The 72,089-nt window shown below is 35.7% G+C and overlaps 1 protein-coding gene across 1 annotated transcript; it reads left to right on the top strand.

Moving 5' to 3' along the window:
• The first annotated feature begins 16,398 nt into the window (after nt 1–16,398).
• On the top strand, nt 16,399–18,297 carry LOC107828581 (putative aspartyl protease At4g16563). Its single transcript, XM_016655925.2, has one exon. It carries the CDS (start codon nt 16,485–16,487, stop codon nt 17,871–17,873), a length of 1,389 nt encoding a protein of 462 aa, XP_016511411.1. The 5' UTR covers nt 16,399–16,484; the 3' UTR covers nt 17,874–18,297.
• Nucleotides 18,298–72,089: the final 53,792 nt, after the last annotated feature.

Genomic DNA, 72,089 nt, shown 5'->3' on the forward strand with positions numbered 1-72,089 from the left:
TAAAGGATTACCAGAAAGCCCATCTCCTTCCTCAATTTCTGCAGTAATGTCTTCATTAACATAATAGTTGAATTCCTTATCGGTAGAAGAATGTCGTTGGATAAAATTATGTATAGCCACGGTAGTTGTAACAAGATGATTTTGAGTATCAAGCTTGAAAGATGGCATTGAGCATAAAATAACAATAATTTTAAATATATAAAAAATATTGTTTTCGTAAAAAAATAGTTAAGTATGTTTAAATTCAAATTCAAAAAGAGTAACTAATTATTAACAACACATAATGCATAATTTATTTTTTTTTAAATTTAAATTCAAAAAAAAATTAATTATTACCTAACCTAACTAACTTTGTCCTAAATTGTCAAGTGACATATTGTGAGACTGTCACTTGGCCTAATGTAGATGTTTTTTCTTCTTTTTTTAATAATATATAGATTATGCGATACAAATATAAATTTATTACTTATTTGTAGGTATTTTTCACAAATTAGATATGATAAATATTTTAAAGATTCAAGAATTAATAGCCTATAACAGAAGAAATTATAAATAATTATTTGCATGAAGAGAATTAATAATCCAAAGAAGGATGTAGATAATTTGCTTTATTGTGAAAAAAGAGAAGATCATTTGAAAAGTTACAAGACATTACACAAAGAAAAAATCAAAAACAAAAAAGTCAAAAAAGAATTTGAAAAGTTACAATATATTCATATGTATATATCTCTAATTTTAAAAGAATGATAGAAACTAGAAACAAAAAAGAAAAGAAAAAACTTAAATTAGGAAGGGATAATTTGAAAAATATAAATATATGATGAGGATAGCTTTGTCTTGAATCAATTAATTTTCTGCTTCTGCTTCTACTTTTTGGAAGAAGTTAGAATTTTTTGCTTCTTCCCAAAAGCAGAAAAGTTGTTTGTGCTGCTGGTCAAAAGTACTTCTTTGTCTTGGCCAAACAGCTTAAATTTTTTTTTAAAATATTTTTTTGAAAAAAAGAGGCACTTTTGACCTCCGAGAAGCTTGGTCAAACAGGCTCCTAATCGTACAATGGTAGGGTTATTTTTATATCCCCTTCCCTCCAAACCCATATGTTTCTTTAATTACTTGTTCATACATCTCGTGAGGGTGTCAAATGAGCTCACTCACTCCAAATTTATTTGGATCAAGATGAACGAGTCAATTTTAACTAAGCAACGAGCCTTAACTCAACCCGTTTAACTCAAACTCAACTTTCTTTTGTTTGTTTGTTCTTTTAAAGTTAATTAGTTTAATTACCAAATGAAACTAACAAAAAACAATTCTTTTGTTTATCACGAGTATGAGTATATATATCTGACCAGCCAAACCCAAAAAATTAGTTTCTATGTTTCATAAGTTTTATTATGTGTCAATTCGGGGTATATACATAAGCTGATCATGAAATCAGCCTAAACTTTTAAATGAACTGTAACGATCTGATCGGTCGTTTTGAGAGTTGTAGCCCCATTCCCCTATTTACTGCTCAATTTCTGCTTCACAGTTGTTATGTGACTTGCCAGGGTGATTAGTTTGGGTCCGGTAAGGTTTTAGGAATGAATTGGAACACTTAGTTCCAAGGTTTAAAGTTTAAGTTGAAATAGCGATCGGATGTCGACTTATATGTAAACGACCCCGAAATAGAGTTTTGATAATTCCAATAGCTCCGTATGGTGATTTGGGACTTAGGAGCGTGTCTGAAATTTTTTTGGAAGTCCGAAGTGGAATTTGGCTTGAAATGGCGAAAGTTGAATTTTTGGGAAGTTTGACCGGAGATTTAACTTTTTGATATCGGGGTAGAAAACCAGTTCTGAAAATTTTTATAGCTCCGTTATGTCATTTATGACTTGTGTGCAAAATTTAAGGTCAATCGGACTTGATTTGATAGGTTTCAGTATCAAATGTAGAAGTTGAAAATTCTTAAGTTCCTTAACCTTGAATTGGGGTATGATTCGTGGCTTTAGCGTTGTTTTATGTGATTTGAGGTTTCAACTAAGTTCGTATGATGTTTTAGGACTTGTTGGTGTATTTGGTTGAGGTCCCGAGGGCCTCGGGTGAGTTTCGGATGGTTAACGGATCAAATTTTTGACTTAAACAGCTGCTGGAAAAATCGAGGCTGGAAATCGAAGGCTCGAAATCGAGGGCAGCGCCTGGACAGAAACTTTAAGTTATAAAATGGGGGCTTCGTCCCATATTTTATTTTTGACAAATTAGAGCTTGGGGAGAGGCGATTTTTGAAAAATTTTCAAGAAAAAATATTGGGGTAAGTGGTTCTAACTCGGATTTGGCAAATATACACGAATATATCATCATTTTCATCATTTAATCAGTGTTTTGATATGAAAACTTGGGAAAGATTGTAGGAATTTCATAAAATGAATTTTTGAGATTTCGATGTCGATTCGGAGTCGGATTTGAGTGAAACTAGTATGGTTGTACTCGTAATTGAATGGGTTATCAGATTTTGTGAGTTTTGTCGGATTCCGAGACGTGAGCCCCATGAGCGATTTTTGGGTTAAATTTCGGATTTTTGTTAGAAAATTTGTATTTCCTTATGGAATTTATTCCTATAATTTGTATTGATTGAATCGAATTAATTATAATTAGATTCGAGCCGATCTGAGTCGGAAAATCGAGGAAAAGGCATACTACTTGACGGATTGAGCGTGGTTTGAGGTAAGTGACTTGTCTATCCTTGTGTGGGAAAAATTTTCCTTAGGATTGGTATTGATATGAAAATGTTGAGGTGTTGAAAGTCGTGTACACGAGGTGACGAGTGTGTACACTGGCTAAATGTGAAAGATTATATCTTTAAATTGTGTAGAGCATTGTTGCATATTAATTAAATTATTTTATTCTGTTATATTCATCATCATTAATATATTTTCGTATTTTAAATTTTCCTGACATGTTCCTACTAAGTGTTTTACTTGTTTAGTTGAAACTTTGTTTCTTTTGTTCCGCGCATTACTTGAAGGTTGGATTTCTTAATTTAAATATTATTAAAAATAAAGTATTTTACATTAAAAAAAATTGATGTTAAGTCAAGATGTTAAATTTATGAAATATTATTTTTGCTGAATATTTTGTGAAGATTTTTGTATTCATTGTGATTGAGCCGTGAGCTCCGTATTGTGAAAATAATGGATATTATTTTGCTGAATATTTTGTGAGACTTTGCACTCATTGTGATTGAACCGTGAGCTCCTTATTATGAAAATTATTCTTGTTGTTGATTTATTTTGGCAAGTTGAAATATTTGGGCACTTAAGGTGCAAATTATGATATATTGTGATATTGATACGCATGCAGAGGTATAAGGTATGAGTGTTGAAACGCATACGGTGAGATAACGGTGGCTTGATACGCGTGGCTAGTTGGGGAACTACTAGAAGTCATGCGGTGTGATAAGGGTGGCTAAAACGCGGGAAGCTATTTCGGAAAAAAAATATTTTCTTTAAAATTTAATGTGAAGGCTAAGGAAATGAGATATTGTGAATTTATATATGATTTGGGACTACGAGGCGGTATCTCGGGTGTGCCCTTGTCGATATTTCTTTATGGCTGCATTGCCTTTGGTTATTTTGGTGAATTTCCTCAAAGTTATAAATTTCTGTTTTTTCTTCCACGAGGTATTGTTTGCCCTTATTCTGTGTAGTTAAATTGTGGCATACTACTTACTTGATTCATCCCCATTGTTATTATTATTATTATATTGTTAAACTGTTCGCCCTGTCTTTTATTATTTCCAGTAGGGCCCTGACCTGACCTCGTCACTACTCTACAGATGTTAGGCTTGGCACTTATTGGGTACCGCTGTGGTGTACTCATACTACACTTCTGCACATATTTTTGTGCAGATCCAGGTACTTCCTATCACATCAGGCATCAGTGAATTAGACTGTACACGGAGACTTCAAGGTACATCTGCCAGCGTCCTCAGACCCCGGAATCCCCTTCTATCCTTATTATGTCATTTTTCTTATTTTGTTTAGACTCTGATGTATAGAGACACTGAGAAAAAATTCTTAAATGATAGCATCCTAGGAAGCTCAACTATATTCAAGGACAAGGATGAAACTTTGGAATCTCAAAGATGGCCTTTAACAATATGTCAAGCTAAAAAGTTGCAAACAAGGCCATTAGACTTAAAGTGCAAATAAAGAATCTTTTAATTGTGGAGGACGAGCTCAAGACCAAATGATATAAATTATACAAGTTTTACAATTATTTGGTGGCCCAAATTGAAGTCCAAGAGGAGGAAGATTGGTTCCCGAACTCGGCCTTTGAAATCTAGCAAAAGGGCACCCAGAAGAGCCCAAAATGAGCTTAAAAGAGGTCCAAATGGGGGTGTTTGAAATGGAGCCCAAATCAATGGCCCAAACTAGTAGTTTTAAGGTCCAAATCTGCCCCAAAGGTATTTGGCCGCCCCTACCTAATTTTGTGACTTTTCTTATTTCTTAGCAACCACCCTACCTAATTTTGATGACTTTGTTACCCCTTAGCAGCCCCTACCTAATTTGATGACTTTTGTTACTCCTTAGCAATCACCCTACCTAATTGTAATGACTTTTTATGCCTTAGTACTCCTATAAATAAGGAGTTCTTCTCATTCATTGAGACACTTCATTATTGATTAAGTATATCATACTTTGAGAATTCTTTTGAACCTTTGTTACTTGTGCTTTGAGATTAATCTTTCAACCTTTACTAGTTCATAGTTCAAGGTAGTAAGATTACTTTTCTATTGTGATATCTTTGATTCCTTTTTAGTATTCTTAGAAGACAGTTAATACTAGTTATTAATTGTTGTCTCAAGTTACTCGTAAAGCGGTCAAGATCCGAACCTATTGTTTTGATTTTCTTTTAAGTAAAGGCGTTTGATTTCTTTAATAAATCAAGACGTTGTTGCTTTGATCTTGTCAAGGCTATATAACTTGCATTCTTGGAAGTTCTTGGAATTCTTTCCTTGAATTTTCCTATATCCTTTATTTTCTGCCCCTTAGTTCTAGTTGTTCAATTCCTTATTGTTATTACTTTCGCATTTACTTTTCAAACTCTTACTCTAGTTTGGGATTTTCGACCTAGTCGTTATCAAGTGGTATCAGAGCGGTTCTATCAAGGTTTCGTTCTTGATAATTCTGGAGATTTCTTGAATACTAAGAGCAAAAAAAAAGTTTAAAAAAAAAAATGAAAATCAATTTTTTTTAATAAGAGCGAAAAAAAAAAACGAAAATCAGTTTAAAAAATATATTGCTTGCTCTCGAGGAACTTTCTTTTGTATCTAATTTGTTTCCAAAAACTATCAAAGGAAACAAGAAGAGGGGATCCCGGATTTCAAAGATAAGATAAAAATTCAATTTTTCTTACTCTTTCTAATCTAAATATATAATCATTTCCTTTTTGTTCGTATCTTGTTTCAACCGAGCCTAATAGTTCTAGGATTTGATTTTTCTTTCATTTATTCCCCAAAAAAATCTGAATTTTACTACTAAGAACTTCATACGAGTTGGGTTTAACTATAAATCTATAAAGTATTTTATTCAAAGGTTATTTCGAGAGGAAAAAAAAAAGGCAAAGAGAGGTGAGAGCATTATAGAGAAAAAACCAAATTTGAGAGATACATATTTCCCTTAATCTATGTCAAGATGTCTCAAACAGGTAGTTACAGTGGAAGGAGGAAAGTTATGACTCAACAACTTGAAAAGTCGAACTTACAGTATACCGAATGGAAGAAAGACAATGGTAAAGTTATTTTTCAAACAAGAGCTAAAGTGATATCTGCAATTTATGCCCTTAGAATTGACAAAGCATTTGGCTATAACTTAATTAGCAAGTATATGGTTGAGAAATTGAACTTGCCTTGTGTTGAACATATTGTACCCTATATGTTTAAAGGAGTAAAGGTAGATAAAAGAGTGTTCTTGCCATTCTCTATTGGAAGGTATGAGGATGTGATTTGGTGTGATGTCATTCCGATGAATAGTTTTCATATCTTGTTGGGAATGCCATGGTATGTCTATAGAAGTGTTTCATATAGTATTGAAAAAAATAGATACTCTTTTGAGATTAATGGAAAGAAACTCATTCTTGAGCCTTTGACTCCCTCACAAATTTGTGAAGATGAAAAGATTATTAAAAAGAATATGGAAAAATATGAGAGAGAAAAGAATGAGAGAAGTAAGGTAGTGCATGTTTACATTCCAAGAGAGGAAAAAGGAGAAGTTGTCTTGAGTGAAAAGAGTGGGATGTCAAGTGAGGTAAAGAGTGATATTGAAAAAAAAGAAAAGAGAGAAGGTAATGAGATAAACAAAGTCTGTGAGGTAGAGAGCGAAAAGCAAGAGAGATTGAGTGAAAGCAAAGAAAAACTCTTTAGTGAGAGAAAAGAGGCTAAGGGTGAGGAAAACGTTAGTCTTGTGATAAAAGCCAAAGAGAGTGTAAGCAAGAAAAAAGTTTCTTTACTTCCTAACCCATTAACTCTTTCTTATTTTAGTTCTTGTGATTTTGTGCAGCCACGTGTTGAAATACCTTTTGAAAGAGGTAGTGAGGCGCAGGAGATGGTGGCAAAAGATCCAATTGGATTCCAACATGAATTTGGCGATATCTATTCTTGTTGGATGGTGGAAGATAAAATCTTGGTTAAATTCTTTGTTATTGAATCTTTTGACTATTTTCATTCTTATTTACAGGGTTATGACATGGAGTTGCCCAAAAGAATTGCTAAGTTAGAGCCATTGCATAAAAGAATACAATATGATGATGTTCCATTGGTAAATAAGTCCAAGTATGGTCGAAATTCGAGGACGAATTTTCTTCAAGAAGAGGGGAATGATAGCATCCTAGGAAGCTCAACTATATTCAAGGACAAGGATGAAGCTTTGGAATCTCAAAGATGGCCTTTAACAATATGTCAAGCTAAAGAGTTGCAAAACAAGGTCATTAGACTTAAAGTGCAAATAAAAATGCTTTTAATTATGGAGGACGAGCTCAAGACCAAAGGAGATAAATTATACAAGTTTTACAATTATTTGGTGGCCCAAATTGAAGTCCAAGAGGAGGAAGATTGGGTCCCGAACTTGACCCTTAAAATCTAGCAAAAGGACACCCAGAAGAGCCCAAAATGAGCTTAAAAGAGGTCCAAATTGGGGTGTTTGAAATGGAGCCCAATTGGAGTCCAAACCAATGGCCCAAACTAGTAGTTTTAAGGCCCAAATCTGCCCCAAAGGGATTTGGCCGCCCCCTACCTAATTTTGTGACTTTTCTTATTTCTTAGCAACCACCCTACCTAATTTGATAACTTTGTTACCCCTTAGCAGCCCCTACCTAATTTGATGATTTTTGTTACTCCTTAGCAACCACCCTACCTAATTATAATAACTTTTTATGCCTTAGTACTCCTATAAATAAGGAGTTCTTCTCATTCATTGAGACACTTCATTATTGATTAAGTATATCATACTTTGAGAGTTCTTTTGAACCTTTGTTACTTGTGCTTTGAGATTTATCTTTCAACCTTTACTAGTTCATAGTTCAAGGTAGTAAGATTACTTCTCTATTGTGATATCTTTGATTCCTTTGTGGTATTTTTAGAAGGCGGTTAATACTAGTTATTAATTGTTGTCTCAAGTTACTCGTAAAGCGGTCAAGATCCGAATCTATTGTTTTGATTTGCTTTTAAGTAAAGGCGTTTGATTTCTTCAATAAATCAAAACGTTGTTGCTTTGATCTTGTCAAGGCTATAGAACTTGCATTCTTGAAAATTCTTGGAATTCTTTCCTTAAATTTTTCCATATCCTTTATTTTCTGCCCCTTAGTTCTAGTTGTTCAATTCCTTATTGTTATTGCTTCCGCATTTACTTTTCAAACTCTTACTCTAGTTTGGGATTCCCGACCTAGTCGTTATCAAGAAGCTTGTGCCTTATTCGTACCGGATTTTGGGAGTTGAGATTGTTAAATTGCAGTTCTTATTTATTCGACTGTTAAGGATTAAATTTCAGTTTATATTCAGTTATATTCCGCATTGGTAGGCTTACCTAGTCTTAGAGATTATGTGTCATCACGACATCCTATCGAGGGAATTTGGGTTCGTGACACGAACGAACTTGAATTATGTCCAAATTGACCTGCCAATTAATATGTGCAAGTTTAACCACCCGTAATTAGAAAGGTTGGCCAAGTTATATTTTCATGAGTTAAATTTAACACCCCTAGAATCTCGATGGTTGTAGTTGCACGAGCTAATAAGAAACAAAGGTTTCTCTTATCATCCAGCAAATCATTCTGTAGCTTCAGGACGGTAAAAACTTACTCGTACCGGGTATTTACATCTAATTTAATTAAGCTAACTATACAAGAAAACTAAGGTTTCTAGGGTTACCGTCCTTTTTCGCCTGTTCCTCTTTATTTTATTCAAAGCTGTATGAACGTCCTTCAATAACTGCATCTAACAATTCTTTTGCTCTCTTTTTGTCTTGATTTCACAGGAAACTGAGTTTACTTATGCAATGATGCATCTGGAAAATTAATATGCAGTTTTATGTAAAAAAAAATTAATCTGAGAGTATACTATGGGAGACAAGTTTTTCATTTTCTTCTTTATATTCTCACTGAGTACAGTAACACAAAAAAATACTCTGCCTTTTTTTTCTTTTTCTTATCCTTATCAATAATTTCTATTAAAATGTTTCTTCTTTTTATTGTATAACATGTGGAATAATTTTTGAGGTAAATGCAGTGCCAATAGGTAGCTAAAAAGTTTGAGTTTTTTTCATGTTTCTGATTTTCGTAACTTGTAGATGTTCCCACGTTTATCTACTTAAGTTAAAAACATAATGGTATAGCTGGATTATTATATATATTTACGCATTATTTTTTAAGATTGTGCAAAAAATATGGTAGTTAACTATAATTAATTACTAGTAGTTATAGTTAAATAATATGACACATGTCATTTATTCATTAGTAGGGTGTAAACGTGCGGATAAGTTTTCACCCTTACCCTCTATGTTTTGTAATTACCATTCCATTTGATGCGCATCTATTTTTCTTGTTTAGTGGTTTCTTCTTCTACTTTTTTTCCTTTTTTCAAATGTACTGTTACTTGAATTTAGAAAAAACCATGGCACGTAGTACTATGATGTATTTTTGTACCATAAAGACAGTAATTTTTCGATCATTTGTCGTTAAGTTTCTCGCTTGCAACCTAATATGGAATGAACAAAAAAAAAAAGGAATTACTAAAAAGATAAACTTAATATGGTATGAACATGGTAGCAGCTTTTATTAAACGGTCATGTGCCTAATATTTGTAAGAAAGCTCCTTCAATAATGACAACAAATGTCCACTGACGAAAAACCCCTACCCAATTCTTTCCCCTACCCTTCAGAATAAAAATTGGGGATTAGAGAAAAAGCCAAAAATATGGAAATGTTGATTAGTCTAAAATTTTCCAGACCATGTGAGGACTCACATGTGAATTAATCCTTAGTATTGTCATTATTGTTATAAATATATTATATTATGGATGTTCATTTAGTACTCCGTTGTAAATAAGCTTCCTGAAAAAGTTTATTCATATGAGACTCCGCCGTAAATATATTTATCTATTTAGTACTCTATTGGAAATAAGCCTCTTGAAGAATCTTATCCTTTCGGTACTCCATTATGGATAAATATTACCCGCGGTAGAAGATTATCTATATCTGGTACAATGAGCTTATCTTTTCGGTACTCCGTATGGATAAATATTATCCCGGTAGAAGATTATCTATATCTGGTATAATAGCAACTTACAAGCAGCTTACACAGGAGCTTGGAGTGGCAGCTTACAAGCAGCTTACACAGCAGCTTGCAGTAGCAGCTTACAAGCAACTTACACAACAACTTCCTTTCTTCTATAAATAGAGGAGATTTCAGTTCATTATGTATAGAAATTTGAAGTTGAATAATATATCAGTCTCTCTCTATACTTGTCTTTATTTTACAATCTTTATTTTATAACACGTTATCAGCACAAGACTCTGCCATCTCGAACAAATACTTTGAAAGTATGAGAGGTACGAACTTTTTTTTTTCTAAATAATGTCAAATCTTTCTAAACTTGAATTTCTAGCCCTGGATATATCGGACAAAAGCTACATGTCTTGGGTGCTTGATGCTGAAATTCATCTTGATGCGATGGGTCTGGCAGACACCATCAAGGACAAAAATCAAGCATCAAACCAAGACCATGCCAAAGCAATGATATTCCTACGCCATCACCTTAATGAAGGCTTGAAAATGGAATATCTTACTATTAAAGATCCAGTCATACTGTGGAATAATTTGAAAGATAGATATGACCACCTAAAGATGGTCGTTCTTCCACATACACGTTATGATTGGATTCATTTAAGGCTACAAGATTTTAAATCTATAAGTGAGTATAATTCCGCTATGTTCAGAATTATTTTCCAATTGAAATTATGTGGTGATAATATTACTGATCATGATATGTTGGAGAAAACTTTCACCACTTTTCATGCCTCGAATATGCTCATGCAACATCAATATCGAGAGATGGGATTCAAAAAGTATTCTGAACTTATCTCACATCTTCTTGTAGCCGAGCAACATAATGGGCTATTAATGAAAAACTATGAAAGTCGGCCTACTGGTTCTTGTCCATTCCCTGAAGTGAATGAGACGAACTTCCAGCAAGCTAAGCATGAAAGAGGTCGTGGCCCCAGTTGGTCGTGGCCGTGGTCGGGGAAGAAACTCTAATCATGGTAATAATAATGCACCAAACAACCCTCCTCACCACCAGTAGTGGAAAAGGAAGGAACAAAAGCATGAAGTGGTGCAAGCAGCAAAGGCAGAAAATACATGCTATAGATGTGGAAGAAAAGGGCCACTAGTCACGTACCTGTCATATGCCAAAGCACCTGGTTGAGCTGTATCAAGCCTCCCTGAAGAAGACAGAGAAAAATGCTGAAGAAAATTTTATTTTTGAAGATAATTTAGACTTCATGCATTTGGATGTAGCTGATTACTTTGCACTCCCGGAAGGAGAAATAAGTCATGTGATCGGTGATGAATCTGTAGAAATATAAATATTTTAATTTTTGTTGTTTGTAGTAGATAGTATGGTTATGTAATTGTTGTATATAAATAAAAGTTATGCTTTGATAATGATGTTTACTATCATATTTATTTTGTTTATGTCATTTTAAAGAATATGGATAATCCTCAAATTATATTTAGATCAAAGACCAATCATAAAGATATTTGTGTAATTGATAGTGGAACAACTCATGCCATATTCAAAGATCAGAAATACTTTTCTTATTTGCATAAGAAAAAAGCAAATGTTTCAACGATTTCTGGTAATATAAATTTGATTGAAAGCTCCGGAAGAGCCACTATATTTCTGTCTAAGGGAACAAAACTTATTATAGACAATGCATTATTTTTCTCCAAGTCCCGAAGAAACTTGTTGAGTTTTATAGATATCCGCCGAAACGGGTATCATGTTGAGACGATATATGAAATAAATATGGAATATCTTTGTATTACAAAGAATGTTTCTGGCCAGAAGTGCATTATAGAAAAGTTACCAACTTTATCTTCTGGCTTATACTATTCAAAGATTAGTACAGTTGAAGCACACTCTATTGTAAACCAGAAGTTTACTGATTCAAATATTTTTGTGCTTTGGCATGGCCGTTTGGGCTATCCTGGATCAATAATGATGAGACGAATTAATGAAAATTCGAGTGGGCATCCATTAATGAACCTGAAGATTATTAAAAATAATGAATTTTCTTGTGATGCTTGTTATCAAGGCAAAATGATCACTAGACCATCACCAATGAAGGTTGACATTGAATCCCCTGCCTTTTTAGAACGTATACACGAGGATATATATGGACCTATTCTCCCACAAAGTGGTTTGTTTAGATATTTTATGGTCCCAATAGATGCATCTTCAAGATGGTCTCATGTGTGTCTACTATAATCTCGTAACCCGGTGTTTGTAAAGCTATTAACCCAAATAATTCGATTAAGGACACAATTCTCAGATTATCCTATAAAGGCTATTCGCCTTAATAATGCTGAAGAATTCTCATCTCAAATTTTTGATGATTATTGTCTATCAGTTGGGATAAAAGTTGAACATCCTGTAGCTTATGTTTATACTCAAAATGGTCTTGCAGAGTCGTTTATTAAATGCCTGCAATTGATAGCAAGACTACTACTTATGAAAACAAAGTTGCCCACTACTATTTGGGGCCATTCTATATTGCATGCAACATCACTTATCCGTCTCAGACCGACACATTATAATAAATATTCTCCGTCACAATTAGTTTTGGTCATGAACCAGATATTGCCCATCTACGAATTTTTGGATGTACTGTATATGTGCCAGTAGCACCACCACAGCGCAGTAAGATGGGCCGATAGAAAATGTTATGAATATATGTTGGGGGTTTGAATCACCCTCTATTATTCGCTATCTTGAACCATTGATGGGAGATTTATTTACTGCTTGATTTGCAGATTATTGGTTTGATGAAAAACATTTTCCACAATTAGGGGGAGAGAAAAAGAAAATCAAAAGATAAATTGTGTGAAAAGTTTCATCATTATTTCATTTTGATCCACATACCCCTATATGTAATCAGCAGGTCCAGAAGATCATCCATTTACAAAATATAGCAAATCAAATACCAGACGTATTTACTGATTTGAAAAGGATAACTAAGTCACATATCCCTACAGAAAATGTGCCTATCCGAATTGATGTCCCAGCAGGATCATCTACTAGCATGAGATCTAGTGAACCTAAAGCACGCCTAAAGTGTGGTAGGCCTTTGGGTTCTAACGATCGAAATCCTCGAAAAAGAAAATCGACAAATGATAACGATACTATGGAGGGATCTCCTGAAGAGACCCAAGATCTGATTAGTTCTGAGATTCCTGAAGAAATCAATGAACCCGAGAATCAAGTGAGTGAGAAGCTTTTAATAAGTTCTACTGATGAAGGGATTAAATTAAATCGATCTGAAATAGTGGTAGAAAATATTTTTGCATATAATGTTGCACTTAACATTATGCAAGATAGTGAGAATCTTGAATCCTGATCTGTCGAAGAACGTTGACAAATATCTGACTGTCCAAAATGGCAAGAGGTAATTCAATCAGAACTGAACGCACTTGCTAAAAGAGAGGTCTTTGGACCAGTAGTCCAAACACTTACTGGTATAAAACTAGTCGGTCATAAATGGATTTTTGTGCGAAAAAGAAATGATAAAATGAAATTGAAAGATACAAATCTCGCCTTATTGCACAAGGATTCTCACAACGACCTGGAGTCGATTTTGATGAAACATATTCACCTGTTATGGATGCCATAACATTTCAATATCTAATCAGTTTAGCACTACATGAAAAGCTTGAAATACATCTAATGGATGTAGTTACAACTTATCTGTACGGTTCACTTGATAATGAAATTTATATGAAAATCCCTGAAGGATTTAAAATGCCTGAAGTAAATTCAAAATCTCGGAAAATGTATTCAATCAGATTACAAAGATCTTTGCACGATTTAAAACAATCTGGGTGTATGTGGTATAATCGCCTTAGTGAATATTTGCTGAAAGAAGGTTACGTAAATGATGTTATTTGTCCATGTATTTTTATAAAGAAAATGGCATCCGAATTTGTTATACTTGCTGTTTATGTCGATGACATAAATCTTGTTGGAACTCTAGAAGAGCTCCAAAAGGCAATAAAATATCTTAAAGAAAGAATTTGAGATGAAAGATCTTGGAAAGATAAAACTTTGTCTTGGTCTGCAAATTGAACATTTAGCAGACGAGATCTTTATCCATCAACCTGCCTATACAGAAAGGGTCTTAAAACACTTTTACATGGACAAAGCGCACCCATTAAATACACCAATGGTTGTTCGATCACTTGAAGTGAATAAGGATTTGTTCCGACCTCCAGAAGAGGATGACTAACTCCTTAGTCCCGAAATACCTTATCTTAGTGCAATTGGTGCACTTGTGTATCTTGCTAATGCTACAAGGTCTGACATAACATTTTCTGTTAATTTACTAGCAAGATATAGCTCTTCTCCTACACGGAGACATTGGAACGGGATTAAGCATATATTACGATATTTAAAGGGAACACTTGATATGGGTTTATTTTATTCTAACAAAGGTAGTGCAGATCTTGTTGGTTATGCAAATACAGGTTATTTATCTGATCCACATAAAGCTCGATCTCAAATCGGGTACGTGTTTACATGTAGAGGTATTATCATATCATGGCACTCCACAAAGCAATCTATTATTGCTACTTCTTCAAATCATGCTGAGATAATATCTATACATGAAGCAAGTAGGGAATGCGTATGGTTGAGATTAGTGATTCATTTTATTCAAGGAAAATGTAGTTTGAAATGTGATAAAAGATCCATAATTTTATACGAAGACAATGCTGCATGCATAGCCCAATTAAAGGGAGGATTTATAAAAGAAGATGGAACTAAGCATATTTCACCAAAATTATTCTACACACATGATCTTCAGAAAAATGGTGACATTGATGTGCATCAAATCCGTTCAAGTGACAATCCGACAGATTTATTCACTAAATCTTTGCCAACTTCAACTTTTGAGAAGATGATATACAAGATTGGAATGCGAAGGCTCAAATATTTGAAATAAGGTTTTCATCAGGGGGAGTAAAATACGCGCTATACTCTTTTTTTCCTTACTAAGGTTTTTCCTTATAAGGTTTTTAATGAGTCAACTAGTTATGCGTATTACTAAATATGTGTACTCTTTTTCCTTCACTAGGATTTTTTTTCACGAAATTTTTCCTAGTAAGGTTTTAATGAGGCACATTATCTTTTAATGAACATCCAATGGGGAGTGTTATAAATATATTATATTATGGATGTTCATTTAGTACTCCGTTGTAAATAAGCTTCCTGAAGAAACTTATTCATATGAGACTCCGCCGTAAATATATTTATCTATTTAGTACTCTATTGGAAATAAGCCTCCTGAATAATCTTATCCTTTCGGTACTCTGTTATGGATAAATATTACCCCCGATAGAAGATTATTTATATTTGGTACAATGAGCTTATCCTTTCGGTACTCCGTATGGATAAATATTACCTCCGGTAGAAGATTATCTATATCTGGTACAATAGCAGCTTGCAGTAGCAACTTACACAACAACTTTCTTTCTTCTATAAATAGAGGAGATTTCAGTTCTTTATCTACATAAATTTGAAGTTGAATAATATATTAGTTTGTTTCTATACTTGTCTTTACTTTACCATCTTTATTTTATAATATTTATTCTATTTTAGAGTTAAAACCATATCCTAAACCATCTAATTTGTATGTATATGACCTGTTTCTAGAATGACAACTACCTCTAACCAAATACCATTATACAAACTTGAAAATCCTTTATTATAAGTTTCAGTATTTAATCAAAGAGATAATGATTAGTGAAGTAGCAAATCAAGATGCTTCGTTTCGTAACTTCTCAAATAAATGATGCCATTGTACCCCACTCACGTCGTAGAACACAAATATGCTTATTATTGAAATGTAATCCTGGTTATAAGAATCTTTACCCTCTTCAAGTAGTACTAATTGAGTACTACTACTACTGTGTAACGGTTAGTACCTAAAGTTTGAATATCTTGGCCAAACTTTTCAAACCCCACCGACCCTTATCATTTACACTTTGTCTAAACTTATTGCTCATCTCTCCATTAAAGTGCAGAATCACATGTCACAGCGAAAAGTTGAGTTTACCTTAGCCGCATAAATGGTACCAAAAATCGAATAGTTTGCTTTATCTCAAGGCAGCCAACGATTACTTAGGACCGTTTGGGGTAGATTTTGTCAAAATAAATTTGGGTTTTATTTGGCAAACACATGTTTGGCCATAAATTTTACCTATATTTTGGCAAAATCCCAAATCCCAAAATTTTAGGCCAAAATATCACTATTATATTTTTTAAAAATTACCCCAAACTTTTGTATTTTATAAAAGAGCCCACCATTTATTATTTTATAAAAATATTGCTTCGTCTTCTCGGTCACCTGATAATGTATCATGTAGTTTATTATAAAAATGATAATTTTGTATCAAATTTATTTATGTTCAGGACTATAGTTTGCGATAATATAATGAATATTATTGATAATGATACTATTGGGTATTTGTGATAGTTTTTAGAACTTCTGAGTATAAGTCACGTTTCATATTTTTCAAAAATAAATTTGAGAAATATGTTTTGAAAATTAATGTCCAAACATATTTTTATCTTCAAACCACATGGAAATCAGATTTTTCAAGAAATTTGGAAATCAATGGCTTATTGTTCTACTACCAGTACTATTTAGTTTGGGTCCGGAGGCACAATTCCCAAAAAACAATGGCTTCTTCTTCTTCTTCCTATTTTCTCCTTTTTCTCTCTTTGTTTCCTCTCCTCTTTCGCTTCATATCTTCATCAACCTCCACATCTACCATTCCACTTTCACTTTTTAACACAAACTCATCTCAAGATTTATACGAAAAATTCACACATTTAGCTTCCATTTCCTTAGCCAGAGCAAATTATATTAAAAACTTCCAAGATTCTTCTGTTTCCACAACCCCTTTATACCCTCATAGCTATGGAGTCTACTCTATTACACTTGGCTTTGGTACACCTCCTCAGAAAATTCCTTTCATTATGGACACTGGCAGTAACTTTGTTTGGTTTCCTTGTACAACAAAGTACTTATGTAAAAACTGTCATGTTTCTTCCTCTAGCTCACAATCAATTCCCACATTCATTCCTAAATCATCATCAACTGCTAGAGTTGTTGGTTGTTTGAATCCAAAATGTGGTTGGATTCATACCAAGACTAATCCAAAATCACGTTGCCAAGATTGCCAATCACCCACCGGAGCAAATTGTAAACAGATTTGTCCACCATATATTATTCTCTATGGTTCAGGTTCTACAGGGGGACTTGCTCTTGTTGAAACCCTTGACATGTATAACAAGAAAATACCTAATTTTCTTGTGGGCTGTTCTATGTTTTCTTCTCAACAACCTGCTGGAATTGCTGGTTTAGGCCGTGGACTTGCATCATTGCCAAGTCAATTAGGTGTTAAGAAATTCTCTTATTGTCTTGTCTCACATAGGTTTGATGACACTGGTAAAAGTAGCAATCTTGTTTTGGATTTCAAAGCTGAAAAGTCTGCAAATTTAAGCTATACCCCACTGCTGAAAAATCCTGTGGTGGCTGGTAAAAATGCATTATCAGTGTACTATTATGTTGGTCTAAGAAAGATCACAGTTGGGGGGCAGAAAGTGAAGATTCCATACAAGTATTTGACACCTGATTCTAATGGAAATGGTGGGAGTATTGTGGATTCAGGCACAACTTTCACATACATGAATCGTGGCGTTTTCGAGCCTGTGCTTAGTGCATTTGTGAACCAAGTTATGGGTATTTCAAGAACTGAAAATATTGAGAAATTAACAGGTTTAAGGCCATGTTTCAATATTTCCAGCCACAAAACAGTTTCTTTACCAGAGCTTAAGTTTCATTTCAAAGGTGGTTCAGAGATGGCATTGCCATTGGCAAATTACTTCTCTATTGCAAGTGAAAATGATGTGATTTGTTTAACTATGATCTCAGATAGTGCTTTTGGCCCTGAGTTATCTACTGGACCGTCGATAATTCTGGGGAATTTTCAGATGCAGAACTTCTTTGTTGAATTTGATCTGAGAAATGAGAAGTTTGGATTCAGGCAGCAAGTATGCAATTGAAAAGAACCTAAGGTGAAGGCAAAGGTGAAAGTGCACTACAACTTTTAGCCTTTTTCTTTTTGGTGTAGTCTTGCGCTACATTACTGAGGCTAATTACTCAAAGATTTGCCTTTGAGGCCTCTGCTTTAGTGGGGTTAAGATGATAGATAATAATAGCATTAATGGAAAAGTAGGTATTTATTGTAAGTTGTCCAATGAATTAGAGGCTTCATAGTGGCTATTTCTGCAAGATTAAAAGAAAGTGAAAATAAATGTAATGTACTTTACGTCTCCTCTGTCTTCTACTTACTTTAGTCTTTAGGTAAGGGGACTGGAGGCAGAAATCCGTAAGTCCAAAGAAGGAAGGAAATTTCTAACTAGGGATAATTGCACTTTTGATCCCTCCGGTAAACTCTTATTTTGGTACTTTGAATTGATTAAAATACATGTTTATGTCCCTTTTACTATGTATAACACGGAATATTTACGTTATTCTTAGAATTATATACCCGTAAACATCACAGATGAGTAATTAAATGTTTAATACGACGAGTAGTTGCTAATTCGTTAAATTTGTAAAGATTCACAAGTAAAGAAATTAGAAGTGCAACGTTTCACTTAATTGAAGGCTAAATATACTCAACCATATATCACAAGAAATGATATTTCATTTTATGAAGGCTTTTGTTAATCTTATGCAAGGAATACATTTAGTAGCTCAAAGTTGAATTTAACTTAAGTAGTGGCGTTAGCTATGATATAATGTAGACATCCATAGTTGTACGATGACACCAATTAATGTGGTTGGCATATGATTCTTTGTCCTATAAAATCAGCACTTTACTGTGCTCTTGTTGGATATGATTGTATCATCATAAATGTAGGCCATGACACTTTTTGCCAGTTGCCAAATACCATTTTGGCATACTCTGTTAGCTCTTGCTTTCCCATGTGAATTTTCTGGCCAAGAAGTATGGCTTGTGCTTCCTTTGATAGGAAGGAAAGAAGAAGAAGAATACCCAAGAAAAATGTCGTATTTCTAGTATTTTTCCAATAATGAATCAATGTTTTAATATCCCAAATAATGGAAACAGTAAGGAAAACAAATCAATACAGAAAAAAGTTTAGACTGCTAGACTTAAAAACAGGGAAAATTGACATATAGTAGGAATTGGCAAAAGCAGCCCAAATAATTGACATTGTATAACCAAATTCATAAAAACCCTACTTCCCTATTTATTTTCTCTTACCCTCTCTACCTCTCTTTGTCATCTCCCTTTCCTCTCTCTCTCCATATTTCTTGTTCTATGATCTATCTATTCTTTCTCTATCTCTCTCATAGTTTAGAAAATATTATTGCAATTCTTCATGCACCAAACTTGAGCAACAATGCCGATCGAATTTGATCATCAACGACAATTAACTCGAACACAGAAATTTTTGCCATTTCAGAAGCCCTGAAGTAGTAAAGATGGTCAGGCAACAGAATATTTGAACACCTGGCAAGCACATGTGAATGTGAATTAGCATGAAGAAATTAAGCAATAAATTGTTGATTACGACTTACTTAATTGGTATTGCAATTAAATCAGTTAGATCCAAAAGGTTGAAATGATATATTGAGAATTTAGAGTTTTTGGCCAAAATTATTCCTTATGTTTGAGGGTAGACACATTATTTTCCTTTAAATATAACTCCGAGCACTATTTGTTCTCTAAGTTTGCAAAACTTGAGCACAAATAATCCCAACTAACAGAATACATTAAACACATGCTGAAATAAACGGACATATACCTAAGTCACTTGCATGGAGAGTTGATATTTCATTAAACGGCCCTCTCCTCTGGCTCTGTTTTGTCCCCACGAACTTTTCAGGTAAACATACAAACAATGAAGGTGGGTGCCTACTGACTCATTGCAAATGGTGTCAAAGGCAAAACATCTCACATCACTCAATTGCTTTTAGCATAACTTGGTTTCAACTGATTCCTCAAGCGTCGACCGTCGAGACCGCGAACTTGGTGCTCAACTCGTGGCTTTAACTATCACCAAAAATTGTCAGCAAATGGCTTACCCTTTCGTAATTGGGGAAGTTTTTCTGGAAATAAGATCAAAGTTATCACCACTGGTCGAGTACATTTCATTGTACAAGATTATATTAGATATGAAAGCATTTTAGTAGGATTAGAGAATGATTACAAACATCAGTTTTAATGGTAAGTACCCTCCACATCCAACCAAGAGGTTGTGAGTTCGAGTCACCCCAAGAGCAAGGTGGGGAGTTCTTGGAGGGAAGGATGACGAGGGTCTATTGGAAACAGCCTCTCTACCCCAGGGTAGGGGTAAGGTGTGCGTACACACTACCCTCCCCAGACCCCACTAGTGAGATTATACTGAGTTATTGTTGTTGTTGTACAAACATCAGTTTTGAAATAACTGTAAAATATTTAGCTATCAAATTAATTTGGATATCTTTTTTTACATACAAGATATTTTGAGGAAGATTCTATAGATCAAAATTTCTTAAAGATTATCAGAGAATGTTAAATATTTTGAGTATATTTCAAGGGCATTGAAAAAGTTCGTCAAATAGATCTAGAGATTGAAAATTTTGTTTTTAAGTAGTTTCTTTATGTAGAATTTAATTTCTATTCCATAAACCACAGGTAACACTCCTTTTGCAGCAAAAAAAAATCAGTTTTCTTTTGGCGTCGCTACAGCTGTCAGGAAAGGCATAAACTACTGTAAATACAATGGTGTTAATTGGGGAAGAAGGGTTTGTGGAGAAGAAAATAGAGCTTTGGGAGGGGTGGCATTTTAGGGGATTGTTAGAATAATTAATTGGAGAAGAAGGTTCTCTGGGGAAGTCAGACTAATTAGTACTATGACTTTTTTAAGAATGTCCGTTAGTTTCGGCTAGTGTTGGACAAATAATGCTCAGGATCATATTTAAAGGATAATAGTGTGTCTATCCTCAAATTAAATGAAATTAAATGAGTTAGATCCAAAAGGTTGAAACGATATATGGAGAATTTATATATAGTTAGCCAAAACTTTATTTCTTCTTCCCTATTTTTTAATTAAAAAATAATTTTTATTCTCATCTTGTATTATTATAGGAGTAAATAAATTTTGATATACAAAGAAAGAAAATAAAAATTTGATATACATCTTGATATACACAAAGAAGGAAAATTAACTTGTGATATCCATTTTGGTATACATATTATTTGATGTGTTATACATTGTGACATGCAAATAATACAACTATTTTTATTGTGATATACATTGATATAGAGACACCAATAAATTTTAAATAGCTATATTTAGAAATCATATTTTAGATATGCAAAGAAGAAAAATAAATTTAATATACACAAAGAAAAAAAAATAAAGTTATAATATACATTTTGATCAAGCAGGTTACACATTTTATGTTATATCTGCTGCAGTTACACCAAGAACCGTGCTGATTTTACCTCTTTATTTAAACTATATACACACTCCTAATCACAAGTAACTTCCAGGGCTAGCTGATGTTTTTCTTGGAGCCTACTGATGAATTTATCTTTTGAAAAAAAAAATAAAAAATAAATATATATATATATATACACACACACACATATTATTTTTGTGATATACATTTATTGGCTACGTGTTGCCAATATGTATAATTAGAGCTTTTTTCTGCTAATTGTGTGGGTATGTTGTTACACCGTGCTAAAATGAGTTGAAGGTTTTCGATATCAAATTGGGCTTGGGTTGGCAGGGGGGAAGTGCACAGTTAACCACTAATTATAGATGTCCTTACTCTTTAGTCACTGTTTAAAATATATTTACTCTTTAGCCACTGTTTAAAATATATTTACTCTTTAGCCGGTGCTTAATAAATTTTTACCCGCCCGAACGAAAATACCCCGGTGCTGGACATGGGTGTTGTGTAAATATTAAGGATATGGTGTCCTTAACTTCATTAATGCTGTGTAAATATTAAGGACAAAGTGTCCTGTATTTGCACCTTCCGTTGTTAAACTTTAGGACATCATGTCCTTAACTTCATATGTGCAATGTAAATGTTAAGGACATGACATCCTTAACTTCATGTGTGCAGTGTAAATGTTAAGGATATAATATCCTTAACCTGCATTTGCACCTTCTGTTGTTAAACTTTAGGACCCCGTGTCCTTAACTTCATATGTGCAGTGTAAATATTAAGGACATGGTATCCTTAACTTCATGTGTGCAGTGTAAATGTTAAGGACATAGTGTCCTTAACTTTATGAGTACTGTGTAAATATTAAGGACATGGTGTCCTTAATTTCATGAATGTTGTGTAAATATTAAGGACAAAGTGTCCTGTATTTGCACCTTCCGTTGTTAAACTTTATGATATCATGTCCTTAACTTCATATGTGCAGCGTAAATGTTAAGGACATGACGTCCTTAACTTCATGTGTGCAGTGTAAATGTTAAGGACATCATGTCCTTAATATTTACATAGCACTCATAAAGAAAAGGTAAAAACGTCTTGTCGTATTAATTTTAATAAAGTAGTAGCTATTTTTGCTCAACATTAAAAATACTGAATAAAAATTAAATACCATGTTAAAAAGTGGCTATCCCGCGCCATATCTACTTAGAGTTATGCTATATTATTTTGTTGGGCTAGGTATGCAAATATTAGGACTGGACATTTGATTGGACTCAGTAATGTATATCTGACTCTCTCTTTTCTGGAATGTATATTTGACTTGAATAGTTATTTTCTCTTTTATTTTCATTGTGGAATTATAAAAGAGCAGTCAATCATGTTAATCGTTTATTACCTTTTTACCTAGGATATTAAACATTTTCATTGGTAGCACTATGGTAGTAATTGAGTTGTACGATTTCCAGAATTGCTTTTAGTTAATGAAGGGAACTTCCGTAATTTCACAAGAAATACTTTGAGAGAGACTTGTGTTTGGTGAAATTATTTGAAAAGCTCTTTTCTTAGTACTTGAAAAATAATTTGCTTTTGGCCAATCTTTCAAAATTTACTTTTAAGTGTAAAAATCTATTTAAATAGATAAAAAGATTAAATATTTTTAAGAGAGACTTCAATAAAGTTTTTCAAAAAAAATTCAGATATGGCAACTGAAAGAGGAATGCGGGAGACAAATGTGTAATAATTTAGTAAGTGAAATAAAACAATAAATGATTGCAGAGAGAAAAGAGAAATTTCTTATTGATTTTGAGATGAATTACAATGAAATAAAATATCTCTATTTATAGGAAAAAAATGGTTTAACCACCAAGTAACAAACCCTAAGATCTCTGTAAAATATAAACATTCACCTTAAATATAATTTTATTAATAACACTCCCCCTTGAATGTTTATTCAATAGATAATGTGCCTCATTAAAACTTTAACTAACATAAAACCCAATAAAAAAAAGATTCTAGAGAAGGAAAAAGAGTACACATGTTTAGAAATACGCCTTTTGGTTGCCTCGTTAAAAATCTTGCAAGAAAAATCGAGTGGGACAAATTCTTGTAAGAGAAAAAGAGTACAACGTGTATTAACTCTCCCTGATGAGAGCATCAATTCACATCCTTGAGCCTTCGCATCCCAATCTTGTACACTTGTTTCTTGAAGGTTGACACAGGTAGAGATTTGGTGAACAAATCAGCCATATTATCACTTGAACAAATCTGTTGCACATTGATATCACTATTCTTTTGAAGATCATGTGTGAAAAATAACTTTGGTGAAATGTGCTTTGTCCTATCTCCTTTTATGAATCCTTCCTTCAATTAGGCTATGCATGATGCATCGTCTTCATACAAAATCGTGGGTAGTTTGTCACACTTCAAACCACATTTGTCTCGAATAAGATGTATTATAGACCTCAACCACACACATTCTAGACTTGCTTCATGAATAGCAATTATCTCAGCATGATTAGGTGAAGTAGCTACGATTGATTACTTAGTCGATCGCCAAGTTATGGTAGTGCCTCCACATGTAAACACATAGCCTGTTTGAGATCGAGCCTTGTGTGGGTCGGATAAATACCCATCATCGGCATAACCAACAAGAAGATGGGGGCTGCAATTATTGTCATAAAATAAACCCATATCGGTAGTCCCTTTTAGATACCGCAATATGCGTTTGATTCCATTCTAATGTATCTTTGTAGGAGTAGAGCTATACCTTGCTAAGACATTAACGGAAAAAGTTATGTCAGGCCTTATAATGTTAGCAAGATACATTAGTGCATCAATTGCACTAAGACATGGTACTTCAGGACCAAGTAGCTCTTCATTCTTTTCTTGAGGCCGGAATGGATCCTTATTCACATCAAGTGATCGAACAACCATCAGAATACTTAATGGATGTCCTCCAACCATGTAAAACCGTTTCAATACCTTTTCTATGTAGGCAGATTGATGAACAAAAGTTCCGTTTGCCAATTGTTCAATTTGCAAACCGAGACATAATTTTATCTTTCCAAGATCTTTCATCTCGAATTCCTTATTTAAATAATCAATTACCTATTGTAGTTCTATAGGAGTTTCAATAAGGTTTATGTCATCAACATATACGGCAAGTACAAAAAATTTTGATGTTGTTTTCTTTATAAAAACACATGAGCAAATGACATCATTTATATAACCTTCCTTTAATAAATACTCACTAAAACAGTTATACCACATTCGTCCTGATTGCTTTAGACCATACAAAGATCTTTGCAATTTGATTGAAAATATTTTCCGGGACTTTGAATTATGTGCGTCAGGCATTTTAAATCCCTCGAAAATTTTCATGTATATCTCATTATCAAGTGAGCCGTAAAGGTAGGTTATAACCATATCCATTAAATGCTTGTCAAGCTTTTTATGGGCAGCAAAACTAATGAGATAACAGAATGTTATAGCATCCATAACGGGTGAATATGTCCCTTTATAATTGACACTAGGCTTTTATGAAAATTCTTGTGCAACAAGGCGTGCCTTATATCTTTGTACCATATTTTTCTCATTCCTCTTGCGTACAAAGACCTATTTATAGCCAACATGCTTAACACCATTAGGTGTTTGGACAACAGGCCCAAAAACTTCACGTTTTGCAAGTGAATTCAACTCTGATTGGATTGCTTCTTGCCATTTTGGCAAATCACGCCTTTTCGACATTCTCTAACAGATTGAGGTTCAAGATCCTCACTATGTTGCATAATGCTAGATACAACATTATATGCAAAGACTTAATCCACCATTATAATCAATCGATTCAAATTCGTCTCAAAATTGATTGGGTTTATTGATAGTTTCTTATTTGCTTGAGTCTCATGCTCAGTGATTTCCTCATGTGTGAGCACCTACTTTTTGACTATATTTGAGATTTTTCAACACTTTTTAGTTGTTAATAATTTTAAGTTTAATCTACATATTTTAACCTTTATTTCACTTATTTTAGTAGGTTTATTTGATAAAATTGAAATCATACAAAAAAGTCACATTTTTAGATATTAGTTGTGTTTTATTTGCAAAAAGAAAAAGAAATTACAAAAAATATATATTTCTTTTAATTTGGTAAGACTAATAATTTTATAACTTTTTTTAGTAGTTTCTTATATTTTATCTAGTTTAAAATATTAGTGTAGTAATTTAAATTTTAGATTACCTTAAAAAAAAAGATAAAAAAGGGAGCTAATGGAAAATTGTCACATGACAAAAGATTCTCTCTTATCATCATCTAATAACTAATTCACCTGCACTTTCCTAGCAATTTCCTACAAATAACACATACCCTAGACAAACACACAGACACACGAAAGATTAAAGGAGGATACGGAGACGGAAAAAACAGAGAGGGGCAGTGGAGGAGTCTCTTTTTCACAAAAATAAATCATCATCAATGCCTCTCCCTTTCTTTAGATATGCTCGATCTTCATTCTCTCAAGTTCCACACTTAATTGCTTAAGCTCAAGCACCACACAATTAAAAAGAAGATAAAAACAGAAAACAAAAAGAGAAAAAGAATCGAGAGAGTTAGAAAACAGAGGAAAGAAGAGAATCATCTTCTTTCTCAAAAATTGAAAAGACACAAGAGAACAAAGAAAAATAAATCTGGGAAGGAATTCATCCAAAAAAAAAAACGCATCCTTCTTCTTTATAAATAGACCCAACCAGATTTTAGGGATATAGATTCTTTGCGCAAACGAGTTTTACGGCGAGGTTTCGAGTCACCGGCGAGGTCCTGGACGAGGTTTTGGTTCCAGATTTTGTTCGAATTTCTTGGAGTATTGGTTTGAAGCTTTTGTCCGGTGTTTGTCTCTGTTGTGAAGCTTTGTTAAAGGAGCTTTTCTATATTCAATTAAACATATAGTTTTAGCTTCACTAAAGGTTCGTTCTAAATTCTTCTCAATTTTTAAGTTGCTTTGTTCTGTTGAGTGATGAGGTAATTTTATTTGCTTTGATTTTATTGTTCTTATGGGATTTTTGGGCTATATTAGCAAGTGTGCGTTCATTAAATTTATTTTTTCTGACTACCTCACTTGGAACTTCAATCATCCTATTGATAATGGTTCGCTATTTGCACTAGAAGCTATTTGCGTTCTGCAGCCTCTTGTTCTTTTGGTATATATGTGTGGTGTTTTTCTGATCGAAAGGACATCAACCTGATAGATTCAGGTTGGTTAGTGTGAAGTTATGGGATTTAGGCTATATTAGCATGTGTTTGTTTAAATTTATTTTATGATGATTGCTGTGAGTTTAAAAATATGAAGCTGGTTGATGGATACAGATGATTAGATAATACAGTATAAGTTCATTTTCTAGCAATCATGTGAAAATTAGAGACTCCGCTTATTATCATAATGTCATAGATTGAATATTTGCTATTTTGAGGAATATTTTGGGAGTTGCCACAAATATTTTCATAACTCATGGCCTTACAATAATCTCGAATTAGTTTTGGAAAAATCATGAACATCGTAGTTTGCTTTAGGCGCGATTAATAATAAATCATCGTGGCTATGAGTACGGTTCCCGTGGCATAGTCATGATACATAATTTCCAATTTGAGTGTGCGTTTCACGTGACTCGACTACAACTTCTAATAATAATAATAATTAACATATTATAAATCGCGGGTATATTTCACGTGGTGCGATTTGCAATATGTACAAAAACAAACGAGTGCGCGACATCGCGACTTGTTCAGACAAATTGCATAAATACTAAAAGCGGTTTAAAAGTTAAAAATGCACAATAGGTTTTAAACATGTAATCATTCAGATTTTAAAGCCAAGTATTAATTGTTAAGTGACCGTGCTAAAACCACGAAACTCGGGAGTGCCTCACACCTTCTCCCGGGTTAACAGAATTCCTTACCCGGTGTTCTGTGTTCGCAGACCATAATAAGAGTCAATTTCCTCGATTTGGGATTTAAAATAAATCGGTGACTTGGGACACCATAAATTATCCCAAGTGGCGACTCTGAAATAAATAAATAATCCCATTTCGATTAATGTCACTTTAATTGGAAAAACTCTCTTATCCCCCCTCCCCCCTTTGGAAAAAAGGAGGTGTGACAGCTCTGGCGACTCTGCTGGTGATCGAACCAAGAATCTCTGGTTCAGGGTTCAGAATTCGAGCTTAGATGACTTTTATACTTGGTTTTTGTTTATTATCTGATTTTTTACGTGTTTGAGCCTAATGTGTTAATTGTTGCTCTTTACCGCTTTGATATTGCCGTGAACTGTATATAAACTGTTACGAAAACCTTTATTCTCTCTGAGTCTTCTAAATCTTCTGTGAAGCATGCGCTTCGCGTGGCTTTTTTTTCTGTTAGAGTCATACCCCTAATTTTATAACGAGGATCGGACAAGTTGCAAAGCCGGTGAAGCTTCTGTATTTCCGGTACGCTGCCCCCCTTGGCTCGAGTTGTCCGCTCGGGTAAGCCAGGTCTAGAACAATACACCCCAGGGTTCAAACCTAGAATAATATAACCTCATGCCGGATCCATAGTAGGTACGTTTGTTTGCATCACGTGCATTTTGACTTTGGGGACTCAACATAGAGGTTGGGTCCGTCTAGGACAGGTGTACCCAAATTAAAAAGACTATCCTGATGCATCTTACTTGCTAATTGCGCAGTTGTTTGTTTCGTCTTGCATGTTGACTGGCTTATAGAATAGGGAAAGAAAATAAAAAAATAAAAAATAATAAAAAAAGAGTGAGAGGTAGGTATTTGAAATCCGAAATTCTCCCAAAATTTTGAAAAAAAAAAGAGAAAAGAAAATAAGCTGTTGTTTTCAAAAAGTCACATTTTCCCTTGTTCCGTCAAAACTGGCAGAACTACGCGGGTCTGATTCTCACCGGATGTGAGATACGTAGGCAAACCTCATCGATTCTGGCCCACAATTTTCAAAAAATAAAAAATAAAAAAAAATCTAAAAATATTTTCCTTTACTTCCTTCTTTAGAAAGTCTTTCTTTTAGACCTAAACTTTTTTTTTTAAAAACAAAAAATACAAAAACATTTTCCTTTTAATTTCTTCTCAAAATCCAAAAATATTTTCATTCTTCTTTCGAAAATTGAAAAGAAAATTCAAGATTCAAAAATATTTTCTTTTTTCTTTAGAAGTATTTCTTTCATAAATTCAAAATAAAAGTCCAAAAATCGAAAAATATTTCCTTTCTTCTTTAGAACTTTTTTCTTTCAAAATTCCAGAAAAAAAGGCAAAATTCAAAAAAAAAAAATGTTTTCTTTCTTCTTTAGAAGTCTTTCTTTTCAAAAATTCTTTAAAAAAAATAAACAAATCGAAATCCAAAAATGTTTTGTTTCTTCTTTATAAGTCTTTCTTTCGGAAATTAGAAACAAAAAAGAGAGTTAGTTTATTTCCTTTATTATTGATCTTCCCGAACTACGCACGATCTGATTCATGTTCTCACATGATACGTAGGCAACCCACATCAGGTTCGATCGACCAAAAAAAATGAAAAAAAATAAAAAATAAAATAAAAATTGATGATGATAATAAGGACCGACTGAGTCCATTCTAACATGTCTCTTGTTTTGAATTGTAAAGAAAGTTTGAGGTGGTCGGTTTGTGGTAAGCTGGCAACACAAGATCCAAGAAAAAAATGCCATTGATAACTGGCACCGAAGCTGTTACAAGTGTTCAAGAGACTCAGGGTCAGAGGGTTCAACAAGAGTCTACTGTGGTTGAGGAAAATAGAATACTGAAACAACAAATGACTGAAATGTGTCAAGCACGGGCTAATGGTCAAGGACCACCCCTTTCTCATGTTTTCCCAAAATTCACACCCATCTCGACTATTATCACTCATGTCTCATTGTCTGATCGATCCTATCCATTTGGGTTCAGTCTTTATCCCAACTGTATGACTACAACTGAAACTTTTGTTGCGCGTTCCCAAAGTGTGCCATTGACAACCAATCAGATAATCACTGCTGTTATGCCCATTTTCACTATCCCACAGCCAACAGTGGTACAAAAGAAAAGTCATGAGTCATAATTTGCTACCCAGCAAGAACAATACCATTCTCCTGAGTACCACTCGTACCTATTTGATCTTCCTTCAAAGATTGAGAAGCCTACCCGAAAGATGGCACATGAAGAAATGACCCAAAGAGTGAAAAGCTTAGAACAAAAGTTGAAAAACATGCAAGGGTCGGCAGGTTATAAGAGTATTGCCTTCAAGGATCTATGTATGTTCCCCGGTGTTCGTTTGCCACTTGGTTTCAAGACTCCCAAATTTGAAAAGTATGATGGATACGGAGACCCCATAGCTCACCTGAAAAGGTATTGCAATCAGCTAAGAGGTGTGGAGGGAAAAGAAGAACTAGTAATGGCTTATTTCAGGGAAAGCCTGACAGAGGTAGCCTCTGAATGGTTTATGAATCAAGAAACCTCTCACTGACATGTATGGGATGACATGGCCCAGACCTTTGTCAAACAGTTCCAATACAACATCGATATCGCCCCAGACCGCAATTCCCTTTCAAACCTGAAGAAGAAACCAACTGAAAGTTTCAGGGAATATGCCTTTAAATGGAGAGAGCAAGCAGCTAGAGTTAAGCCACCCATGGATGACCACGAGCTAATCACTGTCTTCCTTCAGGCTCAAGAGCCAGATTATTTTCAAAACATGATGTCTGCAATGGGCAAATCTTTCTCGGAAGCAATCAAAATTGGGGGTTTGGTTGAGAATGGCCTTAAGACAGGCAAAATTATAAGTCAAGCAGTTCTCAAAGCTGCAACTCAGGCCGTCCAGATTGAATCTGATAATTTTAGTGACACGAATAAGAAGGATGAAGAAACCATGATGACAATAAGGTCGAGAAGAGGTCCTAGGAGAACATCTCGAAGGTATGAGCAGCCTCATCAGGTTTCCGATGATTCCCCTGAGCACTACTATCCACCTTAGAACCCACAATACTCTATTACTCCACTTCAGTATGTTGTCCAGCCACCAAGACACCCCAAAAGGCCAGCACCAGCACCGCAAAATCTCCACGAGCCTTCAAAAAATTTTCAAGTGCCCTATAACCCACATCCAAGCTAGGGGTATAGAGGGGAACAAAGGTTGAAAAATAATTTTACACCAATAGGAGAGTCCTATGCAAGTGTGTTTGAGAAATTAAAGCATTATGACATGATTGCACCTATTCCTCCAAATCATGTGGACCCATGTGAAAGAAGCTTTGACCCTTCTAAAAGGTGTGAATACCATTCCAATGCCAGGGGCACAATGTTAAAAGTTGTCGGGATTTGAAAAGAGAAATAGAAAGGATGATCTAGGAAAAACTGATTGTGATCCAAGATAATGACACCCAGAATATCACGCAGAATCCTTTACATGCATATGATGATGCATACTTTGTGGGGATGATGTGTGGTGATATGGAGTATGAGAATCCTCTCGGGAACTTGTCGACTGAAATTGGAGAAGGCCATGGTGAATCTGATGAGCAAATTTGTGGCTAAATGTCATGCTTAGCAATTGAAAAGTCATTCCCTCCTCACTAGGAAGGAATCTTGGTAGCTTGTTTTGATGTTTTTTTCTATTATCTGGGTTATTTTAGGGTGTGATCCAGATTTTATTTGTTTTATTGAGTCAAACCCTTCTATCCCTCTATTTTGTTTATGTGAGTCTTGTCTGTCCGTTTTGTTGCTATTTTCATTAGCCAGGTTATTTTAGGGTTGTAACTCGGATTTTAGATTGTTTGTCTTGTTGTTTACTCAATGAAATATAATTTGTCCTCTTGTGTCATTCCATGCTTAGTTCTTTTCCCGTTAGTTTTAGTGATATGACATGCATGCAGAATTTTTGGCCAGATCTTAGAAAACCGATTTAAGATTGAATTGGATAAGTGAGAAAAAGGAACTTTTGAGGATGAATAAAAAGTTGAAACACTTTGGAATTAAGCTCGAATAAAATGACATGTGGAGGTTAATGATCTTTACCTTCAAATCATTGCGAAGGTCGGGTTTGAGGAAGAATAAATTGAAGTTTATTAGAAAGTTTGACATTAATGGGTGAAAAGTGTCTTCCGACCACGACACACCAAGAAGATAGACATGTTCATCAATGTTGTGTCGCAAAAGGAAACCATGATTGGCACTCTAGAGGCTAGGAAGCCCTTGTTCTACTACCCAAATATTTTATACCCTTTGTTATACCTTTTGAGCCTGTGTTATTTTCTTTGATCACCCTCTTTTGGAACCAAGTTTAGAGTCAAAAGTCAAAAAGAAAAAATGAAAAGAAAAGTTCATGCTCCCAAAGTACAAACTGGGGAAACTCTTAGAAAGTTCAAGTGAAAAAGAAAAAGAAAATAGAACATTCGAAGGTCCATGTCCCTAGAAAATAGAAGCTGGGGCAGTTTGTTTTTGAAAAAAAATAGAAGAAAGAAGGAAAAAAAAGAGACAAAAAAAAAGGATGAAAAAAAAATAGTTAGGTCAGATGTTTGAACTATGTTAGACCTGATTCCTTTAAAAAAGGGATACGTAGGCAGCCTTACACGATTCGGTCCAACCAAATAAGAATTCAAAAAAAAAAAAGAAAAAAAAAAAAAGAAAGAAAAAAAATACAAAAATCCCCAGTATCAGAAACTGAGGCAAAAATTTATTTCACTTTTGAAAGAGTCGATTCCAAGAGTTGTAAAGTGTACAACCCATCATATTGAGTCTACTTAGATCCTCCACGCCGACCCTTCTTTCCAACCCTATCCAAAAACCTTCCAAATAAAGACCTCCCGATATGCCTTCAAGAATGCCAAGAGAAGCATGCAATGAGCAACGATTGTCACGTAACACAGAACACTGTCAGTTGCTCACACTATAAAGCAAAAGAAAAAGGAAAATAAAGAAGAAAAATGAGAGAGTCTTACTATGAAAACCCTCACGGGCACTGTAAGACGGCGGTAAGCAGAGATGAATAAATGAGAGAGACTTGTTGGTGAAAACCCCTCGGGGCACCATTAGTCGATAGTGAGTCGTGAAACTGATGCAAAGGATTGACACGAATAATCCCGACTTCAAAGTCATAAGAATGGTAGAAGGGAAGATTTGGTCAGTTTGATAGATCAGACCGTTTATTCCAAAATGCATGTCATGATCATTAAGGTTAGTTACCGCAAAAAAAGAAAAGAAAAAAAAAACTCTTCCTTCTGTCCTTCCGATAGGGGCAGTTCTTGTTAATATTGTTTCTTCGCATCATGATGTCCTTTGCTTTGAGTCAGTCCTTGTCAAAACAAGCAAGAAAAGATTTCAAAATCTGCTATCAGCTTTTCAGTTGCAAAGTAAATTTGGCCAGCACACTCAGGTGTTACAATCAACATGCCTTGGGGATTCATGCAAAGGCTCTCCCCAAAAGACTCTTTTCAGTCTACTTGGCTAAAGCAAGCAAAGATAACCTCAAGATTAATCACGGACTCTCGATTCTCTTTGACAAACAGATTGCTCAAAAAGCAAGAAGCCATTCAAGATATCAGAAAAGGTCACCTAAGCAAAGATCTCCAGTTGGGATAAGGCTGATTGAGCCACAAATACAAATAGTACTGGGTGTGAAACGATCAGGGTTGATGTAAAGCAAAAAGTCTCTTGAAACTGACTCAAGCTGATTGAGGAAAAGCCAAGCTGCCCAAGACTCAAGGCCGCAAACCGACCACCACTTTTAAAACTGACAAAATTTTCTTTGTTTTGAAACAGGAAGAAAGCAGTGCAAGGAATTTGGGTTTCAGAAAAAAAAGAGATGAAAAGAAAGAAAAAGAAAAAGAAGAGAAGAGCCGATAAAGGTAAGTTTCTCAAATCTTTGCCTTTATCTGTCTTGCTAGTGTGCATAAATGTTGCCATTGCTCTTTACATTTTTCCTCCTAGGATAAAAAGTCCTAGTCTGATGGATATTCTCCCAATAAAAATCTTAGTCTGATGAATTTTTCTCCTAAGATAGAAGGCCTAGTCTGATGAATTTTCTCCTAGGATCGAAATCTTAGTCTGATGAATTTCTCTCCTAAGATAATAAAAAAGAGACCTAGTCTGATGAATTTTCTCCTAGGATCGAAATCTTTGTCTGATGAATCTTTCTCCTAAGATAATAAAAAAGAGACCTAGTCTGATGAATTTTCTCCTAGGATCGAAATCTTAGTCTGATGAATCTTTCTCCTAAGATTGAAGACCTAGTCTGATGAACTTTCTCCTAGGATAGAAATCTTAGTGTGATGAATCTTTCTCCTAAGATACCAAAAAAAAGAAAAGAGACCTAGTCAGATGAATTTTCTCCTAGAATCAAAATCTTAGTCTGATGAATCTTTCTTCTAAGATAACAAAAAAAGAGGACCTAATCTGATGAATTTTCTCTTAGGATCAAAATCTTAGTCTGATGAATCTTTCTCCTAAGATACCATAAAAAAAGACCTAGTCTGATGAATTTTCTCCTAGGATTGAACTCTTAGTCTGATGAATCTTTCTCCTAAGATAATAAAAAAGAGACCTAGTTTGATGAATTTTCTCCTAGGATCGAAATCTTAGTCTGATGAATCTTTCTCCTAAGATTGAAGACCTAGTCTGATGAACTTTCTCCTAGGATAGAAATCTTAGTCTGATGAATCTTTCTCCTAAGATACCAAAAAAAAGAAGAAAAGAGACCTAGTCAGATAATTTTTCTCCTAGGATCAAAATCTTAGTCTAATGAATCTTTCTCCTAAGATAACTAGTCTGATGAACTTTCTCCTAGGATCGAAATCTTAGGCTGATGAATCTTTCTCCTAAGATAGAAGACCTAGTCTGATGAACTTTCTCCTAGGATCAAAATCTTATTCTGATGAATCTTTCTCCTAAGATAGAAAACTTAGTCTGATGAAGCTTTCTCCTAAGATAACAAAAAAAAAAGACCTAGTCTGATGAACTTTCTCCTAGGATAGAAATCGTAGTCTGATGAATCTTTCTCCTAAGATACCAAAACAAAAAAAGAAAAGAGACCTAGTCAGATGAATTTTCTCCTAGGATCAAAATCTTAGTCTGATGAATCTTTCTCCTAAGATAACAAAAAAAGAGGACCTAATCTGATAAATTTTCTCTTAGGATCAAATTTTTAGTCTGATGAATCTTTCTCCTAAGATAGAAGACCTAGTCTGATGAACTTTCTCCTAGGATCAAAATCTTAGTCTGATGAATCTTTCTCCTAAGATACCATTAAAAAAAAGACCTAGTCTGATGAATTTTCTCCTAGGATAATAAGTTTAGAAAAAAGGGAAGTCTAGATTAAAAAAAAGAGGTCAATTTTTAGTTTTCTTAAGTTATCAATCTTTAGTTTTTTTGAAATCAGGGGTCCCGCCTGGAGAATAGGGTTAGTTTTTAGTTTAGTCAAGCTTAGTTTATAGTTTTTCGCAAGCTCAATCTCAAATTTAGGAGACGCACTTCATAGTTTGGGTTTTTCAGACTTTTATTTCTTTAGGGGACGCATATCCTAGTCGAGTCTTCAATTTTACTCTCATCATTGCATCATTCATCAATAGCATAGGTGATTTAAAGTTCTGCTAACAACTCACAAATCTTCCTAGTGCAAACTGGGGTAGAAAAGTTTCTTTTGTTTTGTCTATTTTGTTGTAGTATCAGGCGCCCACCTGGAGAACGAGGGAATTTATTTTAAGTTTTAAGTCATCAGGCACCCACCTGGAAAATGAGGGAATTAATTTCAAGTTTTTAAGTCAGCAGGCGCCCACATGGAGAATGATGAAATTTATTTCAAGTTTTAAGTCATCAGGCGCCCACCTGGAGAATGAGGGAATTCATTTCAAGTGTAAGTCATCAGGCGCCCACCTGGAGAACACAGGAATTCATTTCAAGTTTTTAAGTCAGCAGGCGCCCACCTGGAGAATGAGGGAATTTATTTCAAGTTTTAAGTCAGCATGAAGCACCCACCTGGAGAATGAGGGAATTCATTTCAAGTGTAAGTCATCAGACGCCCATCTGGAGAACGAATGAATTCATTTCAAATTTTATGTCAGTTGCAGGCGCCCACCTGAAGAATGAGGGAAGTCATTTCAGAATTTAATTCAAGTTAGAAGTAGCAGAAGCTCGCCTCAAGAATGCGAGCTGACAGTCCGAGATGACCAAAGAAAGAAGTCTCAATCCAGAATAAAAAAAAAAGAAAAAAAGAGAGAGAAGTGAATCCAAATAGCATAAGCCGATGAAAGATGTGAACTACTCAAGACATGGCTGAATGCACGTGCACTGCATGTCCGGTCTTGATCCGAAGAAGCTGTAGAAGAATGAATCACCACCTGCAGCTAGCAAGCAGCAAGGTTCAAATCAAAAGTCTGCATAAAGACCCATTCAAGACTCAAGATCAAGCTTCAGAAGACTTATAGATAGGAATCTTGTAACTCATAGCTGACATACTTAGTTAGTCTTTTTCATTTTTGATTTTGATGTAATAACAGGACCGCGGACCGGAACCTCGACGGAAAGGTACCTCACTCGACTCTCTCATCCTCTCCACACACTCCATCACTTCATTCACCTCTTGAACTACAGACCTGATTCCCTTATAACCCGGGATATGTAGGCTGTCTAAAATCAGGACTCGGTTGCACCTTTTCGTTTTATTTTCTTCCTATTTTGAATAACGATATGGTAAAAATTAGTCACACGGCTCACTTTGTCTTTGCTTGAAAACTCTTCGTGTTTCCAAGCAAAGAGGGGCAGCTGTGATCACCTAATTTTTGACTATATTTGAGATTTTTCAACACTTTTTAGTTGTTAATAATTTTAAGTTTAATCTACATATTTTAACCTTTATTTTACTTATTTTAGCAGGTTTATTTGATAAAATTGAAATCATACAAAAAGAGTCACATTTTTAGATATTAGTTGTGTTTTATTTGCAAAAAGAAAAGAAAATTTACAAAAAATATATGTTTATTTTAATTTGGTAAGACTAATAATTTTATAACTTTTCTTAGTAATTTCTTATATTTTATCTAGTTTAAAATATTAGTATAGTAATTTAAATTTTAGATTACCTTAAAAAAAAGATAAAAAAGGGAGCCAATGAAAAATTGTCACATGGCAAAAGATTCTCTCTTATCATTATCTGATAACTAATTCACATGCACTTTCCTAGCAATTTCCTACAAATAACACCTACCCTAGACAAACACACAGACACACGAAAGGGTAAAGGAGGATACAGAGACGAAAAAAACAGAGAGGGGCAGTGGAAGAGTCTCTTTCTCACAAAAATAAATCATCATCAACGCCTCTCCCTCTCTTTAGATATGCTCGATCTTCATTCTCTCAAGCTCCACACCCAATTGCTTAAGCTCCAGCACCACACAATTAAAAAGAAGATAAAAACAGAAAACAAAAAGAGAAAAAGAATCGAGAGAGTTAGAAAACAGAGGAAAGAAGAGAATCATCTTCTTTCTCAAAAATTGAAAAGACACAAGAGAACAAAGAAAAATAAATCTGGGAAGGAATTCATCCAAAACAAAAATGCATCCTTCTTCTTCATAAATAGACCCAACCAGATTTTAGGGATATAGATTCTTTGCGCAAACGAGTTTTACGGCGAGGTTTCGAGTCACCGGCGAGGTCCTCGCCGAGGTTTTGGTTCCAGATTTTGTTCGAATTTCTTGGAGTATTGGTTTGAAGCTTTTGTCCGGTGTTTGTCTCTGTTGTGAAGCTTTGTTAAAGGAGCTTTTCTATATTCAATTAAACATATAGTTTTAGCTTCACTAAAGGTTCGTTCTAAATTCTTCTCAATTTTTAAGTTGCTTTGTTCTGTTGAGTGATGAGGTAATTTTATTTGCTTTGATTCTATTGTTCTTATGGGATTTTTGGGCTATATTAGCAAGTGTGCGTTCATTAAATTTATTTTTCCTGACTACCTCACTTGGAACTTCAATCATCCTATTGATAATGGTTCGCTATTTGCACTAGAAGCTATTTGCGTTCTGCAGCCTCTTGTTCTTTTGGTATATATGTGTGGTGTTTTTCTGATCGAAAGGACATCAACCTGATAGATTCAGGTTGGTTAGTGTGAAGTTATGGGATTTAGGCTATATTAGCATGTGTTTGTTTAAATTTATTTTATGATGATTGCTGTGAGTTTAAAAATATGAAGCTGGTTGATGGATACAGATGATTAGATAATACTGTATAAGTTCATTTTCTAGCAATCATGTGAAATTTAGAGACTCCGCTTATTATCATAATGTCATAGATTGAATATTTGCTATTTTGACGAATATTTTGGGAGTTGCCACAAATATTTTCATAACTCATGGCCTTACAATAATCTCGAATTAGTTTTGGTAAAATCATGAACATCGTAGTTTGCTTTAGGCGCGATTAATAATAAATCATCGTGGCTATGGGTACGGTTCCCGTGGCATAGTCATGATACATAATCCCCAATTCGAGTGTGCGTTTCACGTGACTCGACTACAACTTCGAATAATAATAAAAATTAACATGTTGTAAATCGCGGGTGTATTTTACGTGGAGCGATTCGCAATATGTACAAAACAAATGAGTGCTCGACATCGCGACTTGTTCAAACAAATTGCATAAATACTAAAAGCGGTTTAAAAGTTAAAAATGCACAATAGGTTTTAAACATGTAATGATTCAGATAATCAAGCCAAGTATTAATTGTTAAGTGACCGTGCTAAAACCACGGAACTCGGGAGTACCTCATACCTTCTCCCGGATTAACAGAATTCCTTACCCGGTGTTCTGTGTTCACAGACCATAATAAGAGTCAATTTCCTCGATTTGGGATTTAAAATAAATCGATGACTTGGGACACCATAAATTATCCCAAGTGGAGACTCTGAAATAAATAAATAATTCCATTTCGATTAATGTCACTTTAATTGGAAAAACTCCCTTATCCCTATCGCCCTTGGTATATAAGAGGTGTGACATCATGAATCTCAGGATTGATTAAATTGTGGATTTCCTCATGAAACTCTTTCGTAGTGTCATCGTGATCATTTATTTTTCTTTTTTTACTATTTCGATTCTTAGAACCCAATGGTCTACCAAACTTTAGGCATGCTTTTGACTCATTAGCTATGACATTAGAAGATTGTCCAGCAGGGACATCAATACAGATTGAAACATTCTCTGCAAGGACATGTGATTTTGTTATCCTTTTTAGATCCGTAAATGCATCTGCATTTGATTTGCTATTTTTTATAAATGGATAATCTTTTGCATCTTTTTTTCACAAATAGAGGCACGTGGATCAATATGAGACAATGATGGATTTTTTCACGAAATGTTCCGTTTGATTTCACCAATTTCTCCCCTAATTTTGGGGAAAATGCCTCATCGAATCGACAATCTGCAAATCGAGCAGTGAACAAATCTCCCATTAATATTACGAGGAAGCGAATAATGGAGGGCGATTCAAATCCAACATATATTCCTAACCTTCTTTGGGGACCCATCTTGGTGCGATACGATTTCCAAAATATTACAAGTTTATAGATATTATGAAAAATATGTTTGCCAAATACGCACATATACTGCGCACCCAAAAATTCTTAAATGGGATATATTAGGTTCATGACCCAAAACTAATTGCAACAGGTAATATTTATGATAGTTTATCGGTCTAAAACGAACTAGTATTGCTGCATGCAAAATGGCATGACCCCAAATAGAAGTGGGTAATCTCATTTTCATGAGTAACTGTCTTGCTATCAATTGAAGATGTTTAATCAAAGACTCTGCAAGGCCATTTTGAGTGTGAACATGAGCTACATGATGTTTCACTTTTATCCCAATTGATAAGCAATAATCATTAAATGCTTGGGATAAAAACTCAGCAGCATTATCAAGTCGAATAGACTTAATTGGATTATCGGGAAACTGTGTCCGTAATCGAATTATTTGTGCCATTAATTTTGCAAACGCCAGGTTGCGAGATGACAATAGGCATACATGAGACATCTAGAAGATGCATCTATTAAGACCATAAAATATTTAAACGACCCACTAGGTGGGTGAATAGGTCCATAAATGTCCCCTTGTATACGTTCCAAAAACGCATGGGACTCAATCCCTACCTTTGTTAATGATGGTCTAATAATTAACTTGCCTTGATAACAAGAAGTGCAAGAAAATTTATTATTTAAAAGAATCTTTAAATTGTTTAATGAATGCCCATTAGAATTTTCTATAATTTGTCTCATCATAATTGATCCAGGATGTCCCAATCGATCATGCCAAAGTACAAAAATTTTGGAATCAATAACCTTTTGGTTTACGATAGAATGTGTCTCAATTGCACTAATTCTTGTCCAATACATGCCACACGATAAAGATGGGAACTTCTCAATAACCCTTTTCTGGCCAAAGACATTTTTGGTAACGATAAAATATTCAAGATTATTCTCATCTATTGTCTCAATATGATATCTATTTCGGCGGATATCTTTATTGCTCAACAAGTTCCTCTTGGACTTGGAGGAGAATATTGCATTATCTATGATAAATTCCCTAGACAGAGTTATAGTAGCTTTTCGAGAGACTTCAATTAGATTACTACTACCAGAAGTTGTAGTAATATCTGCCTTACACATACTTAAATGAGAGAAATATTTCTTCTCTTTGAATATTGTATGTGTCGTACATGATTCAATTAAACAAATATTTTTACAATTAAACTTTGATCCAAGTTTTCTTTATGAGATATCCATATCTGCTTCCCATGGTTTGACATACAAAAAGAAATATATTAATAAAAATTAGTATTTTCAGATAAAAGAAACAAACCTTACTATTATCATAAACATATATAGGACGAAAACACTACCATAGTGCTTTTAAATATGTTTAAAATATTCACACAGTAATATTTGAAAATAATTCTTCTAAAGTACCATGTATCTATATGAATTTAAAGCAAAATGGAAGTGGGAATACGGGATACCATTCAGTCCATATCTCTGTTAACAACGTGAATACTTACATATTCTTACATAAACGATATAAATATATGTTTTCTTTTATGTTAATGTTCTTGAAATCTTACGTTCCACTTGCTTATTTCATTTTAGTTTTAGTAGGATAGTTAATATTCTATTTCAAATCAAATTACCTATAATTTAGACCATTCCAATATAAGAAGCGATAATAAATGTATATGTATCCTTATTGAAACATTGTTTAAAACGAATACTAGAAATATATTTAATCAAAACGAACTTGTCACGATCCAAAACCCAACCTGTTGTGATGGCGCCTATCATGGTACTAGGCAAGCCGACTATTCAGACATTTCCAATACTTTCAACTTGAAATTTACTAAAACAATTTAAATAAAGAGAATCTCATAAAACAAAATAGAATATCATAACTCAATACATAAGTTTTCCCAAAAATCGGGATGTCACTGAGTACATGAGCATCTACATAATGACATAGTCTGGTACACTGTCTGAAAAGTAGAACTGAATAAATAAACTGAAAGATAGGGAAGGAGAGTCAAGTCATGCGGACACCAAAGCATCTACCTCGATGGTCTCCGAATATCTGAACTCTATGAATCAACAACCGCCGTGACCGAAAATACCTAGATCTACACACAAGGTGCAGGGTGTAGCGTGAGTACAACTAACTCAATAAGTAACAAATCTAACCTTTGGACTGAAAGTAGTGACGAGTTCGGGTATTACAGTCCACATACAACATTAACAATACAGAAATTTATAGAAAAATAAGATAGTGATATCTCAAAAATTCATAATCTACAAGTAACGGTACAAGAATTTAGACATGCTTAGAGGTTTTGCAATAAAAATTTAACACAGAGCAGTGCAGATCCAGCCCAAATGCAAATAAAACCAGGGTAAATCCAGCCTAAATGTAAATAAATTTCTAGAAACTGCACCCACTGTGGATGTGCAGACTCCGGAGGGGCCGATCCCGCCCAAGTGTTATAGTAAGCCAAATCCTGGCATGAATCAATAAAGCCTGTTGCGGCGTGCAACCCGATACCATGAATATCACTCACGATAGACCCTCAGCCTCACTCAGCCATTAATCTCCCCAGTCTCTCGGGCTCACAAAAATCATGATAATCAACCCAAACAATGATGATATGATGTATTAATAAAGGACAAGTACAAAATAGCAAATTAAGCAAATAATTCAACATGTAACCCGACCTCTGTGGGTATCAACAGTACCAACACGTAGCCTAAGCAGAATTTCTAACATGACTGACAACTCAATTGTTCTAACACATGGTGAATATAGGGGTAATAACAAGATTATTCAGCTATACAGTTCCACAGAATCGACCAAGTCACAATTCTTACGGTGCATGCCCACACACCCGTCACCTAGCATGTACGTCACCTCAACACCAATCACATAACACATAATTCGGGGTGTCATACTCTCAGAACCAACTTTAGAAGTGCTACTTACCTAAAACTATGCAAAAATCTACTCCAATAAGCCATTGCCTCGCGAATCGGCCTCCGAATGCCTCGAATCTAGCCACAAACAATTTGACAAAATCAACACGAGCTAAAGGAATAAATTCCATATGAAAATATTAAGTTCTTAATCAAAAGTCAAAAATGGTCCTCACACTCATCCGACCACATGAAAGGAGCACCCTTCTGGGTCAATTTGGTCAAAGGCGATGCAATAGACGAAAAACCCTCCACGAAGCGACAGTACTAACCGGCCAAGCCGAGAAAGCTCCAAATCTCAGTAGATGAGGACAGTCTGGGACAACTCTGAACTGCCTCTATCTTCTTTGGATCCACCTTAATCCCCTCATTGGACACCACGTGCCCCAAGAACGCCACCGAACTAAGCCAAAATGCACACTTGGAGGACTTGGCATAAAGCTTCTCCTCCCTCAGCCGTTGTAGTACAATCCTAAAATGTTGAGTATGCTTATCCTGGTTACGTGAGTACACCAGGATATCATCAATGAATACTATGACAAACGAGATGAGATATGTCTGAAATACACTGTTCATCAGATGCATGAATGCTTCTAGGGCATTGGTAAGCCCAAAAGACATCACGAGGAACTCATAGTGACCATAATGGGTCATGAATGCTGTCTTTAGAATATCCGAGTCCTGAATCTTAAACTGGTGATACCCAGACCTCAAATCAATCTTAGAGAACACCCTCGCTCCCTGAAGCTGGTCAAATAGATCATCAATACGCTACAAAGGATACTTATCCTTGATTGTAACTTTGTTCAACTACCTATAGTCGATGCACATCCGCATAGTACCATTCTTCTTCTTCACAAATAGGATCGGTGCACCCCACAGTGACACACTAGGCCTAATAAACCCTTTATCAAGAAGTTCCTGAAGCTGCTCTTTCAATTCCTTCAACTCAGCTAGTGCCATACGATACGGAGGAATAGAAATGGGTTGAGTGCCCAGCACCAAGTCAATACCAAAGTCAATATCCCTGTCAGCTGTCGGGCAGCATGCCCGACAGGTCTGCAGGAAATACATTCGGAAAGTCTTGCACTACCGGAACAGGATCAATAGTAAGAGTATCGGCATCAACATCCCTCACAAACGCCAAATAAGATAGAAACCCCTTCCATACCATCCATTAGGCTTCAAATAAGAAATCACCCTACTCGGAACGTAATCTAGAGAACCTCTCTACTCGATCCTTGGCAACCCTGGCATCACCAACGCCACATTCTTAGCATGACAATCCAGAATAGCATGACATGGAGACAACCAATCTATACCTAAGATCACGTCAAAATCAACCATACTAAGCAATAAGAGATTAACTCTAGTTTCCAATCCCCCAATAGTCACTACACACGACCGATATAAATGGTCTACAATAATAGTATCGCCTACCGGCATAGAGATATGAATAGATAAAACTAAGGACTCTTGGGGCATATCCAGATAATGAGAAAAATACGATGATAATTACGAATAAGTGGAACTAGGGTCAAATAATACAGAAGCATCCCTGTGTCATACTGAGAAAATATATGTGATCATTGTGTCTGAAGAAACAACACCTGGTCTGGCAAGAATACAATAAAATCGGGCCTGAACGCCACCTGATCGGCCTCCCCCTCTAGGGCGACCTCTAGCTGCCTGAGCCCCACCCCAAGCTGGCTGGGCGGGTGGTGAAGTAACTGGTGATGAAGTTGTGACCTGACTCCTCTACTGAACTAGACCTCCCATAAGACAGGGACATAACTTCTTCACATGACCCAACTCTCCACATTCAAAACATCCCCTCTTGGAAAATTGTGGCAAATGCTGAGGCGCACCCCGTGAACCAGAATAACTACTAGAAGAACCTGGTGCAGATGAACCCTGAACTAAAGGTGCATGAGATGAACTCTGAGCTGGGATAGCACTAAGAGATGACTGACCCGGTCTATCACTGAAAGAACCATGGATAGATGATGCACCACGACAACTGGACGAGACATCTGAGCGGGCCTATAATGACGATCCCTAATGTGGTAGGACTGTCCCCAGAAGGAACACCATTGAAACCACCTAAACCACGAGGCCTCTTGGCCTTCCTCTCCTCATGCTCCTAACTATGAACCATCTCCAGCCGCCGAGCAATATCAACCACTTCGTCGAACGTAGCACCTGATACACTCTCCCGAGTCTTAACAAAATGATACTGATAGTAGAGGCCATCAATGAACCTCCTAATCCTCTCCCTCTTAGTGGGAACCAACCAAACTGCATGAGGAGCCAACTCTGAAAACCTCATCTCATACTGGGTCCCAGACATGCCATCCTGACGTAGCTGCTCGAACTGCCTACGCACCTCCTCCCTACGGGTCTGTGGCACAAAATTCTCTAAGAAGAGAACAGAGAACTCATGTCGTGTAAGCGGTACTACACCAACTGGCATGCGCCTCTCATAGGCCTCCACCATCTGAAGGCAACCCTAGTAATCTGAAAAGTAGTAAACGAGACCCCACTGGTCTCCAGAATACCCTTCGTGTGAAGAATCCACTGGTACCTATCCAAGAAATCCTGGCCATCCTCTGACTCATCCTCACTGAATGACGGAGGCTAGAGCCTCCCAAATCTCTCTAGTCTCCTCTGCTCATCATTAGTCATAATGGGACCCACCTAGGCCTGAGCAACTACAATTGGCTGGGCTGGTAGTACCCCCAGTGTCTGAAGTCCCTGCATCAACTTCTCTGGAGTAATTGCGGGGGGGGGGGGGGGGGGGTCTGAGTGGCTCCTTCAGCTTGAGAAGTGGCTAGAGCGGTCTGAAAAGAAATTGCATGAGCGAGGCTAGTGTACACAGTTAATATCTGAGCCATAGCCTCCTGAAGGCCTGAAATCATAATGGGCACAGCAGGTGCCTGAGCTGGCCCTACCGGCTCAACCACATCTGGAACCTGCTCTTGAGCTGGAGCAACTGGTCCATCTGCAGGTGCTGCTCTAGCTTCTGTACGAGCTGCACCTTTGCCCCTACCGTGACCCCGGCCTCTCATGGCCCTCGCAGGTGATACTGGTGGTTGTTTGTCCTGTCCGGTAGAACGTGTCCTCATCATCTGTGAGAGAATAGAATAACATAAGTTTAGTTCCCAGAATCAACAAATCTGCACGACAATAATACAAAAATGTGAAGTTTCCTAAGGGGTCGGCAACCTCTCGAAGATAAGTACAGATGTCTCCATACCGATCTGCAAGACTACAAAAACTACTCATGACTCGTGAGACCTATGTAACCTAGGCTCTGATACTAACTTGTCACGACCCAAAACCCAACCTGTCGTGATGGCGCCTATCATGGTACTAGGCAAGCCGACTACTCAGACATTTCCAACACTTTCAACTTGAAATTTACTAAAACAGTTTAAATAAATAGAATTTCATAAAACGGAATAGAATATCATAACTCAATACATAAGTTTTCCTCAGGGTGTCACTGAGTACATGAGCATCTACATAATGACATAGTCCGGTACACTATCTGGAAAGTAGAACTGAATAAATAAACTGAAAGATAAGGAAAGAGAGTCAAGGCATGCTGATACCAAAGCAGCTACCTCGTTGGTCTCTGAATGTCTAAACTCTGTAAATCAGCAACCGCCGTGACCGAAAACACCTAGATCTACACACGAGGTGCAGGGTATAGTGTGAGTACAACCAACTCAATAAGTAACAAATCTAACCTTTGGACTGAAAGTAGTAACTGGTTCGGGTATTACAGTCTACATACAATATTAACAGTATGGAAAATTATAGAAAAATAAGACAGTGATATCTCAGAATTCATAATCTACAAGTAACTGTACAAGAATTTATACATGCTTTCAAGTTTTACAATAAAAATTCAACACAGAGCAGGGCAGATCCAGCCTAAATGTAAATAAAACCAGGGCAGATCTAGCCCAAATGTAAATAAATTGCTAGCTACTGCGCCCACTGTGGATGTGCAGAATCCGGAGGGGTCGATCCAACCTAAACGCTATAATAGCTGTGATTAATCTCAATCATTAATCTCTCCAGTCTCTCGGACTCACAGAAATCATGATAATTAGCTCAAACAATGATGCTATGATGTATTAATAAAGGACAACATAGATTGAGTTATAATATGCAAATAATAGCTGTCACTGAGTACAAAATGGAAAATTAAGAAAATAATTCAACATGTAACACGACCTATGTGGGTCCCAACAGTACCAACACATAGCCTAAGCAGGATTTCTAACATGACTGCTAGCTCAATTGTTCTAACACATGGTGCAAATAGGGGTAACAACAAGATTATTCAACTATACAGTTCCACGGAATCGACCAAGTCACAATTATTACAGTACACGCCCACACGCCCGTCATAGCATGTGCGTCACCTCAACACCAATCATATAACACGTAATTCGGGGTTTTATGCCCTCAGAACCAAGTTTAGAAGTGCTACTTACCTCAAACTGTGCAAAACTCTACTCATACAAGCCCTTGCCTCGCGAATCGGCCTCCGAATGCCTCGAATCTAGCCACAAAAAAATTGATACAATCAACATGAGCTAAAGGAATAAATTCCATATGAAAATGCTAAGTTCTTAATCAAAAGTCAAAAAGTCAACTCAAAAGTCGACCCCCAGGCCCATGTATAGGAATCCAATAAAAGTCACAAAATTCGGAAACCCATTCAACCACGAGTCCAACCATACCAAATTTACCAAAATCCAATACCAAATCGTCACTCAAATCTCCAAATTAAACTTTCCAAATCCCTAGCCTCAACCCCCAAGATTACACCTCAAAAACACATAAACTAGTTTGGAAATTCAATGGGGAATCAAGTTTATTGAATAAAAATGACCACAAGTGATTTACCTCAATAATCCCTTTGAAATCCCTCTCAAAGATCGCCTAAGCCCGAGCTTGAAATGTCCAAAATAATGAAAGTCACGAAACCCTTGAATTTAATACTCTACCCAGCGCTTTCGCACCTGCGACTCATTTAGTCGCAGCGATCACGCAGATGCGAGACATATCCCGGTTCTGCAGTTTTCCAAGACACCACTACCTCCGCTTCTGTGATCACACACACGCAGGTGCGAGTCCGCACCTGTGGAACTCCTCCGCATCTGCGCTCCACAGATCCCTAGTCGAATTACGCTTCTGCGCTCCATCCGCCGCATCTGCGGCCATGCAGGTGCGGAAATACCCTTGCACCTATGACCACTGCACATCCCTCTCCCAGGCCGCATTTGTGCTCACTTCCTCGCACCTGCAATCATAATTCCGCAGGTGCAATTGCACCAGACCTGGTGAGCTTCAACAGTCTTTCAAAATCCAAACTTGATCTGTTAACTATTCAAACTCCAACGGAGGCCCCCGGGACCTCAACCAAACACACAAACTAGTCCTAAAATATGATACAAACTTAATCAAGCCCTCAAATCACATTAAACAATATAAAAAATATGAATCGCACCTAATTCAAGCCTAATGAAAACTAAGGAATTCCAACTTCTACAATCGATGCCGAAACCTATCAAATAAGGTTCGATTGACCCCAAATTTTGCACACAAGTCATAAATGACACAACGGACCTACTCCAACTCCCAAAACCACAATCTGAGCCAGGTAACCACAAATTCAACTCTCGGTCAAACTTTTAAACTTCCAAAGCCTCTAATTTTCCAACTTTCACCATTTAAAACCTATTCAACTACGGACCTCCAAATCACTATCCAAATATAGTCCCAAGTCCAAAATCACCCAATAAAGCTATCTGAACCATCAAAACTCTATTTCGGAGCTATTTACATAAAATTCATATTCGGTCACCCTTTTCAACTTATGCTTTCAAACCTTGAGACTAAGCATCTCAACTCATTCCGAAACATCCCCAGAACCGAACCAACTACCCCGAAAAGTCACATAGCAACTATTAAGTATAAAATGAGTAGTATAATGGGGGAATATGGCTATAACTCTCAAAATGACTGACCGAGTCGTTACAAAACTAAAACTTTTCCATAAAATAAATAATACTAATTGATACTAATGACTACTACTCATGTAAAGAATTGTGATTACATGAAATTAATTCACTAGCTGCTACGAATAGGAAAAAACAAAAATCAAACTACTCAATCATCTTTAACCATGGATCCGTCACCGATCAAGTGGTCTATATTTCCATCAGGGTGCTCAAAGAAGTCTTTCACATCTAAATGGGTGATGTAAAATTCATTGTCAGAGACAAAATTAGCTTCAGGGCCTTTATTCTTTAGAGATGCTTGATAAAGCTCAACCAAATGTCTTGGTGTACGACAAATATTTTCCTAATGCCCTTTTCCACTACATCAATAGCATTTAGTTTCTGAACCCTTTGCTTTTGGCTTCTCATTTTTTCCTTTCCACTTTTGGTGGTTATTTTTCTTTGGGGGGATGATTAACACCAGGAAAATTTCTTCCTTGGCCATGGCCACAAACAAGGGCATGACTTTTTTCACGCTTAGCATAATGTAAATACACCTCATCCACTTCAAGCAATGGTGTAGACCCAGTGGGTTGATTTTTGTGATTTCTCATGAGCAAGTCATTATTTCGATCAACCATAAGGAGAAGAGAAATCAACTTAGAGTACTTCTTGAAACCTTTCTCTCTATACTGCTATTGCAGGACCATATTGGAGGAATAAAATGTTGTGAATGCTTTTTCAAGAATATCATAGTCAGTGATATTATCTCCACAGAGTTTCAATTTAGAAGTAATTTTGAACATCGCAGAATTGTATTCAGAAATAGACTTAAGGTCTTGGAGCCTCAAATGAGCCCAATCATATCGTGCTTGTGGAAGTGTGACCAACTTTAAGTTGCCATATCTTTCCTTAAGCCATTCCACAAAACAAGTGGATCTTTGACTGTGAGATATTTTATTTTCAACCCTTCATCAAGGTGATGGCGCAAGAAAATCAAGGCCTTACCATAGTCTTGGGTTGATACTTTATTTTTATCATTAATGGCGTCTCCAAGACCCATTGCATCTAAATGGATTTCAGCATCCAACACCCATGACATATAGTTCTTGCCCGAAATTTCAAGGGAAGCGGACTTTCTTTTCATAATACCAGTCATAATTAAAAGAGGAGAAAAGTTATACTTTAGTCTTCTCAAAGAGTTTCTTGAGACAGTAGAGTCTCATGCTGATAACGTAAAATGAAACAATAAAGGATTGCAAAGAGAAAAGAGAGAAATTTCTTATTGATTTTGAGATGAATTACAATGAAGTAGAACACCTCTATTTATAAGGAAAATGTGGCTTAGCCACCAAGTAACAAACCCTGAGATCTCTCTAAAATATAGGAATTCATCTTAAATATAATTTTATTTATAACAGTAAGTAAGCTTTTTGTAAGGATATTTTTGCCCTGACAATATTTTTTTCTGTACTGTAATCTATTTCTTAGGAGAAACTATAAGCTTTTATTTCCTCATGCAGGGGAAAAATTATTATATTAGTACTGCCACTCAAAATTAGTTACTTATTTCCAGAGAAGATTCATCAAACATCTTATAAGTTTCACTCTTAATATTTGAAGAGGGGGAGTATTGATGTATATAACAGAAAAGACACATGGAGGCATCTGTATGGGTCAAGTAGTTAGTTGGTTAGAATAGTAACTTTATGTCCAGCTGTAGCTTAGCTGTTAATAGTCGGTTGGTGATGCTGTTAGTGAGTTAATTTTGTATATATAGGTGTTAACATTTAGATAATGAAATCAGTTATCATTTATATATATATATATATATATATATATATATATATGTGTGTGTGTGTGTGTGTGTTGTGTGTGTGTGTGTGTGTGTGTGTTAACATTCAGATAATTAAATCAGTTATCATTTCCCCCAATTCAGTCTCTTCTCTCTTATCTCTTATCCCACTAGTCAGCTCCATTTAAGAAGCTTCAAGCTCCAACAGTTAAACTCATATTTTATCATGGTATCAAAGCACTTGATGCTGGAGGAATTCGCTTTATAATTGCTGCTAGTTTATGCGTATTAATTCATTATTTCTATCGATTCATTGTCAAATTGTATCGGAGCTTGAGATTTCCTCAAACTGTCAACAATGGGGGAAGCAATAATTGATTACACACATCCACTTTATGTAGGCCCAAGGGACACTCCGGGTTTAATTTTTATTCATGTAAAGCTTACAAGATCGGAGAATTATGACCTTTGGAGCAGGTCTATGCACATGCATTACCGGGGAAGAAGAAACTAGGGTTCGTAATAGGCACATGTAAAATGAAGACCTTTAAGAAGGAATTGCATGAGTAGTGGAAAACCTGCAATGCGATTGTCTAATCATGTATCATGAATACAATGTCTGAGAAACTCTTAGGTGGAATTGTGTATGCCTCTGATGCACATCTAGTATGGGAGGATTTGAGAGAGAGAGAGAGATTTGAAAAGGTTAACCGAGTTTGTATTTTCAATTACACAGAGAAATAACTACTCGGTCATAAGGATCCAGCTTAGTTTCTGCTTATTTCTCAAAACTGAAGGAGTTGTGGTATGAGAATGATGTGATGGTACCATCACCTAATTGGGGTTGTCCAAAGTGCAAAGAGCATGTGGAACATCTTCATAGACAGAGAGTAATGCAATTTGTAGTGGTTAGAATGATTCATATGACCAAGCTAGGCTACAAATTCTTCTGACATGCAATGATCATTCAAGGTGAAAGTCAACAGGTTAGTAATGCTAATGCTGTGAATGACAAGCTTGATCCTTTGGTTATGCAGGCAGGGTGAGGCCAATGATTCAAAGGCAAAAAATAGTTTTTGCAATGTTGTCACGATCCCAAATCCACTAGTCGTGATGACACCTAACCCAACCCGCTAGGTAAGCCAACTAATAACCATCCAATTTCAATAATATTAATAAGACAATTGAACAAAAGAAATTATCTGAATCTTATACATTTCTCAAGAACTGGTAGTATAAATCATGAGCTTCTAAGAATAGAGTTTACAAAGCGGAAATGAAATAAATACATAGTCTGTTTGAATATTACATAAACAGAGTTTTAAAGATCTAAAGCTACCACGAACAAGAGGCAGCTATAGTCGGAACGCAGGTACATCTTTAATCCAGTTCCCATCGAACACAACAACATCAACACCCAACATCTGCACGCAAGGTGCAGAAGTGTAGTATGAGTACAACCGACCCCATGTACTCAATAAGTAATAAACCTAACCTTAGGTTGAAAGTAGTGACGAGCTTGTACCAAGGTCGGGTCCCAACTTCATTAACCAACAATAGTTCATAACAACATAAAACAAGTAACACCAGAAGTAACTCAACAATCAAATGCTCAACAAAAATATGATTTCTGAAAATAGTTCTGCCTTTCAAGTACTTCAATGAAAACCCAAATCGTTTACCAGAGTTACCAAAAATATGAATAAGTTTGAAAACAATAATTTTCCCAAAATCCTTTTCATAATAAATAAGATGTTTCATTTTCTTTCCAGATAACCAGTGTAAAATAAATGCATCACTATGCCCATCTGTCAACATGTGTGAGAAATCATGAATGATGTGATACCGTACAGCATGAGAAAAATACATCTTTATGCATGTATATCATGTGTGCATGTCAATGCAATATATCTCAGAGATGAACTCATGTACTCACATTCTCAGAGTACTCAATCTCACTGTCTCACATTCTCTCTCACTATGCTCAAGGCTCAGTACACTCAATCACTCAGCGCTGTACAATACTTGCTGCGGCGTGCAACCCGATCCATATATGACCATAAGGCCCGTTGTGGCGTGCAACCCGATCTACATATATATATATATATATATATATATATATATATATATATATATATATATATATATATATATATATATATATATATATATATATATATATATATATATATATATATATATATATATATATATATATATATATATATATATATATATATATATATATATATATATATATATATATATATATATATATATATATATATATATATATATATATATATATATATATATATATATATATATATATATATATATATATATATATATATATATATATATATATATATATATATATATATATATATATATATATATATATATATATATATATATATATATATATATATATATATATATATATATATATATATATATATATATATATATAAAAGGCTCGTTGCGGCGTGCAACCCGATCCATATAAAATATAATCAATATAGTATGTTGCGACGTGCAGCCCGATCCCAAAATGTCACTCTCACTCAGTCATCAATCTCTCCAGTCTCACTCACAGGCTCACAATGCCATGAAACTAGTCCGATAACAATGATATGATGTATCAATAAATAATATCTGAGACTGAGATATGGTATGAATGCATGAATATGACTGAGTACGAAATATCAATAAAATCAGTGAGATGACAGTAAGAAACGACCACTATGGGTCCAAACAATATCGGCATAAATCCCAAATATGATATCTAACATGATTGACAACTCAATTACTTTATCACATGGTGAAAACATGGATATCAACAAAATATGGCCAATGTTTAGTGCCATGGAAACAATAGAGTCCCAATTCACATGGTGGGCGCCCATACGCCTGTCACCTAGCATGTGTGTCACCTCAACACAAATCACATAACACATATTTCGGTGTTTCACCCTCAGCACTAAGATTAAAAGAGTTACTTACCTCGAACAAGCCAATTCCAACACCGAGCAAGCCAAGTGATTCTCCAAAATGCCATACCGCACGTTCCGGCCTCCGAACGGCTCAACAACTAACCAAAAACAACTCAAACACATCAAACAATGCTAAAGGAACCAATCCCGATCGAAAGGATCAAATCTTGAATCAAAAACCCAAAATCGGCCAAACGCCCATCCCGGACACGCATCTCGGAACCCGACAAAATTTACAAAATCCAACAACCCATTCAATTACGAGTCCAACCATACTAGTTTCACTCAAATCTGACTCCAATTTGATATTCAAAACTCAAAAATTCATATTATGAAACTTTAGGCCAAAACCCCCAATTTCCCCTATAAAATTCACAATCCAATTACCAAAAACGAAGGTAGTTTCGTGAAATATATCCAAAATTGAGTAGAGAACACTTATCTCAATTCATATGGTAAAAATTGCCTTAAGAATCACCTCAATCCGAGCTCCATAGCTCCCAAAATATAAAAATGGTCAAAACCCTCGAAATAGAGTACTTTATAATTCTGCCCAGACATCCTCTTACGCGAACGCGTCAATACCATCGCGTTCGCGATGAACAAAATAATCTTCCACCATAATACACTTCACGTTCGTGGTAAAATCCTAGCGAACGTGACTCACAACTGGCTCACACCTTCGCGAACGCGATGAAGAAGGCCTCCGGCTTCGGCTCCCAGCTCAACCCTACGCGTCCACAATCCATCATACGCGAACGCGAAGAAGACTTGCTCCAACACTACGCGAGCGCGGACCATTACTCGCGAACGCGATGAAGAAATGCTACTGCCATCCAAATACACTACGCGTTCGTGACACTTGCCACGCGAACGCGATGAAGAACTGAGACACCAGAAAACAGCAGAACACAGTAGTACCAAAATGAAGAAAAATGATCTGAAATCAATCCGAAACACGCCCGAGCCCTTTGGTACCCTATCCAAATATACCAACAAGTCCCATAATATAACACAGACCTACTCGTGGCCTCAAAAAACACAAAACAACATTGGAACGACAAATCACACCTAAATTCGAATTCAATGAACTTTGAAACTTCAAACTTCCACAACCGATGCCGAAATCTATTAAATCACGTCCGATTGACCTCAAATTTTGCACACAAGTCACATTTGACATTACGGACATGCTCCAACTTCCGGAATTGAAATCCAACCCCGATATCAAAAAGTTCACTCCCGGGTAAACTTTCCAAAATTTCAACTTCCACCATTTCGAGCCAAATTCAACTCCGGACCTCTGAATCACAATACGGATGCGCTCCTATGTCCAAAAGTACCCAACGGAGCTAATGGAATAATCAGAACTTTGTTTCAGGTTCAAATTCATAAAAAGTCAAACTTGGTCAACTCTCCCAATTTAAAGCTTCAACAATGAAATCCATTCTTTCAATTCGATTCTGAATAACCTGAAAACCAAAACCGACGATTCACACAAGTCAAAATATATCATACGGAGCTACTCACGCCAGTAAACTATCTAGCGAAGTGCAAATGCTCAAAACGACCGGTCGGGTCATTACAAATATGAGCACTGTAAGATGAAAGGCCACACTAAAGAAAATTGTTACAAAAGTATACGTTATCCATCTGATTTCAAGCTAAAAAAGAGGTTTGGTGCTAGCAGTTATGATGGTTGGAGGCCTTCTAGGGGTGGACCTCATGAAGGATGGAGGAAGGAACCCTTAGCTGCTGCTAATAGTGCAGATGTAGCATCAACCTCTCAGACTACTAGAGACAATCACAAAGCAATTGAGCACAAAAAATTGTTCTTCACACGTGAACAATACAACCAAATTCTGATCTTGCTGAACAAAGATTCCGGAGATCATCATGCTAATATAGCAGGTATTTCCATTTGTCTAATGTCTAATATCTAATTTAAAATAACAAATGGAATGTATTGTAGACTCAGGAGCTACTCACCATATCACCTCTAGTTTAGACCTATTCAATGAAAGTAATCGCACGGCCAAGACAAGTACAGACAAGGTTCATTTTCCAATAGGAGGACAATCAGATATCACACATGTTGGTCCTGCAACGTTGTTCAAAGGGGAGACCATTAGCAATATGCTTTATGTACCTGACTTTAAGTTCAACTTATTGTCAATTTCAAAGCTAACTTGACAATTATCATGTTCTGTATAATGTTTTCCTGATTTTGTTATCTTTCAGGACCTTTACAGTGGCAGGGTGAAGTGGATTGGTAGAGAGAATAAAGGATTATATGTGCTGAGGAGTGATTCATGTGGTGATGAACTAGCTAAAGGAATAAAAGCAGTAAATGCAGTAGAAAGTGCAAAAGGGGACAACTTGTGGCATATGAGGCAGGGACACCCTTCATTGTCAATTATGAAGAACATAGTAGAGCGTCATGACAGTATTAGTAATAGAGTACAGAATAAATGTCATGTATGTCCTTTGGCAAAGAAAACTAGCCGGCAATTTCCACTTAGTTCTTCTAGAGCTGAAGCTCCTTTCCATCTTGTATATATGGACCTTAGGGGACCTTATAAAGTTCCTACATTTGGTAGAAAATATTATTTCCTCACTATTGTGGATGATCACACTAGATACACATGAATTTATTTGTTGTAATTAAAATCGAAGGTAATTGTAGTGTTAAAACAGTATGTGGCAATGATTAAAAACTAGTTTAACACTATGATCAAGATATTGAGGTCAGACAATGGAACTGAGTTCTTAACTCACAGTGTACAAAATTATTCCCTAAACTTGAGATTATTCATCAAAGTAGTTGTCCCTACACACCATAGCAGAATGGCATAGTATAAAGGAAGCATATGCACATCCTTGATACTGCTAGAGCTCTAAGGTTTCAAGCCTCCATTCCTCTCTGATACTGGGCATGTGTGTAAATGCAGTAGTGTGCTTGATAAACAGATTGCCCTCCACTGTTCTATCAGGAAGCACACCATATGAGCTATTATACCACAAAAAGGCCAAGCTAATTCACCTTAGGATACTAGGCTGTCTCTATTATGCAATTAACTTAATCAAGGGAGATACATTTTCTCAAAGGGCCAAACCTGCAATGCTACTTGGTTTTTCAGAGACACAGAAAGGTTATATTTTGCTGGACTTAGCTTCTAGGCATTTCTTTTTTAGTAGGATGTGATTTTTAGAGAAACAAATTTTCCATTTATATCAAAGACTTCTTCAGGTTATACAACTCCCCCTGATACTATTTTCCCAGATGCCATCTTGCTCTATTTTTTGCAGGATACACCAGCTGCACCAGACATGATTGGTCCATTAGAGGTGAGAGAAGAGCAGGCTGCTCATGATCAGGACAACATAGTTCCTGACTCACACTGTCAAGATAATGAGATCCTTGAAGCAGACAACTCAATTCGTGAAGACACCTCTAGAGCAGATAACAGTCCAACTACTACTAGTGCTGAGAAGAATGATAATATTCCATCTACTACTGCTCTTATTGTAGATGACATTCCATCCGCCCCTACTATGGCACCTATTGAGACAGAAGTAAGAAAATCAATCAGACAAGGAAAATAACCTATATGGATGAAGGGTTATGTCACTGAAACCAAGCCCACGTCACATTGTAGCATGTATCCTCTATCAGACTACTTGTCCTATGCAGGCACCTCTGTCAAATATCAGAGTTATCTTTCAGGTTTCTCTTCCTTGGTTGAACCACAGAACTTTAGAGAGGATGTTAAAAACCCTAGGTGGATTGAGTCAATAAAATAAGATATTACATCACTTGAAGAAAACAAGACTCGGGAGATAGTTAACTTGCCTAAGGGAAAAGTACTGTGGGATCAAAATGGGTGTACAAGATCAAATTTAAAGCAGATGGGGAAGTAGAGAGGTTCAAGGCAAGATTAGCTTCCAAAAGATACAGTCAAAGAGAATGTTTGGATTACCATGATACCTTTTCTCCTATGAAAAAGATGGTTACAATGAGATCCATCATAGCATTGGTAGTATCAAAGGGATGGAATTTGTTCCAAATGGATGTTTATAATGCTTTTTTGCAAGGAGATCTATGTGAGGAGGTATACATGGAGAATCCAGAAGGCTTTAGAGGTCAGGGGAGAAAAAGGTGTGCAAATTGCTAAAATTCTTGTATGGACTCAAGCAAGTATCCAGGCAGTGGAACATTAAGTTGACTGAAGTCCTGGTAGGTACAGGTTTCACTCAAAGCAATCATGACTACTCTCTGTTCACCGTGAGAAAGTGAGGATGTGGTGATCATTTTGTTCTATCTAGATGATCTACTTATAGCAGAAAGCAGCAAAGAGCTTGTGAGTGTTGCTAAAACCATACTGCATGATAAGTTCAAAGCAAAGGACCTAGGAGAGTTTAAGTACTTCTTAGGCATAGAAGTCCTAAGTTCACAATAGACCATTTTGTTGAATCAAAGAAAATATGTATTCGAGTTGATTTCTAAAATAGGACTCAGTGGAGGAAAGCCTTATGCCAAACCATTGGAGACAAAATACAAGTTGACAACTATGGAATATGATAAGGTAGTGGGAAAAATAGAAGACTTGCCCTTGCAGGATGTTTGTGCTTATCAGAGATTGTTAGGGAAGCTGCTATATGTGACTATCACCAGACCTGATATTAGCTAACAGACACTCAGTCAATACATGTAAATGCATAAGCAATCACATTGGAAAGCTGCCATCAGAGTGGTTAAATATCTCAAGAATGCACCTGGTCTAGGTCTGTTTATGAAGTCTGAATGAACACAACATCTTACTTGTTGGTGTAATTCTGACTGGGCTGCTTGTCCTAACACTAGAACATCTGTAACTGGATATATTATCAAGTTTGGTGAATCCTTGGTGTCTTGGAAGTCTAATAAGCAGCAAACTGTCTCCAGAAGCTCAACAGAGGCAGAATATCGAAGCACATCATCTGCTGTGTAGCTGAAGTAACATGGTTACTTGGTCTATTTCAGGAGTTGGGAGTTGAAATTACACAGCCTATCATGGTTCATAGTGACAACAAGGCTTCTATACAGATGGCTGCCAATCCAATCTTTCATGAGCGTACTAAGCATATCGAAATTGATTGCCACTTTATTAGAGATAAAATTAAGGAAGAAGTCATACGCATAGCTTTCATTGGAACTAAAAATCAGCATGCAGATTTATTAACAAAGGGACTGAGGAAGGTGCAACACTTCCATTTGATGGGCAAACATTTTGCACCCTCCATCTTGAGGGGGAGTATTGATGTATATAACAGAAAAGACACATGGAGGCATCTGTATGGGTCAAGTAGTTAGTTGGTTAGAATAGTAACTTTATGTCCAGCTGTAGCTTAGCTGTTAATAGTCGGTTGGTGATGCTGTTAGTGAGTTAATTTTGTATATATAGGTGTTAACATTTAGATAATGAAATCAGTTATCATTTCCCCAATTCAGTCTCTTCTCTCTTCTCTCGCATCGCATTAGTCAGCTCCATTAGAGAAGCTTCAAGATCCAATAGCTAAACTCATATTTTAGAAATTATAATTAATCGCTATGATAATTTGGCGCAAAAAGAGTGAATTATATTTCCTAAGGCTATGAACCACTCCCTATTTGCGTAAATGGGGAAGACGATGTGATCTTGAGGAGAGGTACGCCCAAGCCTAAATTGGATGCATTAATTCCAAGTCTTGGGCAACATAATTAATAGAAGAATTAACCAAAATATAGCTGCCTACTAACCACCTAAACTAAAATTAGCTAGAAAAATATAATATATACGTATAATTCATATATTAACTATGTATGATTAATATATACTTTATGTATATCGGTTAGAAAAAATAAACAATAAAGCTGATCGGCTATTTTTGTATAATGATCTGACAATAATATGGATAACACGAGAAATTCAAGAAGTAGCATGAACCAACCAAGAATAGATAGGTGAAGAAATTCAAGTACTTAATTTAATCAGGAAATAAACCCAAATGTGGAAGTTTCTAGAGGCAAATGTGATGATGTGAACAATCTAAAAACATTATATTGAATGATAAGGGCTCTGATAAATGGCTACACGTGGTAAGCTTGCTAATTAGCTCACCCACCATTTTTATAGACCTCTCAATTGATAAAGATGTTTGGTATTAACACAATTTGGCCGCCCTTTTGACTTTGAAGCAAGTAAAAGATGAATTCGACTATTCGAGCCCGTTCCTGTTGCTTTCATGGATTAAAATTTAACGACTCTTTGATGTAATTATCTCCCAAGTAACCCCACTAGTGAGAGTCTATTAGAGAACGATTTTGGTAATGAGTAGAACTTTTCAAACACTAGCTCAGGCAGCTCGTTTGTTTGTTTGTGTCTTTGTTTTGCATATCTGATTATTACAATATTGGCTCCAAAACACATTGATTAATTAAAATTGTTTATTATCTCAACATCTGAATGTGTATTACTTATAATTTATCTTTATTTAATAAATATAAAATACAAAAATAAATAAATAAAGGATTGTATTATTGTTGTCTTGTAAAAACGATTTATATGACGAAAAGACCTTTAAAAGCTATTATATGATGAAAATGTATATTATTTGAATTCATAAAGACACACGTAATAAAAATTCTAACTTATATATAGTGTTGTAAAAATTGCTTATTTGATGAAAAAGAACTTTAAAAGCTAGATGTGAAAGTGATCGTCGATAATGATTGTGAGGTAGTACTTATCTAGTGATAGCTGTTGATAGTGGTAGCTGATGATGATGATGGTTGGCGTTGATTATGAGATGGTGAATGGGGTGATAGTACCTCCGTAGAGATGGTAAAATGAGTAAAAGAAAATACTTGTCCATTCATATTATCCATTAAAAAATGGGTTGGATAATGAACTTTTTAAAAATGAGTTGAATATGCATAAGGACCTTATTATCCACTTAGAAAATTGTTAACCATATGGATAACTAATGTATTTAACTTTTACGTTTGTAAAGCTTCAAATTCGGGGTTCCTCAAGTTTGGGAGACTAGGAATTCCTCCATAAGTGATCATATTTAAGAAATCATGAATAATATGAATATCCATATTATCCGCTGAATAACCCATTTTTTATCCGTTTCAAATACGGGTCGGGTCGGATAATTTATTCGTTTTTTGAATTACCAATTTTTGACCCGCGAATATCCGACCCGACCCGCCCGTTTGACACCCATGTATGTCGGTGGTTGTTTGGTGGTGATTATTCGTCTCATGAGTACTATACTAGTAGTTTATTTTCCATCTACTAGATGAGAATTGCCCGTACAGAGCACGGGTCCAACGTTGTAGATTTGAAATGACTATCATTCTCTAATGATACTATGGAGAATTCATTTGGAAATCCAACTGGGATGGTCAAATAAGTCATAGGAAGTAACAAAATTGGCAACAATTAAGAATGTCGACTGCTCCTAATATTCATTACTCAAATACAGAATATTTGAAATTCATTATTCATAAATTCTGCATAGTATTAATTACTACTAAAAACCATTTGTTGTAGAGTAGTCTATTACAAATATCACGATAAAACTTGTGTCTTAGCTATGTCATTATTTTGTCTTTTAACAAAATAATTGAATCCTTATTTATTTATCAAGTTGCACATTAGAAACAGTTAGTGTAAAGTGGTGCATCCGATGTCTAATACCTAACCTACGGACTTTCATTACTATTCTTTTCCTTCAAATCTTAGGAGCTTGACCTTTCACGTAGCCTGCAGGCTGAGTCACTGTGACTTAGTTTCGATTACACGAACATGAGTTCTGAAACAATGAGCCTTCTAATCTTCTTTGACGAAAACTGATCGAAAATCTTGCTTTTGTCGATCATAAGTTTTAGGAATGTGCTCGTGGATCAACCTCAACACCACTTTCAATCTAGCATCGATGTCTTCTTATTTCTCGAGACCCTGTACATGAACTGACTATTAACCTAAAAGAAAAAATAATTTAATAAACAGGTAGAAGTGCAAAAATAAACCTTTGTATTTAGTACACGTTACATCAATTAATTTTATGTGTTATGGATATCGAAAGCAAATTCTTTAGAAGTATATATGATCTTATTCTAATAAGACATAAAAGTGGCGCAGAGTACAGATATAAAACTCCGTCAAAAGATCTAAACAATATGATGGATGTGTGCTAGTATTTCTAGGAAGGGAAAAAGGAGGGAGGGAGGAAGAGGGATAAGTTGTACCTACACTACAAAACATGGGAAAGAAGAATGACAAAATGGTACACTAATCCACAAACAACCAAAACATAAGCTCTGAATACACAAAAAAATAACGATAAATCCAAGAGTAAAAAAAGGAGAAGGAAAGGCAACTTGAAGACATTAAAAATATTACAGTTATTATGTGTGTCAAGGAAAAAAGTAAATGTAGGTAATAGCAAAATATGCCTAGAGGACTCAAATTTACAACTTGAAAAGGTTCCAAAAGATGATAACTTCAGTAATTGAGAACTATCAAAAGAGAGATGTCGTACTTATAAGGTAAGATAGAGAAGGTTCCAGAGGATAATAACTTCAATAATTGAGATGATATAAGGAGAACTATCAAGAGAGAAATGGTACTCAAAACTTATAAGGTGAGCTAGAGAAGTATTTTACTCACGGAAGTGATCTTACTAAGTTGAAGTTATAACAGTACACGTTCTATCTTTTATCTTACTTTCAATGATTTCAAATGGAGGAGAAAGAAGTATTATATACATTATATCAATGTAATAGGCAAGCAGATATCTTTAGCCACAAAAAAGAATAGGGAGACCAATTAATGAGTTGACTCTAAGCTATATGAACCTCATATTTAGGCCGTATTTAACTATTGCACGCAGCAGGAAATTACTTGTTCTCTAAATTTGGCACTTTTGAGCTAATTGTATTCTTATTTGCAGTATGTGATTCCTGTAATCGAGACATGTAGCTACAACTTAAGCGTTAACGAAAAAAGAAATGAAAACAAGTAAAGAGTCAATACTTTATAATCCAAAGTGCTAATGTAACCATTCGTGGCATTATCTCTTCCTAGATCTTTTTGCTACACTAAAAGAAGAACAATCTTAACTTCTAAGTTACTATTCTGTGTTTTTTTTCAAAAATCATGAACTTGAATGAGAGCTTGTTATAATATCGCAACATATTCTTTTACATAACCGGTAGTTCAATTATAACCAGTAGGACTTAAATGTATTGTCATAGGCAAATATCAATAGATTAACCATGATTTTTCTAAAAGAAAAGAGAGAGCAAGGATAAAACAATGTATTCTACTTTTTTAATATCTTATGCGAGCATTGATTATGTCCACCGATAAGCTAAATTGTGCTGAAATATGACATGCACCACCCTGCAAATTCAAATAGGTAGACACCACTGAATCCAATGTTTTTGTTTGGTTAGAATCAATATTTTGGGATGTGAATTTAAAAAACAATACTCATCTTGAAATGCAGTATGGAGTTCTTTAATCAACAACCATGATAGTTAAGGTAACTGATACATAAAATGCATTTTTGTTATTTACAATGGCAGCCACGGAAGAAAGAAAAGCGCGTAAAGATAAACAACCTTCACACAATCCGCTCAATTATATTAGTTAAACAATAGAATGATTCAAAACTAACCTCTAATTAGTACCTTTATGGTCTTAAAATCTCATACGCTGCATTCATTAGGCATTGACAGCCCACTAAGCATATTATGGAACTCCTGAATATATTTTAACAGTTGAAATAATAAAATTAAGGAAGCAAAACTTTGAACCGTATTCCAGAGGAGGTTGGAAGAAGAATCAAAAGATAAATAACGAAAAACACAAAACTTGATGAGGAATAGAACAAGAATATAATAGCAAAGATGGTGCTAAGCAGTCGGGAAGTGCAAACTAAAATTTAAAGGGGTTATACATCAAAATTTTAAATCATCGATTATTAAATTTTTACCAGTTTTACACCTCAAAAGAATTCAATATTTTAAAGGAGTTATACCTCAAAATTAGCAGAGGATCGACCTATTTTCCTCTTCACTCTTAAATTCGTATAGCCAGTTTATGTTTGAACGCTGTGAAAATATTCTTTCGTAAGTGCTCTTGTTTGCCTATTAATTGAGATCACATGATTTTTCCTAGTTGAATCCAACGCCATGTGAAGGATCTCCCAAGAAATCAGTTAACTCAATATATATATATATATATATATATATATATATATATATATATATATATATATATATATATATATATATATTAAAGATCAAAAACCCTTCCACTTCTTATTAAGCCAAATGAAAAGTTATTAACAAGCCATTTGGCAAGCTTAAGGACAGTTTGTAGAGAGATTGTCAATAAGAAATATAGATTACGAATAATATATGAAATCTCATTTACTATAACTAGCATTAGGGTACGCGCTTTGCGCGTGTACCTTATATCGATAATATAACACTTTTAAAAATTATATAAAGATTATTAAATTGTGTATATCTTATGTGCAATTATTCTGTCTCATCCGATAGTTTTTTTAAAATTTGATGTTGAGTTAAAAGTATAATAAATATGAATATTTGGATAAATTATACCTAATAATAGTATTTAGTAGGATTTGTATTTGTACTTGTATTTGTATATAACCAGAGAATGAAACATAATTTTTCACAAAAAGTTTTTCTCTATATTTTTCTTTTTATTGTTATTAAGATAATTAAATTATATAAAATTAATTAGTTTTAATTTTATGATCAGTTATAAATCTATAATTGAGAATAAATAAATCATAGGAGTGCCAACCGATATTATACAAGATATTAATATTGAAACTTATATAATTCAAAAAATAATTTAATGTATAAAATTTCGTTGATTTAAAACTTTTAGTCTCTCCGTATAATTGTTTTAAAAACTACATAATAAATACATGATGATATGTTTAAGTTATTGTAAAAGTTAGTATCAAACATGTAAGTCTTTGAAATTGATAAATATTAATAGCAAGCTTAGATTGTTAAATAAAACAGATAAATGCGATATAAGAGACAAAGAATTTAAAGTAAATTAAAGTAAAAATAAGAGAAATATTCAAAACCATATGAGAAAATATTCGTTAAAATATTAGAAAGAGTAATAGCTAATACATTAATAATGAGTAACAGATGAAACATACTTTTATTTTTAATACACGCAATATCAGTTCCTATTATTTATTAGGTACTTAATCCACATAAAGTCTTTTACATAAAATATTTGATCAACTTATTCTTTGTCATGGATTCATGGTAATGATAGTCCAAAAAATAAAAGAAGAAAAATTACCGAGGACCTATAATAAACAAGACTAATGTCAATCGATTTGATTCTTTCAATTCCTTATTTACCGTTTGATTTAACACCATAAAGAAAGTGTAAGTTATCGGAAGTTTCTATGTTACGTTTTATATATTACTTAATTACTATGTTTATCTTATAGCTCTATAAGGTAAATCTTTAATTAATATTTGATTTTTAAATATTAGTTCAAATAAGGTAATTGTTTAATATGCAAGATTTTTAGTTAATTTTAAAGTCTTAATAAAAATTAAAATAATTAAATGACTATTTTGCCTAATGTGAAATTAAATTTTAAATGACAAAAAAGGCGAATGACATTTCGCTAAGGGCCTTCGTGCTTTTAATATAATATAGATTAAATTTTTACTTAGCAATCTTAAGGAAAATTTATGGGAGATTATCTGTCACGACTCAAAACTCAACATGTCGTGATGACGCTTATCTTGATACTAGGAAAGCCGACAACTCATAGATACCGACACTCTCAAATTCAAAATATACTAAAACAGGTTTAAATAAGTGAAAAATCTTATAAAACTGGATAAAAGCGTTACAATTCGATACAGAAATTTTCCAAAACCAGGGTGTCACTGAGTACACAAGTATTTTTACAAATACCAAGTCTGATACACTGTCTAAGAAAAATAGAAACTCAATAAGTAAAACTGAGTGATAGGGGAGGAGAGTCAAGGTCTGCGGACGCCAAGGCAGCTACCTCGATAATCTCCAAATGACTGAAAACTCTGAGAATCAGGAACCACCGTGTCCGGAAATACCTGAATCTGCACACAAAGTGCAGGGTATAGTGTGAGTACAACCAACTCAGTAAGTAACAAGTCTAACTTTTGGCCTGAAAAAAGTGACGAGCCTCAAAGGTACAATCCAATTACAGAAATACAGTATAAAAATATAGACATGCTCTCCGGTTTAACAGATAAAGCCCAAACAAGTAAGGCATGTCAAGTACAACTGAGATAAGAAATGCTGCATCTCGACATCTACATGTCAGTTATGTATGCCAACTGAAGTACAAAACAATGATGAAATAATATGCATACTCTGAGAGTATCAATCACTCAGTCCTCCCATTTACTCAATCCTGACAGTCACTCATTCCTCACAGTCACTCCATCCTCACAGTCACTCAATTCTACCAATCGCTCGGCACTCGTACTTGCACTCAGTAGGTACCTGCGCTCACTGTGGGTGTGCAGACTCCGGAGGGACAGAGAAAGCCCAAGCGCTATAATAAGCCAATCATGGCATGAATCAATAAAGCATGTTGCGGCGTGCAACCCGATCCCATAATTATACTCATAATGAGGCCCTCGACCTCACTTAATCATCAATCTCTCTAGTCTATCGGGCTCACAAGAATCATGATAATCAGACCAAATAATGATGATATGATGTATTAATAAATGACAACGGATACTGAGATATAATATGCAAATAATAGCTGTGATTGAGTACATGATTGTAAATTAAGCAAATAATTCAACATGCAACACGACCTTTGTGGGTCCCAACAGTACCAGCATGTAGCCTAAGCATGATTTCTAATATGACTTGTAGCTCAATTTTTCTAACACATTGAGAATATACGGACAACAACAAGATTATTCAACTATACAGTTCCTTAGAAACGACCAAGTCACAATTCCTACGGTGCACGCCTACATGCCCGTCACCTAGCATGTGCGTCACCTCAACACCAATCACATAAAACGTAATTCAGGGTTTCATATCCTCAGAACTGATGACGTCCACAACACACCTCAATAAGAGATATGATACGGTTGTATGCAATAACAAATACCCAACTATGAGTCGGGGTCGAATTCAATGGGAGTTATAAGGGGTGTCAGAAGTATATATTTGAAGCAAGTGAATGGACTACCTAAATTGCACTTCCACAACAGAGTTTTAGTTTCTACTTCTATTATAACTCTAATGATTGTAAGCAAAAGGTAAATAAACTAGAGATGAATGTTTTTGATGTTTTTTTTCCAAATAGTTTAAAGGCCTAGGGTTGTGACCATAACCTAGGTGTTTGCCTAATGGGATAAAGACGTTAACACTTTATTGATTGGGGTATATTATAGCTCTCAACTCTACATTAACCACTCAATATCTCTCGTTCAGAGAGTGATTTTGCCAAATTTGGCTTTCTCAAGTCCAAATGGGTATCAAACAAAATAGTTGATATTAGCTCAAATCGGATTCTTACTATATCTAGTTCAAACCCTTTAATTAGGCTAATCAATCTCTCAATTAATCTAATTCCTTGTTAGCTAAGTTATCCTAGACTAGGTCTCTCTTTCTCAAGTAGAGACTAAGTCAAATAGGCATGAATCAATATTTGCAACCACTAATTCTAAAATTGAAGCATGAACTAAGCTAAACAATCAACACCCAATCATAATAAGTATTAATTTAATCACCCATAAGGTTTACACACTAGGGTTGGGTCACAACTCTAGTGAAAAACTAGCTACTCATAATGGGTATTGAAGAGAATAAAGAGGAAAATCTAATTAAACCCATAACGAAAGTTTAAAATGATGAAAATCTAATGTTAATACACCAAAATAATGTAAAACTTCCTAAAGTAGTAAAAAGAAACGACTATAGAAACTTTTAATGTTCAAACTTGACCTAATTTTGTGAAACTCATATATTTATACATGGCCAAAAATTGCGGACAAAAATGCCCCTCAAGAGGTTCTACGGCCGTACAATTTCATGTGCGGTCCGCAGGTTTCTTAGCTGGTAGGAAGGTGAGTTATGCAGCCACACATTTCTGGACTGCGGCAGCGAGGCAACTTCTCCGTCCGCACAATTCTTCTGCAGCCGCACAATTCTTGTGCGGTCCGCAATTCATAGAGGCTTCTGGACTTTGTCTTTTTGCATACTCTGTGATCTTCGATTCTCAGCCCAGTTTTGTGGCCGCACAATTCATGTACGGTCCGCACTTTGTGCAAAGTTCTGTTAAACTTTTCTCCTTTGTTTACGGTCACAGATGGAATTCTGCGGTCCGCAATTTCTTCTGCGGACCGCACATTTGTGCTTCTGCGCCCTTTATTGCCTTGTGCTTCGGAACACCCCTTTTTTTAGTCGGATTTCATCTCGGGAGATCAAACTTCCAGCATTCCTGTAATTTTGCACAATTTTATTAGTTTCGGGAACACAATTCAATTGCTTTTGGACTAAAACATAAGCTAAAAGGCACTAATAAGTTGTAACGACCCGATCGGTCATTTTGAGTTCTAGCACGTCGTTTGGCAGTTTGAGGCCTTGAGTAGCTTCACTTCAGGTATCATGACTTGTACGTGTGGTCGGAATTGAATTTCGGGAAGTTCGGGATTGATTTGAAAAGAAAATTCTAATTTCGAAAGCTTTAAGTTGGAAGAATTGACTAAGGTTTGACCTATGATTAATGACCTCAGAATCGAGATTTAAAGGTTCCAACGGGTTCATATGATAATTTTGGTCTTAGAAGCGTGTCCGGATGTTGATTTGGAGGTCCGTAGGTTATTTCGGCGCTAATTGGCGGAAGTTGGAAATTGGATGATTTTTGGGAAGTTTGACCGGGAGTGGACTTTTTGATATCGGGGTTATTTTGATTCCGAAAGTTCGAGCAGGTCCGTAGTGTCAATTAGGACTTGTATGCAAAATTTAAGGTCAATCGGACTTGATTTGATATGATTCGGCTGCATTCAACGAAGTTTGGAAGTTTGAAAGTCAAAGACAAATTTCGATCGACGATTCATAGTTTTGATATTGTTTAGCGTGATTTGAGGCTTCGACTAAGTTCGTAATGTGTTTTGGAATGTGTTGGTATAATTGGTTAAGGTCCCGAGGGCATCAAGTAGATTTCGGAGTGTTAACGGATCGAGTTTGGGCTTGGGGGAAAGCTGAGGCAGCTAGTGTCTGGTGCAATTGCACATGCGAGAAAAGGGCCATAGGTGCGTGACTGCAGAAGCAGCCCAGGGGTCGCAGATGCGGAATGAGTGAGGGTGGATGGATTCGCAGGTACGAGGAAATTTGCCGCACCTGCGAGAGGATTCGCAGGTATGAGGAAATTTGCAGCACCTGCGGGCTCGCAGATGCGGGCGGAGGAGCGCATAAGCAGGAGCTGGGCGGAGAGGGAAGGCTGCAGAAGCGTATTTTGGCACGGAGGAGCGGAGATGGCCTAGGTGAGGGACGTTCGCAGAAGCGACTTTTTACGCGCAAAAGCGAGGCCGTAGATGCGGCAATTCTGTCTGCAGAAGCGAAAACTAGGCAGAACATAAAGGATCAAACTTGGTCATTTCATCATTTTCATTTGGGATCTGTGAAGCTCGGTTCTTGGGCGATTTTGAGGAGTTTCTTCATGTAACACAAGTAAGTAATTTCCCACTTGCTGTGAGCCAAATGTAAGATTTATAGGTGGATTTAAGGAGGAAAATTTAGGAAAATTATGGGATTTTGGTAGAAAACCTAAAATTGGTATTTTTGGATTTTAACCACGAAATTGGGCATGGAGTTTGGGATAAGTTATATATTTGAGTTCGTGGTGTTATGGGTAAAATTTATCTTCGAATATTTTCAGAATTCGGGCACGTGAGCCCGATGGTTGATTTTATCGACTTTTCGAGCGAAGTTGAGAATTGTTTAAATTGATTAATTATGGGTATTAGAGTATATTTTGATTGGTTTGCATATTGTTTGACTAGTTTTGGACCGACGAGCATTGTTTTGAGGTTTTGAGAGGCCTTGAAGCCGGTTATGGAACTTCGGAGCGAGGTAAGTCTCCTGTCTAACTCTGTGAGTGGGAAACTACCCCTAGGTGATAATTATTGTTATGTGCAACTAGTTGTGGGTGCTATGTACGCAAGAGGTGACGAGTGTTCATACGTAGCTAAAGCATGTTATGTCCGAGTAGACTTAGGATCTTATCCTGCAATATTTAAATTATCTGAACTCATTCTGGTGGCTTAACTAATTAACGTTATAATTGAATTTGAATTAGAAATAAACGTATGTATAATAGGCCAAGCCTTGACACTTTGAATTTTGGGCAAGTAAATTGAGAAATGGTAACGATTATATTCATTTTATGCTCTTGTGTTGTGTTGTAAACACATGTGTCACGACCCAAAATTCCTTACTTTTCTTGTGGAGCGGGCCGAACGCCTCAGCAGTATATAGGTGCATCCATGGTTCGTGCCGCTCGACCCTCGGCAGTGTACATATTATTCTGGATCGGGCCGAACGACCTCGGCATAATCGTGCATTATATCGCTGGTAGTCCGAACATTCATGAGTTAATCTTTCTACTGATACCCGACATATTATAAGGTGTTCCTTATTTATTTGATAGTGGAACTTGATAATTTCTGAGCTATTAAGGCAGGATACAAGATCGAGAAACTTATACTTTAAAAGAAATAATTGAAGGCTTATGCACTTTACAGATTTATCTGGTTATTGACGTGCGCTGTATATTAGTTAAGTTTTATTATATTACTTTATTTGACCTGTAGTAAGTGTCGATGTCGACCCCTCATCACTACTCCTCCGGGGTTAGGCTAGATACTTACTGGGTACACGTTGATTTACGTACTCATGTTGTACTTCTGCACTAAATGTGCAGGAATTGACATGTGCATTTGGTGATCATCCTGGTGCGTAGGCGCACCTGTTGAGGAGACTTTATGTGAGTTGTATTCCAGGCGACACATCGCAGTCCACCGAGTCTCCATTGCACTATTTATTTTATTCTGTCTTATTATATTGGGGACAAACGTTGTATTAATATTCTACTCCTTAGAAATTGCTCATGCACTTATGACACCGGGTTTGGGGGGTTTCTTGTAACAACCCGGCCTGTCGTTCCGAGAGTTGTAGCCCCGTTTTCCCTATTTATGCTTATTTATGTGTTGTTCAGCTGTGTTGAGTTCCATCGAATTGGTAGGTTTGGGTCCGGAGTAGTTTTGAAATGAAATGAACACTTAGTCTCTTAGTTAGAAAGTTAAGTTAGAAAAGTCAACCGGAAGTTGACTTATGAGTAAACGAATTCGGATGTGGATTTTTATGATTCGGTTAGCTTCGTTGGGTGATTTTAGACTTAGGAGTATGTCCGAAATGTAATTTGGAGGTCCGTGGTAGAATGAGTCTTGAATTGGCGAAAGTTGGAAGTTTAGAAGTTCTTAGGCTTGAATCCGAGGTTGATTTGGTGTTTTGGTGTTGTTTTGGGTGTTCCGAAGGTTCGGCTAAGTTCGGGTAGTGATATATGACTTGTTGGAATTATTAGTTGAGGTCCCGATGGCCTCAGATGAGTTTCGGATAGGTTTGGGTTATGTTGCGCTCGTTTTTCTTATGTTTCGACGCTGTTTCTTCAAGCATAAATGATATCATATTGAACAAATGAGCTCCGATTTTTTTTGATTGAAGCATTAGATCCGTATCATAATTACGGACCCGTAGTAAAAAGAATCGTCGAATTTAGACATCGTACGAGAATTTTATGGTCATTTTACTAAGAATTAAATTGCCAGATTATTTAGATTAATTACGAAATTGCCACTCCCAGCGTATTTAAAAATCTGCACTATTTGCAAATATTGAAACCAACATATCGCTTTCATTATAAGGTCAAATTTAGTGATTCAAAAGCTTAACTTGACTAGAATTTTACAAGGAATCCATTGGAGATATAAAAAGCGAGTTTCGGGATCGTTTGGCATAAGAAACAAGGCAGAATAGCTGGCAGAAAAATATATAAAACAAGAGTTTGTTCATTCGGTCATATTTTGAGTTGGGGAGCTCGGATTGGGGCGATTTTTGAGGCAATTTTCACTATAGGGATTGGGGTAAGTGTTCTCTACTCGGTTTTGGTTATATTTCACGAATCCATTTTCGTTTTTGGGATTTGATTGATGATTTCAAAGTAAAATTAAGGGAGTTAGAGCTTGAGTTTTGGGGAGTTTTAGGTAGGGATTTGAGGGACCAAACGGAGTCCGATTTTGGGTGGACATTGGCGGATATTCGGGGGATAAGCCCCGCCTTTTGCCTGCATAAGATCAAGTTGGAGGATGACACCAAACCATCTATTGAACATCAAAAGAAACTCAATGAGGCTATGCAAGAAGTTGTCAAGAAGGAGATTATCAAGTGGTTGGATGTGGGGTTTGTCTACCCCATCTCCGATAGTTCGTGGACTTCTCCGGTTCAATATGTCCCAAAGAAGGGGGCATGATGGTGGTCACCAATTACAAGAATGAGTTGATTCCTACAAGAACGGTGACCGGATCGAGGGTGTGTATGGGCTATCGCAAGCTTAACAAAGTTACAAGGAAGGATCACTTTCCACTTTCTTTCTTAGATCAAATGCTTGATAGATTGGCCGGCCGTGCTTTCTATTGCTTTCTTGATGGGTATTCGGGCTACAACCAAATTCTTATTAATCCGGAATATCAAGAGAAAACAACATTTACATGTCCCTATGGTACTTTCGCCTTCAAGCATATGCCATTTGGTTTGTGCAATGCACCGACGACTTTTCAAAGGTGTATGATGGCTATCTTTACGGACATGTTGGAGGACTACCTTGAATTTTTCATGGATGACTTCTCGGTAGTTGGAGATTCTTTTAATGATTGTCTTGAAAATTTTGATAAAGTGTTGCCTAGATGTGAAGAAATAAATTTAGTGCTTAATTGGGAGAAACGCCATTTCATGGTCAAGGAAGACATTGTTCTTGGCCACAAAATCTCAAAGCATGGAATTGAAGTTGACAAGGAAAAAATTGAGGTGATTTCTAAACTTCCACCTCCAACTTCGGTGAAGGGTGATCAGAGTTTCTTAGGGGTTTTACCGATATTTCATCAAAGATATCTCTAAGGTAGTGAACCCGTTGTGCAAGCTTCTTGAGAAGGATGCTAAGTTCAACTTCAATGATGATTGCATGGGGGCTTTTGAATTTTTGAAGTTCAAGTTGACAAATACTCCCATCATCACCACTCCAAATTGGAGTATCCCTTTTGAACTCATGTGTGATGCAAGTGACATAGCGGTTGGGG

Source organism: Nicotiana tabacum, chromosome 22 (genome assembly GCF_000715075.1).
Source record: "Nicotiana tabacum cultivar K326 chromosome 22, ASM71507v2, whole genome shotgun sequence".
Classification (NCBI taxonomy): Eukaryota; Viridiplantae; Streptophyta; class Magnoliopsida; order Solanales; family Solanaceae; genus Nicotiana; species Nicotiana tabacum.

Bases quoted from the DNA above. Each gene is read 5' to 3' on its own strand.
- LOC107828581 (XM_016655925.2), top strand. From the start codon at position 16,485: ATGGCTTCTTCTTCTTCTTCCTATTTTCTCCTTTTTCTCTCTTTGTTT.